We start from the raw sequence: 60,948 nt of genomic DNA, 5'->3' as shown, positions 1-60,948 counted from the left end.
GGAAGGGACCTCTGAGACCATCAAGTCCAACCCTTGATCCAATACCACTGTGGTTACTAGACCATGGCACTAAGTGCCACATCCAGTCTCATCTTAAAAACCTCCAGAGACAGACAATCCACCACTTCCCTGGGCAGCCCATTCCAATGGCTGATTACCCTCTTTGTAAAGAATTTCTTCCTAATATCTAACCTAAATCTCCCCTGACACAGGTTAAGACCGTGCCCTCTTGTCTTACTGATAGCTGCCTGGGAGAAGAGACCAACCCCCACCTGGCTACAACCTCCTTTCAGGGAGTTGTAGAGAGTGAGGAGGTCTCCCCTGAGCCTCCTCTTCCCCAGGCTGAACAGCCCCAGCTCCCTCAGCCTCTCCTCATAGGACTTGTGCTCAAGTCCCTTCACCAGCCTTGTTGCTCTTCTCTGGACCTGCTCCAGCACCTCAATATCCTTCCTGAACTGAGGGGCCCAGAACTGGACACAGCACTCCAGGTGTGGCCTCACCAGCACTGAGTACAGGGGAAGAATCACTTCCCTGGACCTGTTGGACACACTGTTCCTGATATAGGCCAGGATGCCATTGGCCTTCTTGGCCACCTGGGCACACTGCTGGTTCATGTTCAGCTTCCTGTCAATCCAAACTCCCAGGTCCCTTTCTGCCTGGCTGCTCTCCAGCCACTCTGTGCCCAGCCTGTAGCGCTGCAGGGGGTTGTTGTGGCCAAAGTGCAGGACCCAGCACTTGGCCTTGTTGCACCTCATCCCACTGGAATCAGCCCAACTCTCCAGTCTGTCCAGGTCCCTCTGCAGAGCCCTCCTGCCTTCCAGTTGATTGACACTCCCCCCCATCTTAGTGTCATCTGCAAATTTGGTGATGGTGGACTCAATCCCCTCATCTAAATCATCGATAAAGATATTAAACAGAACTGGGCCCAACACTGATCCCTAGGGGACACCACTAGTGACCAGCTGCCAACTGGATGCAGCACCGTTCACCACCACTCTCTGGGCCTGGCGCTCCAGACAGTTCCTAACCCAGCACAGAGTGCCCCTGTCCAAGCCATGGGCTGCAGCTTTTCCAGGAGTATGCTGTGGGAGACAGTGTCAAAGGCTTTGCTGAAGTCCAGGTAGCCTTCCCCTCATCCATCAGGCAGGTCATCCAATCATGAAAAGAGATCAGGTTGGTCAGACAGGACCTGCCCTTCCTAAAGCCGTGTTGGCTGGGTCTGATCCCTTGTCCATCCTGTAGGTGCTGTGTGATTGCACTTAGGATGATCTGCTCCATAACCTTGCCAGGCACTGAGGTCAGGCTGGCAGGCCTGTAGTTTCCCAGGTCCTCCTTCTGGCCCTTTTTGTGGATTGGCATGACATTTGCCAACTTAGTTTCCCAGGTCCTCCTTCTGGCCCAGTTTGTGGATTGGCATGACATTTGCCAACTTCCAATCATCTGGGACTTCCCCAGTGAGCCAGGACTGTTGGTAAATGATGGAGAGCAGCTTGGCGAGCTCTTCCGCCAGCTCCCTCATCACACTTGGGTGGATCCCATCTGGTCCCATAGACTTGTGGGGATCCAAGTGTCTCAGCAGGTCACTAACTGTTTCCTTCTGGATTACAGGGGAGCTATTCAGATTCTTATCTTTGTCTACCAGTTCCAGAAGCCACTTGTCCTGAGGACAACCTGTCTTACTGTTGAAAACCGAGGTAAAGAAGATGTTAAATACATCAGCCTTTTCCTCATCTTTGATAACTATATTCCCCCCCATGCCCCCATGTCCAATAAAGAATGGAGGTTTTCCTTGCCCCTCCTTTTGCTACTGATATATCTGTAGAAAGACTTTTTTTATCCTTCACAGAAGTGGCGAGATCAAGTTGTGCCTTTGTCTCTCTAATTTTCTTTCTACGTGAACTAACTATATTCCTAAACTCTTCCTGAGTAGCCAGCCCTTTTTTCCTTAATTGGTAGGCTCTCTTCTTTATCCTAATTTCCTTCAAAATCTCCCTGTTCAGAAAAACTGGTTGTCTTCCCCGCCAGCTTGCCTTTCAGCAGACTGGGACAACCTGTTCATGTGCTTTCAAGACTTCCTTCTTGAAGCATGTCCATCCCTCCTGCACCACTTTGTTTTCAAGGCTTGTTTCCCAGGGTACCCTCTGAACCAGTCTTCTAAATAGGCCGAAATCTGCCCTCTGGAAGTCCAGGGTAGAAGTTTTATTGATGTCCCTCCTTGCATCCCTGAGTTTTGAAAACTCTATTATTTCATGGTCACTGTGCCCCAGATGGCCTCTGGCCACCACATCTCCCAGCAATCCCTCTCTGTTTGTAAACAGGAGGTCTAGCAGGGCCCCACCCCTGGTAGGCTCATTTACCAGCTGGAGCAGGAAATTATCCTCTATATGCTCTAAGAATCTTCTAGACTGCCTCTTCTCCGCTGTGTTGAGTTCCCAGCAGACATCCAGCAGGTTAAAGTCACCCATGAGAACAAGGGCTGGCAATTTCAATACATCTGCCAGCTGCCTGTAGAATAATTCATCACCCTCATCATCCTGGTTGGGTGGTCTGTAACAGACTCCCACCAGGATATCAGCCTTGTTGGCCTTCCCCCTGACTTTGATCCACAGGCACTCAACCTTGTTGTTACTGACTTCAAGTTCCACAGAGTCAAGAGACTCTGACATGTAGAGCCACCCCTCCACTTCTGCTACCTTGCCTGTCCCTTCTGAAGAGCTTGTAGCCACCCATGGCAGCACTCCAGTCACGCGAGTCATCCCACTACATTTCCATGATGGTGACTACAGCACAGCTTTCCTGCTGCACGATGGCTTCCAGCTCCTATTGTCTGTCACCCACACTGTGTGCATTGGTGTACATGCACTTTCAGCTGGGCTGCTGATTTCACTTCTAACTCTGGCTTTCCACCCTTAGGCTCCTCTCTGGAGAGCCTGGTTTCAATCCCTTCCCCCTTCAAACCTAGTTTAAAGCCCTCCTGATCAGCCCTGACAACTTATGGGCTAGAGTCCTTTTGCCCTTGCTAGATAGATGAAGCCCATCTGATTTGAAGAGACTAGATATGATGGAATTTGGCCCATGGTCAAAAAAACCAAAATTCCACCAGTGGCACCAATCCTTTAGCCACCTATTAATGAGTTTCCTACTCCTCTCCTCATTAATCCCTGCTACTGCAGGAACTGAGGTGAACACCACCTGTGCTCCTGTCCCATTAACTAATGGACCCAGTGCCTTGAAGTCCTTTTTAATCACCCTGGTACTTCTTCCATTCATGTCATTAATGTCATTGCTGCCAGCCTGGACTACCAACAGTGGATAATAATCTGAGGGCCGAATTAGCCGAGGGAGTGTCCCACTAATAGCCCTCACCTGGGCCCTGGGAAGGCAGCAGACCTCCCTGTGGGATGGGTCTGGTCGACATACAGGGCCCTCAGTTCCCCTCAGAAGGGAGTCACCAGCTACAACTACCTTTTTTTTTTTTTTTTTTTTTTTTTTTTTTTAATACCTGTGGTTGTAATCCATCTGGTAGATGGGGTGCAACCAGGAGACTCTCCAAACAGATCTTCCTCTTGACTGTCCTCTACCTGACTCTCTGGGTCCAGGGCCTCATACCTGTTCTTAAAGAGCACTGTGGGAGGTGATGGGGGGGCGGGAGGGGATCCTTTTACCTCTCTGATCAGGGACCTGTTTCCATTCCCCCCCATCTATTTGGTTTGCTCCATCTGCCTGATGGCAGGAGGGGCAGGGCTTCACCATCTCCTGCTGGACTTTTTTGGGGGGCAAAAGGGTGTGACTTTACCAGTCTATTTCCCTTTCACTTTCCCTAATGCTTCTTAGCCTCTCTACCTCTTCCTTGAGCTCTGCCACCAGGCACAGCAAATCATTCACCTGCTCACATTGTGCACAGACGCCAATTACACTGTCTTCTGGTACTAAAGCCAGGCTCAAACACTCTGTGCAGCCAGAGACTTGAACAGCTGCATCCTTCTTGGTGTCCTTCTTGAGGGGTTCTGTTTGTGTGAACACACTCCTTGTGATAACAGCAGCAGCAACGGCTTTCGATTTTCTGGAAACCATTGCTTAAGTTGAGTTACGGGGAAAAAAAAGAAAAAAAAAAAAAGCTCACCTGAGAGAGCTGGGAGGTGGCTGTGCCCCTCCTGCTTGCCCTGCCTGCACAGACTGCCGCGCAAACTGCAGCACCATGTCCCTCTTTGCCCGCTCCGGGTCGCCGGCGCTCCCAGCAGCTGTTTAAATCCCTCGTCGACGGGCTGGGTTCCGTCCCCTAATGAGCTGATTGGCCTCCCAGGAGACCTCCAGCAGACCGCGTGCAGCTCCAGCAGCCGCCAGATTCTGAGTTTGTAGTTCTGTCCATGTTCTGATAGTAATTAACCATATTCTGTGGCACCTTTTATGCCAGGAAATTACTTAGTGACAGATTTGGAATTCAGATCAAATCCTGTTTCCTAGGTTTCACTGTGAATACTAGTAATATTTTCTCTCCCCTTTAATGGGAAATACTTTAAAATTAATCCTTTGTAATTACTTTAAAAATACGCTTCAGAATTAAAATTACTCTTTGTAATCTACTTTGAGACATTAATTATCCCTGTGTTGTCTGGATAAGTAATTGTTACTGATAAAGAAAAATCAAATACATAAACCAGCTTGTTCCTTCAGTCCTTAAGCATAATACCTCCAAAATCTAAGCCAGAGCAGGAAAAAATATCATGTGCGTTCACTGCCTTTGCTACAACATATGTACAGAGATTTGAGATTGCCCTGTGAAATACGGAGCTTGAAAGCCTGACAAGGTTTTACCTAAGGCTTAAGATTTTCTTGATGGCAGCAGTAAAACTGGGGCTGGTCAGGTCACATTGTTTAACAGGTTTTTGAAGTTTGTATTGCTTGTCCTCCAGTTTGTTTTTTTTTTTCTTTTGTTTGTTTATTTTCATGATAAACCATTTTGTTATGGAATACTTAATATTACTTGCATCATTGAAAACTTTTGATTTTGAGAGTTTGTGCAGACCATACTCTGGATTCTGCTTCCTCTTGCTTTTTAAACAAATCTTGGGTTTTGTCTTGATCACTTTAGAATAATTTGTTCTCATAAGCAGCTTGTTTGAGGTAGACTGCATTCTACATCTGAATGCATAGTTCTTTGATATGTTACTACAGCAGCGCATGACAGAGTTTCTCTATGGGGACTGGTGATAGATGTTCTGCTTTTACAGATGAGACTTCTAAATGTTATGGAGAATTTGTGACACTAGGAAATTGAGAGGCAATTAAAAAAAATAAATGGCTGAAAGTGAAAAATTAAGAAAATAAGAGTGGTTAATTAGGTAGCAACACTAAACAAAAGCAAAACTAAGAAGCTTTCATAACAAGGAACAAGGTTATTCCACAAAAACAGTTATATAGTATTAACTGATATTGTTACTCTGAAGAGAATAAAAAGACTGTGAGATTTAAGAGTGGTTTCTTTTTATGGGAGAAATTTGTATTATGTTAATTTTGGAAAGTACTGTCTGAACAACAAAGAAAGTAGATCAGGCACTGTGACTAACATTTTTGCATGTTGTGGATAAATAGATATGACCCAATTTTCTATCTTGAGTTCATCTGGAAACTTGAGAAACATTAAAAAAAATACTGCTTTCCACAAAGGATAGGTTTGTTGGGGTTTTTTGTTTGTTTTTATTAAGCATATCAAGTTCTATACATAATTGATGCCCTTTTCATATTGTCTTTTACTGTTTTGTTTTGTCTTGCCAGCAGCAATGTTTTCATGGGTGTTTAATGTAACTTTAGGGGAACAGGAGCTTTTCAATCATTTGCTTTGCTGGTGCTCAATTTGAGATTTGGCTACTGTGTTTTGTTTTTCTTGGGTATTTCCTCTGGACTGTACTTTTCCTTAGGAACATGTGTCCTGATGAAGGGTAGCTGAGTTTTCCTTTCACTGAAAGAAGCTGGAGGACGTACAGGAGTTGACAGGATGTCAAACACAAACACAGGAGCCAGTTCAGCCCATTTAATTACGTTCTGTTCAAGTGTTGCGTGGATCCAGAAGGAAAAAAAACCTCATTTGTGGTTTGATCCATATTCCACAAACTTTCGTATTTTGAAGTTTATAAAATTTACATTTGTGTTCTCAGCAGGTGAAAAGTTACTTACAACAATAACGTTTATTTTCGAACAGTCGTCTTCTACTTTCACCTTGGCTTTAAAACTGAATTCCAGGACAGCTACTGTTTAGCCAAAAAACAGCTGTTGTGAGACTGAATGGATCTCTTATTCTGTGGGATGCTTGGAAATAGCATTTCTTGGCATCATATGATAAGCAAGCAAAGAAATTTCAATCCATTTAATTACCAGCATGTCTGGTATACTTGGTATTTTCCATGGACTGATATTAATAGATGGTCTATATTAGGAACCATCCTAATGAAGCTCAACTCTAATTCAAGAGCAGCAATTTAAGACCATCACTCTGTGCTTGATCAGTGTAAAAACAGTACGCATTGTAAGGATTTCACTGAGTTTTAGGCATACTGAAATAAAAAAGCCTAAAATACTGTGCATGTCCAGGAATTCAATGAATGATTCAGAAAAGTGCTTTTCTGCAGAGATCAGAGACCCATTGAGAAACACACTGTACTTTCCAGAGGTGGGGCTGCTGTTGACAGAACTATCTGGTGTTTATTCTTCATGATCAAGATTGAGAGACCTAGAGCTGAGGTATCTCCGTAGTGGGTTTGGCCTTAAAAATACTGTAGTTGGGTTTTTTTGTTTGGATGGTTGGTTTTTGTTTGTTTTGTTTTGTTTGTGGTTTTTTGTTTTGTTTGTTTTTGTTTTGTTTGTTTTTAAATTTATCTTATCTGGGCCTTGGGCACCAATTGATAAATATGATGACAGGCATTTCAAGCTGGATCTTGATTCTTAACTATCAGTTTTCAGTCTCTTATCTGTATATTTGAAACAATACCATGAAAATAAAGCATTCAGCAACACTGTGCCCTTCATTTTACAATATAAAAATGTAAAACAATGACACAAATTGTGATGTTAGTAGTTTAGATGGGGAAAAACAAAACTCTGTGACTGCCAGGTGGTGTGGGATTGCAGAGTTTACTCTAGACCAGAAGTTAAAGATTGTGGTTGTCTATATAATTAGGACCTGGAAATAAGTGCAGCTTGAATGTTGAGGATGCAAGAGCAGGGTAGGGCAATGCTGAATCAGTAAGGTTGAGAGGGAGACTGGTGATGGCATTTTATTCTTACTTTTGACAGATTAAGCATAAAATATGAAGGCTGTGCAATTCTAAAAGCCAGTTTGTAAGAGGTAGGAATTGTTGGATTTTTGAGTTAATCTCGAAATTCCCAAATCTGATCACTTCTTGGTGGGCTGATTGTGCATACACACGGGGAAAAATATGTGCACCAAATGATGGTGTAAACGTCCTATCTCATTATAGGAGACCAGATGTGTTATATTTGTACTAAACAACTTTTCCTCCTTGATTTTAAATGTTTACATTTTTATGTTTACATTTTTATGTTTACAGGCAACTCAGGCCATAAATCATTCGTGCCTGTCAGTGTTATGTGGGAGCTGTTCTTCTCAAATGTTTTGCATGCTCAAAACTGACTTTATTTCTGATTTTTAAGAATTCATGGCTTTCAAAAATGTTATGTGAGTTGGGGAGAGCAGTTCAAATACTTTTTAACCTTTGGATTGAACTACTTGGCAGGATTTCTATTTAATTGGTAAGTTTTTAATCAGTTACTTCTTGCCTACTTTCAGCCTTCTACTAGAAGATTTTTCTGGAACAGACAGTGAAACGTGTGCCTTTTGATACTATGGTTGATCTGTGTGTTGAGTTTTATCTTAAAGCTAATGTTTTTTTAAAAAAAAATTGGGTGTGCATTTAAAAGTGCAGAACAGTAATAAATAAATCAAATACTTTGACCTTGTGTGTCTATTGACTTTGCACACTGGCTGAAAGATCCCACTTTTCATGGATAACACAACTGGTAGTAGAGGGCACTATTTTTTTGAAGTAATGTTGAAGCAATGATATTAAAGCTGGCAAAATAATTGTTAAGTAGAGATTGATGTCACTCACCTATACCAATGACCATGGGCAAATTTCTCACTCAGCCTTGAGGAGTGACCTTGAGGGGCATTCCCCACTCAAGGGAGAAATCTCCACACATAACCTGCTGCTAAAAAGAATCATAGACTTGCTAGAATAGCTAAAGCGTACTGATGAAATCCCTGCTGCCTCAGCCTAGCTTAGATGTTGCCTTTAGTCACTACAATCTTGCTCCAAGTTGCCAAGAGATTGATACATCAGCCTCTTCTAAAGAGCAAGACGATTTTCATTTTATTGTTATCAACAGATTTGGAGGGTTCATAGCTTTCTGGGACACTACCTGTGCAAGTCTAGTCAGCTTTCTCATTAAACTTTTATCATTAAAAGGCTAGAGGCTGTTAAAGGGTAGAGTTTGGATAAATGAGTGTAGAAACACATACTAAGATAGGCTGGATTGAAAGCAGGTGTTTGTTTTGGTTTGGTGGCTTTTTGGTTTTGATTTTGGCTTTTTTGTTTTGTTTTGTTTAATTGTGGGTTTTTTAAATAATACGATATTTTTCGCTATGGATTTGAAGCTGGGATAACTTCTTTCTGGGTATTGTGCATAACTGGCTCGTGCACTTTTAGATGGTAAAAGATAATGCTGCCTTTATAGTAAAGGGATAAGGCTTTTTTTGTATATTAAACTTAGTGTGTGGTAAGTTAACATAGGTGTTTTCTAATGATAGTGTCTTGTTTTTAAAAAAAAGGCTACAAAAATCTAAAAAGTGTGCACAGCACATGTAAATAGTCCCTGTTTACCAATAAAATTCTCCAGAACTTGTAGCCTCAGAACTCTGAGTCATTAGTGAGTGTTGCTACTATTTTCTTTCCTCTTTTGAGAGCTGGCAACAAAGGATAATATGCTTTACTGGGTTCAGTCTGTTGACTTTTCTTGCAATAAATGCTTCCTGGAAAGCTCCCATTTTGGACAGAGAATAGCCTTCTTGGAAACTGGCTGAGTTTTTAAGTCCTAAAGTCAGTTATCAGACCTCTAGAGGTCTTTTTGTTTCTGTAGCTGTCAGCTTGGAATTGTATCTGAAGGTAATGCCAAGTAAGTCTGGTTACAGACAGTTTCACGTTGTTTTGTCTAATTTGATGCACTACTAAATGTCAGATAAACCTGAGAACATATGCAGGTTTGTGGAGGTTTGACCTTGGCTGGATGCCGGACGCCTACCAGGGCTGCTCTATCACTTCCCTCCTCAAGTGGACAGGGGAGAGAAAATACAGCAAAAGGTTCATGAGTTGAGAGAAGAACAGGGAGAGATCACTCACCAAATACTGTCACAGGCAAAACAGACTCAACTGGGGATACTGATTGAATTTGTTACTAACAAAATCAGAGCAGGAGAATGAGAAACAAAATAAATCTTAAAAATACCTTCCCTTCACCCTCCCTCCTTCCCAGGCTCTCCCTCCTTCCTCCAGGTGTGCAAGGAGACAGGAATGGGGGTCACAGTCAGATCGTCACAGGTTGTTTCTGCTGCTGCTCAGGGAGAGGAGCTGACTCCTTCCCCTGCTCCCCATGGGGTTCCTCCCAGATGAGACAGTCCTTCAAGCACTTTCATTAATTATGAAACAAATTACAATGCCATAATTTCTATTTTGTTTCTTGAGTGAAATTTAAGTGTATGAGTCCTTTAAAAACTTGCATTTCCTTTATTAATTTATTAATATTTTAGGGAAGAGTGATGCAGCAGGCTGTCAAGCCTGGGGCTTTGACAGCATGGGAAAGAGGAGGTTTATGCTGAAAAAGAATAAGTCTCTAACACTAGGGAAACTCATTGTTACCATGTCCAATAACTGGAACCTTAGACCCTCAACTTGACTTTTAATGCAATTAACTTGTAAAGTGCCACTCCTACAAAAGAACCCCAACAGAGTATATAGGGCTAATTCTGCTCATCCAGACTGATTCTGTCTTCTATTATACTCAGAAACTAAAGAGTACAACTAAACCAAGCATTTTTCATCTTAATTTGGTGGTTAAGCCAATGTGTCCAATTTCCCTTTCTCTGGCTGTTACCAGTGTGACAAAAACACACAATCAGTATTGGCTATTACTGTCTCAGTTTGAAGAGACTGGAATGTTTGCTAAAGAGGATGAGTTACAAGACAGACCAAACTCCTCTCTCTCAGCAATTGTAAATTCAAAATTAAGGGGCTTTAATCGAGGAAATGTGGGAAAAAAGGGAAGAAATAACAACCTTTTATTAAAAGATATATGTATATTGGCACGAACAGTTACAGACCATAAAAACAGCTAAACAATAGTCCTGTACCCAAAAGTCCCCTTCAAACAAAAGAAAGTCTGAATACTTCTCTGTCCTTTAGCGCAGTTCCAACCACGGCCGGCAGGGGGCGCTGTTGGATCGCTGGAGGTGCAGAGCCTGCAGTGCTCGGTGTTGGCCTGCAGGGGGCGCTGTCGGGCTCTGGCGGTCACCGCGCGGGAAGGGGCTCTGGGGGTGTCTCGGGTCGCGGGAGAAGCCGAAAAAGAAACAATGGGGGGCCCTTCCCCCAATGGAAGAAGGGCAGAAGGAAAAGCAGTCCACCCCCACAGGACTCACTGTTGTTCTCAGATGACGGCACCCCAAAGCTCCTCCTTTTCTCCCAGTGAGCACAGAGACTCTCCGATGAAAACGCAGCAGGTCCGGGCTGGAGACAAAAGACAGCTCGCAGGGAAGCTGAGGCCAGCAGTCAGGGCTTGACCAGGACAAGAAGCCAGAAAGACAGACCTCCAGGCCTTCTCTCCAAATGCACACACACAGACCCCCGTCTCCATCCCAGAGCAAGAGAGAAAACTCAGCAGTCCGATCTCTCCCCCCTGAGGAGTGCCAGCAACCCCCCCAAAACTCCTCCCTACCTTTCCCCCAGCCTCCGATGGGCCATTCGTTAGGAATGCAGCTTGACTGGCTAGACCTTTTGTAAAGCTAATCGCCTCCCTTTCCATTCAAACTCCGTCTTTCCTACAGTGGGGGCAAGGGGAAGAAAAATTCTCCTGGATTTCTAACCTACAACAATTACTTAAAAGCAATCGCCCGTTTAACTCGGAATAGAATAAAAGGGCACTATATTATCTTATGTCTTTGTGGAAACCCTGCATACTTTAGGAAAAAAAAAAAGAAACATTTTTTGTGTTATTTGACTGTGTACCTAATGAAGCAACTGCTAGCAAGCAAAACTACCTTTATTGATGGTCTTTAGAGAATTCTGCTGCTCGGGTGGGATGGAGATTTTACACTCCTACTCTTAAACGTATGCAGACTTTTTTTTCAGAGCTGAATTATCCAACTTAAATTGTGATGGTCCTTCAGCACTCAATTAATGGACAAGCACAATGTTCTGCAAGGCCAGCCCACCTGAACCCGATATTTGACAGATTCTTAGAGAGGCAGTTTTAACTTCCTAAGGACATTTTAACTCCTGTGTTTCAACTGTGTCATGAGAGGGAAACTGAGTCAGCAAATACTGTATAACCTTAAATATGAATGAAGAAGTGTTTGCACCGTAACACCCTTTTTTCCTGCTCTGAATCTTTCAGATTTACTATTAGATTGCTTATTTTGTATAAAGAATACAGATATTTCAACAAATAAAAACTAACCCAAAATAAGCTTTATTGCAATTATTGTATTGTCTTACTGATACAGACATTCAGGAAAAACATTTTTTTCTTACAACATTTGATTAAAAACCAGGTGGACATTTGCATGTGAAGCCTCCAAGGGAGGAGAGAAACTGACAGTTGTGTTGTTTGGTTTGACATTCATCAAGATCTGAAAGTAAGAGATGGTGTTGTCTTAAGAAAAGTCAACAGAAAAAGAGGCACATTTAGTCTAATTTGATAAAAAAATTACACTTCAAAACTATTTGCTTTTAAGCCAAGTTGAAACCAAATAAAAAAGTTACTGTGTATAACCTTCTTTACCTTTACATGTCTTTCCATCTTCCTGAAGGATGTAGCCCCGAGGGCATGAGCACTGGTAGCTCCCATCTGAGTTCTTGCAGATAAAATTGCATGGTCTAGGAGACTGGGAGCACTTATCAATGTCTGAAGGGAGAAATTATTAAGTATCTGTTGTACTGAATTCCTCAACAGAAGGATATCTGCTGGACAGCACTACATTTAAGAGAATGTTCACAGAAAAAGCTTCTGATTCATACTTGTTCAGAGTTTCTATTCCTTTCTCTATGTTGCTGTGGAGTTTATATGGGGTTGCCTCTACCATGAAAAACTGTCCTGAGTTTTTTCATGTAAGGAACTAGTATTTATTTTTTGGCATACTATGGTATATTTATATGTGTTAACCAGCAAAAAAGTGGGAAAATGTAGACCAAAAGTCATGAGCTGGTTTGTCAGTTAATGTGGTTATACAACTGATCTGTACAACTTCAGTGATCATTCTACTGCAGGAATATTGCCAGTAGAGCTCATTTCTCTATTTCCCCAAATCAAACGCAAAACCAGAAGTGTATGTTAGGAAAAGAAGGACAGAAACGTGGTAAAACAGAAAAAGAGAAAAAAATGGTTTGCTACAAAGGTTTACAGAGGTTGATACATCACTATGTAAAAACGAAATAAATCTCTGGTAACTAAGACACTGAATCTTACCATCACAAGATGTGCCACTGATGTCAGTGGTGCGACCAGCTTTGCAGAAGCATTGGAAGGAGCCCATTGTGTTAATACACTGTTCATTTCTGCATGGATTTCGCATGACCTTACATTCATCAATATCTGTACAGAAAATAATAAACATGTCACCTCTCAATTTTAAATTCAACGTTTTTCCTCTTCCATTTTTGCAGAGTTCCTTATCACGGTGCTTCTGATAGGAGCTTTACCCCTTCTCCCTCTTTAAAAATGGATCCGAATCCAAAGCCAAACATCCTTCAAACTTTCATTACTCTTCTTTGTATCAAAACCTTCCTGCTATTTCTTTGTGTACTCAAGTCCCAGTTTTACTAACTCAAAATACAAACCCCACAGAAGTGAATTTTCTTATGGCTGCTCATGTGGTCATAAAATTTTCACAACTAAAAAATGTACATTAGCTTCTGCTTCCTCTGAGGAAACAGTACCTGCAAAGCATTGTGAGAGTGTTGTTAGAACAACAGTTGTTGCTTTTGCCATGTATGCAACTTTTCAGCACACAAAAGCTTTGGGATAATTTCTAGCTTTTAGTTACTGTGGTATCTCCTGCTTTAGAGATTCCAATCTTGAACATTCTGCACAGCTGTTCTGGCCGCAGCTACTGTTGAAATGTGGTTTTATTATCTGGTCGCTGAGCAGTATTTGAAATATTAAACTCAACAGGAAATTCTTCAAAGGAACTTCAAAGAGAATCCTGCATTCTCTTAAATATGTGAGCATATTCTTTTCCCCTTTTTTGCCTCTTTGCCCTGCCAATACCTCTTCCATCTGTGGTATAGCCTGGTCCGTGGGGACAGAGTTTCTTGTACTGGTTCTGGGCAGCGGGCATTGAATTGCATACACTGGTTCCTCCAGCCCTGGCCTCCATCACAGCAGCACTCAGATTTAGTGACAAGATTCTGGCTGCTGGAAGCCATCTGACACATTGTTTGTAGAACTTCAGCAAAGCAAAACCTTTGGTGATTATCTGTGAGGAAGAAGGAAAGAGATTAAAACAGAGAAGAATAGAAAATTATGCACCTGATGTATTACTGTGGCTCTCCGTCAACACATGCAAGCACTACAAGATTACTGGCTATCATGAAGACTGTCTTGATTTAACCTTTCAGATTTTTTTTTTTGTATGCTGCAATTCCAAATATATTCAAGACATTCCTAATGTTCAGTACCTGCATGAGCTGGATAAGAGTTTTACTTCTAGGGAAGTTGAGCCCTGGGGCATATCTGATGATAGTAAGACTGGCTCAACAGTAAAACAGGCTGTGGGCAAAACTGAGCTTCCACTTAGGCTGCCCATGCTTTTACTTGGAGTGGGGTTAGAAGTCTGTTCTGTTTGTTTGTTTTACTGGACAAAATAATATCTGATCATCTCTAATTACCCTGATGCAGTTTAAATAATAAAATCCTTGTCACTAAAAAGTGTATACGCAAGTCAGTCCTTTTTCTGTGGTTGTCCTAGTCTTTGTTGTGGGGGAAAAAAAAAATTATGGTCCTACTGTTGATCTGTCCTTGTCTAATTCTATTTTATTTTTTAAGCCTTGTCAATACTTGTCAATAATGAAAGGGAAGCAAAGTTTGAAAGTCATGGAGCTGCTACAGGTTTCCTTCAAACAGGCAGCTGAGGAGAGCAGAGATCCCAGTTTCAAGTGCTAATGGAAACTCCAAAACTTGTGGAAATCATATCTTGTAAATAGGCTATGTCATCTGTCTTATTTGTTAATTAAAATGGAGACATTATCAATTATGGTCTGAAAATGCTTAAATTTTTAAATGAAAGATTTTCTTTTTTTTCTCTTAGAACTAGGAGTTAAAATCCTTCTGAACACCTGGAATATGTAAATGTATCAACATTTGGCTGACCTTCTCTTTGTGAGCAGATTTCTGTTCTCCTACACAGGTATATTGCAGATCTTTAGGGACATTATGACCTGAGGAACACATAAATGCTTTGTCCTCAGTTTGAGATGTGGAATAAATTTTAATGTCCAAAGAACATAAAAGTTTGCACAGTGCATTAAAAACACTGTAATCTATTTCATGTTTGTGCTTTAATTCTGAAGAAATACTGTGTTTCTGCCAGACTCATTTTTCCTTGTAATTTCTAACCCAGGAAATCCTGAAGAAAAAGCAGCAATGAGCAAACCTTCCCAAATCACAGTTTACAGGAAATAATAAGAAAATTACATATTAAATATAAGGAAGCAACAATGATCTCCAAACAGGGTATTTCCCTGGTGTTAATGACTTGCTGGGGTTAATAGACTGCAGCATTCTCTTCCCATCTGTTCTCAATCCTTGGGAAATTCTATGCACTTCCTGTGTTATTGCTTTGCCATGAAATCAGAACACTACTGATGACAATTTACAGGGAGCTGGTTTTATAGTATTTACATAAGATAATATTCAGGCATTTTTAATGTAAAAATATTAATAAATACTCATACCATTTCAGTATTGTATTTACACTTGAATGTTTGTCCTGGAAAAGTAAGGTTTTGCAGTTCTGTTTGCCTTCCAAAACGGGAATGATGAATTTTATAGTGCAAGTCTGAATGTATTGAAAAGGAAATACAGGCTGATTAACATAAAATTCTTCAGTAGCATTTAATCTGCAGACCTGCATAAAAATTTTTAATATGTCTTGCAATTTTTCATGAAATCATAGTATTTTATATGCATAATCACTGTCTGAATTAAAGGTACAGAAAATTCAGGTGCCTAGTTGCAGTATTATGGCACTTAAGGTTGCGTTCTGAATATGCAAACACTGAATTTTACTCTGTATCCCAGTTTTTTATTTATCTCAAGGTAATCAAATTCTCCTTCTTCTTTAAAAACACCTGTATCTTTTGTCAAGATTCATGTCCTATAGAATTAAGACACCTCAATGTGAAGCCCCTGATTGCTATGCTCAGATGATATTCTCAGGATGCTTCTCATTCATATCATTATTTCATATTATATCATTGTTCAATAAGGATGATTATTTCATTTCTGTAGATATGAGAGCTGTTAGGTTCTAATTCACTGTCTGCATCCTTTACACTTTAAGATGAAATGTGTACAAAAGAGGCACTTACCAAGATACTCAATGCCTGATAGACTTGATAGGAACCCTTCATTACATTCACATCTGTAGCTCCCAACAACATTCACACAACGACCATTTTCACAGACACCTGGCTTGGTCCGGCACTCGTTTTCATCTTCATAAAAACATAATAATTATAATAAAACAATTGTTACTGGAAAATACATCAGACTCCTAAAATGTGTCAATTATTCTCTGTAATATTTGAAAAATATCTACAAGAAGTGGAAAACCAACAACTGGTAAAGTCTGGAAAAGGCTTTTTTAGTACAATTATCCTATTCCATTCCTTCTGTACTGCATCCCAGAAAAGAGTTAATAATAATAATAATAATAATAGTAATAATAATAATAATAATAGTAATAATAATAATAATGACAACAAAACCTCCATAACAATAACAATAATAATATGACTATCATAAGAGAGTAGACAACACTATGGCTTTGTAAACACTGATCTTGGTGCTTTTCTTCAAGTGTTTATTACGCCATACTCTTTTATGGAGTTTTCCAAAAGCACTCTATGCCTTTGCTAATCTGTTGTCTATCTCTCCGTCGATCTTGCCATCTGAGGAGATGAGGCTACCGAGGTAATTAAACTGTTGGACTGATTTGAGCTCTGATTGACCAATGGTGATGTGGGGATGATGGGGGACATCCTGAGGTGCAGGTTGATGGAGGACCTCTGTCTTCTTTAAGCTGACCTCCAGACCAAAGAGCTCAGCAGCATCTGCAAAGCAGGATGTTAAACGCTGCAGAGCTGCTTCTGTGTGGGCCACAAGGGCGGCGTCATCAGCATAAAGCAGCTCCCGGACAAGATGGTTTAAGGTCTTAGTGTGGGCCTTCAGTCGCCTTAGATTGAATAGACTTCCATCAGTACAGTATCGAATGTAGATACCGTCCTGATCATCGAGGTCTGCTGTGGCCCTTTGGAGCATCATGCTAAAGAAGACGGTGAATAGGGTAGGAGCGAGAACGCAGCCTTGTTTCACACCATTCTTAATTAAAAAGGGCTCAGAAAGTGCATTGCCATATCTGACTTGGCCATGCTGATCCTCATGGAGTGAGATAATCATTTTGAGGAATTTAGGGGGACAACCTAAACGTTCCAAAATCTGCCACAGACCTTTTCTGCTCACAGTGTCAAAAGCCTTGGTGGGGTCGACAAAGGTTACATAGAGACCTTTGTTCTGTTCCCTACACTTCTCTTGCAGTTGTCTGAGGACAAATACCATGTCTGTGGTGCTCCTGTTGGCTCTGAAACCACACTGACTTTCAGGAAGGATACCTTCTGCTATAGTGGGTATTAGTCTGTTCAAGAGTATTCTTGCCAGGATTTTGCCAGCAATGGAGAGCAGAGTAATACCACGCCATAGTGTTGTCTACTCTCTTATATGGATCTGAATCATGGGTCATCTACCGCCACCACCTGCATCTCTTAGAACGCTTCCATCAACGCTGCCTCCGTACAATTCTAAACATCCACTGGTCAGACTATGTGACCAATACATCTGTTCTAGAGCAAGCAGCTATCACAAGTATCGAGGCCATGCTGATGAGAACACAGCTGCGTTGGGCGGGACATGTCTCAAGGATGAAGGACCACCGCCTCCCTAAGATCTTGCTTTACGGTGAACTTGCCACTGGCTGCCGCATGAGAGGAGCCCCGAAGAAAAGATACAAGGACTCCCGGAAACAACATCTCAGCCTTGGCCATATTGATCACCATAACTGGTCTACTCTGGCCTCAAATCGGGAGGCCTGGAGACACACCATCTATAACGCAGCTGTCGCCTTTGAGAACACACGCAGGATCACCCTCGAGGAAAAAAGGCAACGCAGAAAGAACCGTGTATTGCAGAATACACCATCTAAGGAGTCTTTCTGCTGTGCCTTTTGCAATCGGATTTGTCTGTCACGTATTGGCCTCATAAGCCACCAGCGTGCCTGCAGCAAATGTGGATAGAGCCTTCCCAAATCTTCGTTCGCGAAGCCTAGCCATGATGATGATGATGATGACTATCATAACATAATAATATTTAATCATAAATATTTAATAATAAATCTGAATTTAATAATTTAATCCTTCTATGTGCTCTGCAACTTACAACAAGAAGCAGGAAACACTTTCGGCAAAGCAACGTCTAGTCATAACACTTCCCTGACAAGTAATATTTAAATAAAACTGAAATACCTTCATGATTTGCATAATGAATTTTCACTTTGTAATCACTACTAGTCTCTGAGTACTTTTGATCTTTCCTTCAATGTCATATTTCCCCAATATTCCACATATTTCCCCAAAACAGTTTACAATTTTAGTGTATTTTTTCCATAGCTAATGGCACAGATACTGCAAGCAATTACACACCTTTATAGATATTTAAAATGAAACCTCAGAAAAAACTCAGGTGAGTTAAAGGCAGAATTACATGTCAAAAAAGACAAAATTATTGTTAATACAGATCATATTACCTGAGAAAAAAAAATCAGAAAGCTCTGTAAAGGAGAGGAGTCATCTCCTGCTGAAGGAACACTGTTTTAAAATATTTTCATTTAAAACATTCACTAAGATGGATGCTTACTATTTTTTTGGCAGAGAACTTTGGAATGGTCTTTTTAATATACCAGAAGTACAATTTGCTAAAAATGTAGTTATCTTTCCTCCTCAGCTAATTGAGTAAATGATGGAGGAAAGCTGTTTGCTTACTTACAGGATGGGGAATTATTCTGACTCTGGCAGTTTCCACATCTTTTGCTCTTCATGGCGTTTATAGGTAGTTTCAGAATCTTACAGTGTTAATTCTTTAAAGAAGTGACATATTATTTATATTAATGCTAAAGTAAACATAACTTTTTATTTATGATAATTTTGCTTCCTACCCATCAAATGAGGTCTCATTTGTTTAGCTATTTAATTTCTTAAATGTAATAACTGTTTGAAAAACTTTTGGATTTTGTTATACAACAATAGAGTGTTTCTTCTGGAATCCTGATTAGTCATTTAGAACTACTTCCAGATGAGGCTCAAACCTTGAAACAAAAAAGAAAGTTTAAAATGTTTAGCATCATTAGCTACCTTAAGTCTTTTTTATGAATTGTTATTTTCTAGTTTTCTATACACATATACAGAGAATTTTTTATTTGTTTGCTTGTATATATTTCAGTAGATGTCTTCCTCCCTTTCTAAGCTTTACCTGTGCATCCTTCTCCATCAGGTAGGTCTCCAGGTCATTCCAGGAGGGCAAATGCACAGGAAGGTACCAATCAAATTTTTGCAGATCATGCCTCTTGATTCACAGTCATGGAGACCTTCAGCACACTCATCTAGATCTGGCAAAAAAAACCCAAACGTATTTGTGTTTGAACTTCCTTCCACTAGCTTCAGTTACTGAAGACTAGAATTTTCTAAAGAAAAAAGGAGGTATAGGCTTCCCTAACTAACAAGCACTGAAGAAAAAAATCTAAGAGCTATGCTTATTTGCAGGTGTCTTAATTTTGTGAGTTGTGTCATCTTGGCATGTTAAAGATGAATTTCACCATTGTGACCTCCTTGTGTGTATGGTTCCCCTCAGGGGTTACACTTGACAAAAATACTAAATACTGCTCTTTATGTGAGTTCTGAAATAGTAAATCATCATCTGCTGAGTTGTTTGCTACGTTCCACTCAGAGGATGAATGCAAGATGTACAGAAATATTTGGATTATGCTTTGGCCAGTACAGGGTGATGGAAGGTAGTGAGGAGTTTATACATCAGCCATTACCTTTGCACATCTTTCTGTCTTCTCTTAGTTTGTACCCGACTGAGCAGGTGCACTCGTAGAAACCATAGGTGTTAACACAACGAAAAGCACACAGCAAGGTGTTCTGAGCACACTCATTTATATCTGAACAGAAAGAAACAAAATAATCATTCTCTACTAAGTTTAAAAACAACCGTCATGAAGGGTTTGTTGTACCTATGCTTCCCCTATCAGCTAAAATTATCAGAAATGTAATAATTCAAACCAGAAACTTACAGACGTTTGGTTTTGAGTTTTGGTTTTGAGAAAACTGAACAATGCTCTGTTCGAGAATAATAGCATGTTATCTATAGAACTACTTAAGCTTAGAATGACAAGCTGGAGCAGGCCTATTTCAGATTTTTTTAATATGATAATTTTTAATATATTTCCATGTGATAAGAAATGTCATATTTTTTCCCCAACTCTTAAAAGAAAAAATTACTTTTTTCCCCAACTCTAAAAAAAAAGAAATTACTTCGAAAAGCAAACTGATTATCAGTCATAAAATACAAAATCTGTAAGAAGAATCCTGATCAGCATCTGATGAGAGTCATACACAACTAACACACTATGAAAAATAAGAGGTACTCAAGGAAACTAGTAAGGGATTAGTTTAAAAGAGACAAAAGAAAATACTCCCCCAAGTAATGAGAAGACAGGCATCAGCAGATTCTAACTGTTCTGGATAGATTCTTGGACAACAGACCCGTAAGTGGACACTAAACCCCCTCTGCAGGGAGGCATCCCCCACTTTACATCATATTTTCTCTGTATACCCAGCTCTTGCATTAGAGGAGTGAACTGCAGAAACCTGTTAAGTCATGTTTCCATGCTGAATTAGCATTTCAGCTGTGAGAGATAAATTAATGGAACAGCGGTCTAACTTGAGTTTATTACTGGAAAAATAACTCACTTGTTCCTACAGCTGTGACAAGTGGGTCAGTTCATAACTGTTCTGCTCTGCATGACAAAATGCTCTTCAAATTCAGGCATTTTTGCCATGGTTAGCTATTTTTATATCCATCTATGAGGATACTCTGGGGGTTCGACTGTTACTTCTCTAACTCTTTTTCCAACAAACAACTGAATTATGGAACATTCCACATCACACAGTTTGGGGAAATCTTGTGATAAACTAAAAATACTGCTTAAATCAATTCCCAACTTCTTTTTCAATGACGTATTTCAAGCTCAGAAACTTTTTTTCCTCCCAGTTATTACAGCACCAAAGACCTGGTTAATAAAGTAATTTGAATACTGAGGACTGTACAAAAAATAAAGGAAAAAAAAAAGAGGGCAGGTTACCTTCACAATTCATCATTGGGCCTGGCTCAAATCCTTCATGGCAGCTGCACTCAAAACTGCCAACCACATTAGTGCACGTACCATTTCCACACGGGTTGCCAATTGAACATTCATCAGTATCTGTATATAATGAATAAATGCAAACTGAAGAGAATTGGGACACATTTCAAGTTGTGTTTTCAATTCAAGTGTTTCAGTTCCTATAAATTGTACATGCTGATGCAATGTACTCCAGTAAAATCCAAGCTGTATCCCATGGGGCACTCACAGCAGAACGATCCATCAGTATTGATACAGTGACCATTGGAGCAAATTCCTGGGCTCTCAAGGCATTCATTGACATCTAAAAAGCAGAAAGATATTATCAATCATTTAGCTGATGCATTTCAACTCTTAAAAAAAGCATTTTAAAAAAACTCGAGCACCCTATTCTTTTTGTCTCAAGTCATGTAATTTCAAAAGTGTTCTTTTAGCTATCATTCTAAATGGTCCACATTTTACAGGTCAGCCTCGTCACCAACAGCTCTGAGGAGTAAGTTATCACACACTATAGTATCCAAGTCTAGTTTTAAGTATAAATATTAAATTTTTTTTAATTAACAGGAAAAAGCATATTTTAATTAACCTACCTTTAATATTTTAATTAACCTACCTTCATGGGTATCATTAATTCCAGGAATAGTTCCATGACCATAAGGACACAGGTCCTGAAAAGCAACTGTAGAGATATGTTTTCTTTTAAAAAAGAAGAGTGAGAGATCCATGACAGATGGTTAAAACCATCAAAAAATCTTCTATATCACATTTTTGAAAATTGTCAACTCTTTAAACCATTGTCATGACACTGTCTTGGCCAGATGCAAAAGTAACACTGTCTTTAGGTCAGTAAAGCAGCACTATCGCTTGTTCAGCTTCTGTGTGTATGTGCTTGGTGCCTTCCCTTTTCCATACCTGGAGAAACCCAAGAACTGAAAACTGTTATTTCAGGGATTCTTGGCTTTATCCCATTTTGCTCTCCTCTTTTGCCTAGACTAGATCTAGAGATGGAGGATACTTGTTCAGTTCTCTACAGAGCAAAGCCAAAAACTCAGTGTTTCCCTTCTTGTGTTTTCTTCTATTTAATTTTATTCATTTTGTTGACTTGAAAATTATTCCAGAAAAAGGCCATTAAGAGTGAATGCCAAAAAAATCTCTCTTTCTAATGATCAAAAGGTACAACACCAATGTGCTCTTCATTTTCTACTGCCTAAAAATTTTCAGTCTTGATTTGTACCTTCTTTTTCCTTTGGACAGAGCTCGCAAGGATCACCCTATCCTTCTCCTGGCATTTTACTGCAGCAACACTTTGCCTTTGTGGTGTTGAAAGCCTTTGGCACTAAGCATTTCCCATTCTCAAAGTTAGTGAAACAGAAGCTCTGACGAGTATCTGAAAAAAGAGAATATTGGATGACGACTCTCCAGCCCTGAAAGGAATAATGTAAGGCTCGTATTTTTCATACTATTTTGAAAGCATTTTGCATGCCTCATAAGGCCATAATTTGGAAGGGACCTCTACAGAGTTCCTATTATCTTTTAGAATAAGTTATTATATTCCTTTATCATTAACTTACCAAAACATCTCCGTCCATTATCAGAGAGCACAAAACCTGTAGGACAAATGCACTGGAAACCTCCTTTGGTGTTTGTACAAGACCCAAAGAGGCAGATGTTGGCATCCCCATTACATTTATTAATATCTGTAAAGTAATGGAGAAAAGGTTCACCATAACCTCACTGGCTGTGACTTTCTTGGTCAGAAAAGATTGTTTATTAATTTAGTTATTTAACTTCAGTAGTTTCCAGTAAAGTACCCAAGAGATAAAGCAGCCTGAAGGTTCCACTGAATCTTTCAAATTAGAGCATTCCACTCGCATGTACCCTCCTTTCCAAATACCATTCTCTGTTCTTTGTTATATTTATAACATAAACAATAAAAAAATGCTTTTATTCTGATAAGAACAATATTTTTCTTAAAACATAAAACATCCAAATATGCATTTTCAAAAATCTGTATGTTAGGGGTTCTCTTTAATTAAAGGTGTGTTTTTTTCATGCTGAACGACAGATTATGGAACTGAAACTATAGCTACTCATTAGTAGATGGACACCTTTAATTGTATTTGCATACCCAGATTTATTTTTAGCAGTCTTTCACTGCCACTCTCATTGTGTTATTTAAAATCTGTTCCTGTTCAGTTGCATAATTTACAATATAATGCTGTGACTACTTGAATACAGTGAGATTTAATTTTTTAGTAGAGGTATATTACTAAATATTACATTAAATAATTATCAAAAGCTTAAGCCAAAAAATGGGGACTTAATAAAAACATCATGTGCCTGTAAAATTGTGAAGCTGTACATCCTGCATCTATATATATAACAGACAGATTAAGAAAATATAATAGACACATTAAGAGACCTTTAATTTTTCATATCTATTATTCAAAACTATATTTAAACTCATTCTATTCTGCAAATACTGACAGAATATATGAGCCTCCTTGCTAAGGTAATTTTTAAAGATAATAATAATTATAATTTGATAAATTCTGAAATGTATTTTAACAATCTTCAAAGAACAACCCCTCCTAAATCTTTCAGTAAAGAATACTGAAAGAACCATCAGAGACCTATGGCTGTGTAACCATTCTACAACAATATCCATCTTGATCTTAATCAAACTGAAGGCAGGAATAGGTACTCTGCATGAAAGTAAGCTTCATGGGTGTTGAGTCACAAATCTGAAGTGTCATTTTTGCTCATACTTCTTGGATTCTCTGCTATACTGTATTTTAGAAAACCACCCTGTATTTAGCAGGTAAGGAAATAATGAAAAAACAGTCTTTATTATTAGGAAAATATAAGTGGAGTGATAGAATAAGTCACGTAGGAATAGATTCTGTGATATTACTTCTGAAAAATATTACATTTTGACCTATTTTTGGAAATTGCTATTAGGACAAACCACTGTAGCATATTCTGGCATATGACTGAACTCTGCAGTAGCTTCCCATGGTCAGGCTCCTACTTCTGAAGCATTTAAAGCCAGCTTATTTCAGAGAAAATGGTAATTAATTTCCCAGTTACTTGTGATAGTTGTTAATATACAAAGCTCAGCAATTCAGCTTCATGGGATGGGAAAACTGCTCTCTGTAATGAATGGCTTGGGCTGAAACTCCTTCTGTGGCCATGACGAACAGGTGATGAGCCAGACTGTCGAAGTAAACAAGTCTTCTCCCCTTTATTCACATAAAATGTAAGGGAATAATACATTACATGGGTAAGTGAAAACTAAGAATTTTTCTGTGGCCCCAATTGTTTAGGTTTCTCCTGCATATAATCACTCCAACCTCAAAAAGTAATCTCACCATTGCCAGCCTTCACATTACAGACAGAAATAATGAATTCTTATAAAGCTCTTTGCAAATAACATCAACAGAAAGTTATGGGGAACATATGTTGTAAGAGCTGTCATAATATTAATATAAGTATCAGTACAATCACACATGATTACCTAGGCATTTTTTAGTAATTATAGGTGCAAATTTTCTGGACATATGGCTGAATGAAGAAAAAGGATGCAATTAAGTCCCTTTTATTCTGATTGGGCAAAAATCTGTTTGGTAGCCACCGATGCTCTCGAAAACATAAAAAAATTCGAGAGAGTACTAAAGTAGCCATAAACAGTAATATTCCTGGAAAACCAAAAGCTTTCTTTTTTTTTTTTTTTTTCATATTCATGACTTTACAACTGTAGGTGATTTGAATTCAACTCAAACATAATTGCTAATATGGAATCAGCAGCTGCCAAAAGAAACCATGAAGTTGGCAGGCAAACTGAATATGGTGTCATGAGACAAAAGGCTGAGAGAACTCTGGGGGCTGTAGTGGGTTTGTAACCCTTCCTGGGAGGGAAACAGAACTAGGATAGGTTACCTGACGTATATTTTACCAATAAGCTATTCCATACTATGTTATGTCAGCTCAGATATAAAGAGACCAGAAGAAAACAACTTCCTCCTTCTCTTCTGGGACAGTTGTGCAGGATAGATGGCTGTTTTCAGAGGAGGAAAACACCTTTCATGGGGAGGCAGTCTTTATTGTTTAGTTTTCCCTGTGTGTATAGTGCTTGTAGTTCTCTTTTTCTTCTCTGTGTAAATATAAAACCGCCTTTCTCAGCAGCCTCAGTTTTGCAAGTTTTTTTTTTCTTTTACCCCCTTCCCTCCTCCTTCTCCCTGTGAGGGGGGTTGGGTGGAGTCTCGGTGGACACTGGGCGTTGAGCCAAAGTAAACGATAACAGGGGCTTAGAAAATAAATCCTACTGCTGAAGAAAAAAAAAAGTCAAAAATGGTTCTTGTTCCTGCAGCCACACAGATTAGGTGGCTATAAGCCAAATACTTATGTCCTTTCCAATGTTTTCTTTCAGCCCATACAAGGACAAGCTGCACATTTTTTACTGGGAGTTACTTGGATGAACGTGTGTCTGGGGTTTCACACCGGCTAACTTCAGACATTTAAGCTAAAAATCAGGTTTTTTAATATAGTCACAGTGGAGAGAAAGATGCTTACTCTATTCTCTGATCATGCACAAACCTAGAGCTTCCAGCCTTAGCTACCCAAACCTAGTTGTGTGCACCTTCCTTGCCAGGTACTCCACATAGTTAATTTAAATGCCCAATAAAGTAGTCCTGTGCTCTGCTCTGTTGGAAAAGGGAGTTGGAACTTGGATTTATTTCTTGTTCTCTGTCACACCAAATCTTAATTCATTGTGTGACATTCAGCTCTTAAATGACATTTGAAGCTTTATGTGAGACCTGTATGCACAAATAAGAATATATAAACTGATGAAAGGTCTGTTGTATCCTCCTTCTCCTCTTGTGAATCTCACACTTGACAAGCATTATACAAAATACAAAATCAGAAAAAGTTGTTAGAAGAAAATTAAGTGATTGTTCCCATAAGCTCCATAATTTTATCAAGATTTTTAAACTTCAAACCTTCTGAAACTATATGCGCAGTTCATGCATTCATTGCCAATAATTACCTTCTGTATACATTATAAATCCAGTGCACAGGTTTGTTTATGAATTATATTTTAAAAAAAGCAAATTAAATATAAAATTGTTCTTTTTTTGTTTGCATCAATTAAGAAATCAATGTTCAAAACAGAGTACAATACATACAAAATATTTTATGTTTTACGGACGGTTCTGGATTTTATCTGAATTTCTATGCACTCAAGTTTCCACCTAAAACCTCACCTACCATTATGGACTTGTAATTATGGACTAGGTAATTTGCTTTCCACAGAATGATTTCCTCCCTCATAACAGTTTGGAAAACGAGGTTTGAAAATGCTTATTATTTTATAGGGTTACTTCAATAATGCAGACCTAAAGGAGTGCTGCATAAGGAAAAATACAGGCGAGAAAGGGTCAGAATAAATGAAAAGGAGATCAGAGAAACATCATGGTGTAAGAAGAACTTGCACTTTTTTGCTTTGCAATATTTGAATTTGACTGATGAAACTGAACATCAGTTTTACTGAAGAGGTTTTAGTCTTGGTCAGAAGAATTAAGTACCAGCTTCTGAGGAAGATGTACTTTTTGCTTCAGCCATATCTGTGTTACTACATTATTCTATAATGCATTTGTTTTGTGTTACAGTTCTACAAGCAGAAATACCTCAAAAATATTATAACAGGATGGGCTAAACTGCCTTTGGGACAGTTTGGAAGAAAGGCCTGAGGCCCTCCAAGCCGTCAAGAGGAGTGCTAACAAAAAGCCAAGTCTGAGTCTCAAGCAGAGGTGCTGGATGCTCCTGGCAGTAGACTGGCAGCTATACTGCCAGAGAAAAGAACCTCTTGGCAAAGAATGCTCTTCCTTGGCAGCAGACTCTTCTTACTTGAAAAACTTTTTAGTTCACAAAATCACAGAATATGCAGAGTTGGAAGGAACCCACAAGGATCACTGAGTCCAGCTCCTAGGCTTGCACAGAACCATCTCCAAGACTCACACCTCATGCCCCCAAGTATCATCCAAACGCTCCTTGAGCTCTGTCAGCCTTGGTGCTGTGACCACTGCCCTGGGGAGCCTGTTCAGTGCCTGACCACCCTCTGGGGGAAGAACTGTTTTCTAATATCCAACCTAAACCTCCCCTGACACAACTTCAGGCCATTCCCTCAGGTCCTGTCCCTAGTCCCCAGAGACCAGAGATCAGTGCCTGCCCCTCCTCTTCCCCTCATGAGGAAGCTGTAATGGCAATGAGGTCTCCCCTCAGTTTCCTCTTCACAGACCAAGTGCCCTCAGCCGCCTCTCACACAGCTTCCCCTCGAGGCCCTTCACCATCTTCATTGCCCTCCTTTGGACGCTGTCTAATGGCTTAGTATCTTTCTTATATTCTATCACCCCAAATTACCCCAATATTCCAGGTGAGGCTGCCCCAGGTCAGAGCAGACTGGGACAATCCCCTCCCTGGCCTGACCAATGATGCTTTGCCTGATGCCCCCAGGACACAATTGGCCTTCCTGGCTGCCAGGGCACTGCTGACTCATGTCCAACTGGCCATGGACCAGGACCCCCAGGTCCCTCCCAACACTGCTTTCCAGCACGTCATTCCCCAGTCTGTCCATATATCTGGAGTTGCCCCATCCCAGGTGCAGAATCCAGCACTTCCTCTTATTGAACTTCATATGGTTGGTGACTGCCCAGCCCTCTGATTTGTCAAGGTCTCTCTGCAGGGCCTCCCTGCCTTCAAGGGAGGCAACAAGTTTTGTGTCACCTGCAAACTTGCTCACTGTCCCTTCCAGTCCTGTGTCCAAGTCATTAATGAAGATGTTGAAGAGCACAGGGCCCAAGATGGAGTCCCAAGGAATCCAACTAGTGACAGGTCACCAGTCTGATGTCACCCCAATCATCATTACCCTCTGTACTTGACCCATGAATTTTCTCTTTCCTGGACAAGGAGAGCATTTAAAATACTTTTTTAAGATGTTATAGTTCTCTCCTGAACCAGAAACGAATAGATAGGCTTTGTTCTGTCTTCCTTCTGTAACACCTCTCTTTCTCTTGCTGCCTATGCTTTGCACAAGGGAGAGGATGTCCAGAGGCTTATGAGCCTGTTCTTCAGCCCAGGAAGACTTTAGTTGCTTTATCACAAGTATCCAGGAATCAAAGTAGTCCAAACTCATCAGGTATTCTGGTGTCCTATTGTGCAAGTTTCGAGCTGGCTTCCCACCAAGTCTCCAAAACTTGACAACAGGGCCTGGTTCCCAGAGAAGGAAGAAAAAAAATGACATTGATACAGAAAACACCTTTCACCAGCAATGCAGACTATTGCTCTCTGAGCAGAGTTGGAAGATTAAGTGAAATACTGATACATTTCTAGTTCAAAGTCACCCAAAATGTAATGGGAACAAGAGAGCAGCTGTTCCTTTAAATCAAAATTAAATATGGACCCTCATGGTTGTTTCCTCTTTGAGCTTGACCAAAAAAATCTTTCCCATTTCCCAAGAATTATTTCCAAAGTCAACAAAAGGACATCAAAAAAAAAGTGCCAAACAATCATGGACCTGAAAAAAGTGGTTCACAGATGGTAACATCAGTATTAAAAACAGAGGAATGAATAATAATGTAATTCCCGCCTTTCTTTTTCCATTTATCCTACATTTTAAAGCAATTTACAATATTCTTGTGACCTCCATTCAAACTAGAATGGACAGCAAGAAGGAGAAAATAAACCAACCAAAATAAACCAACCAAAAAAGCCACCAGATCCTCTAACAGGACCCTGAAGCTGACCCAGTGGCCCAGCACTGTCCAGACTCACAGCAGCACTGCCTTCTGGTGAACCTTCCAGGCAGCTCCTGTGCACAGCGGCCACTCACAATGCTGGAGAAACATGTACTTGTCCTCTCATCTGGTAGTTAATTTAAAAGAAAACTAAAAATAGTAACATGGAACTCTCAAAATTACTTTCCCTTATTCACTAGATTTGAGTACTACATTGTTTTACAAGTTGTATTAAAAAAAAACAAAGCAAAACCAAAAAGCACCCAAAACACACCCAATAATTATCTGAGGTGATCAGCACCCATGCATTCCTCACTGGATTTACTGCAGGATCACAGAGTTGCAGAGACACTAGTCTTGCATTAATCCAGTAAGCAATCTTGAAGTCTGCTCAATCTAACAGGAAATATGGATGATATGAAAGATACAAGAAATATAAATAAAAACTACATAGATATATATAAAAACCCTATTACGGATAACAGAAGCTGGCTACATTGTTTAAAAAATTATTCATTTGAAGTCACTTCTAGGTCTTGTGCCGCTACTGGCTTACATCATTTATCTGCAATTCAAAAATCGCTTCAGAATTCCCTTCCCCAACATGAGCACAAAGTGCTTTGAGATATCTGAAATAAGAAGAACCACATGAGATCTCGAAAAGACATTATTATTAGCCATTGTTAATTTTTTACACATGATAGGCAGTATTTTTTAGTTAATTCATCATAAGGCTTTATATCACATACTTGATGCATCCAGCTCTATAAAAGAAATTGCCACATGTGGCAATAAGTATTGTATTTTTAATAATATAGGGATAGCTTTTAAATAAATTGTCCTCTAAAAGCTGCAATCTATTGAAGTTCAACATTTGGTTTCTTATGTGTTTCCACCAAATTAGTGGCACATCAGCACATGCTACTTAAAGCCTTTTGAGGTTATATATGTGCCTTATATTGGTCTCTAAAGGTTAATTTTAAGTGAGACTGGACTTGAAGTACCAAGGATAAATGTTTGCTCCTTTAGAACCTAAGTGAGCCTAACTTTTGGTTTAATCAGATGTAGGTTTGAGAAATAAATATAATTAACATTTCCTACGTTTGCCTAGACAGCAAAGAGATATCAACTGCTTTTTCTCCTAAGAAGATGACCCAGATCTCAGGCTACAATAAGCCAACACAAAGGGATCTGCTGTTGAAGTGAAGGTAGTTGTATTGGAAATTACCATCAGAGGAGGATACTATGAGATTTAAGCAGCTGGATCAGTGATACAAGTAAGTTAGCACTGAATGAGGGTGGGGGGAAAATGCCAGACAACTGGAGTACCTACCAAGAGCACAGGATCCATCCATGGATGCGACATAACCCCGAGGGTAGATGCAGAAGTAACTCCCCACAGTGTTAGAGCACACACCATCCTCACAAATCCCTGGGATGATGCTGCATTCATCAGTAATTAGCAGGATAATTAGCAGAGCGCTTGTACATATTGTATTAAAAAGAGGGAAAGAGAGCTTTTCTGAAATGAAGTTGTTATTCCTGGTGCTTGCATACTGCAAACAGCTTTGTTTGCCATCTAAGGGAGATTTTCCTTACACACACAAGGGGTGCACCACTTCAGATCACAAATACATGACAGCAGGCTGGGATTTCCTCTAAATGACACATACTGAGTGCCACCTCTAAGGACCACAGAACAGCTACAATGCAATACCAAAAGACATATCAGTAGGGATAGAAGGAAGAAGTATGATGCAGCAGCCAAGCTCTAGGCTTCTGCAATCACAGAAATACTGCTGATCAGATCTGACTGTTTCCTGGCCTCCTAATGCTTCAACTGTAAGTAAGAATTTTGGCCAAGCCCTTCAAATGCAAACAAATATTGATCCATTCAAATATTTCTGTTAACTAAGCAGTGTTCTCTTCTGTACACTGAAACAATTTTGTACGTAAATACATACGAAGTGAGATGTCATCAAGCTGATAAATGAGTTGTTGTATGTAATAAGGAGCTGCTAAGGCACTTGACACCACGTCTGAGAGCACTGTGTGCTCTCCCAGAGCAAACTGGAAGCAAAATGAGGAGAAGAGACAATGAGAATGACTATATTTTTATTGTTAGAGATGTGAAGCACAGCAAACTGGAAGGGAGCAAACTGGAAGGGAAGAAAAGCATGAGAGTAAAGACTGCGTTGTGATCATTTATACAAGAAGCCATTCTAAGTAACCACTTCATTCTACAGCTGGGACAATCTCTAGACATATGAACATTTTTAGGGTCGTTTTAGTAACCTAATTTTGCTTTTAAGTGACTGCTGTACATTAGTAGCTGTGAATGTGAACTGTGGCCCAAGAGGTATTTGAGAAAACATGCAAAAACTGGTGCCAACTTTCTAACTAGAGTTGAGTTATGTCTTCTGAGTTATGTCTTCTTTTTGGAGTGAGATGATACCATAGGTGTGCATGATTTGATACCAAAGCTAGTCACAGGTACAAGACTTTGGCTTAACTTCTTTGTTAACTGCAGTATTAACTAAAATTAGCTTTCTTACTGTGAAAGAAAACTCAAAACAAAAGAGTCAGACTGTTGAATCTAGACTGTCTCACGTCAAATAATGCAGGAGAAGCATCAGAAAGAGCATATGACAGAAATGATCTCATTATGACACTGAAGGTATTCGCCTTCCTTGTGAGAAAGCCTTGGGAACCCACAGGTCAGTTCTTGCACTATTACACCAATCCTTCATTTCCTTGGACCTGTCACTCCAGAAATTCTCAAGAGATGAATGAACTACTTGAGAAATACCCTTTAGCAGGCGTTATTTTAGGGTAAGATCACTACATTTTCCACATTGAAAACTTGAAGGAAAAGTGCCAAAATTATCTGTCACGGACAGGGTATTAATGAGGTAACTCCCCACTGTGGGAACTCCCTTGAGACAGGAATCTACAGAGGACATTCAAGTACTGAAAGGAAGATGAAGTTTTGCCATAAGGCCTCTAAGAACATGAAAACTGTTCTTTTTCAAAGTGAAAGTATGAATAAAACACTCCCTCTCCCACTGTCATGTCATTTGGAGTGTCATTGTTAAAAAAAGACAATTTATCTTACAGGTAAGATAAATTCGAATCTTCAAACTTTCTAACTTGTCCATACCTAATGAGCATCCTGTGGCCTTTATTTTACACTACGGAGCAGAATCAGAGCAAGTGAAAGTTGTGCATCAAGAAAGTTTCCCTCAGATTACTATCCCCTGAAGCATACCTTCAGTCTCGAGGAAAAACTACACTACCCCTTCTCATCACTACTGTAGTGGTTCCAAAAATAAATCCCAAGACTAATTCTAAACATCAGAGGCACCCAAACTTTGGTCAAGGTACAACCAGTGTAATGGTCACAATTTACCAGCATGGAAATGCTGTTTGGTGATGCAAAAGCTGCACACACAACAGGGAGAGCACAAAACTGTCACCAGCACAGCAACAGTCACCAGCGCTACGTGAGCAAGTTAAATTTAAGAATCTCCATTCTCAAACGTAGCATTTCCAAAATATGTGTTTCCTTCAGTCACTCTCTTAGGCACTGGGTCTTAAATATTGTAGGTTTCATAGCATTTAATTCTTTTTTTCTTCTGAGGTACATATAACAGCAGCTACTACGCATAAGAAAGGGGAAAAAATATAATAAAAAGTAACCTATAAAAATCTGACTACAAAAATCCACTAGTTCTTGAAAACTGAAAGCTTGATCTTCATTTTCACTCTGTTTGGCACAGGTTCCTGCTACTTTAAAGGCAGTAATTTTAATTACAAGAACACACCTGACCTTCTACCAAGAGAAACCAAATTCCAAACTAGTGTTCAAACAGTAAAAAGCCCATTGAGGCAATGAGAAAGTGGATTTTATAGCTGGCAAGTGAAAGACATAGGAAGGAAGTAGTTAACCACCTCTGCAAATCTGGAGGACGTAGATGATCCTTCTCAACTGGCTACGTGCACAGGAACTTAACACTGTCTAGGGCTCTTGCCCAAGAATGACAGGATGCTGGGAAGGGAAAAAGTACCTTCCTGAAATCTGGGCAGTGACTAGAGTGGAAGGAAGACTTCATAGTCTTCTGCATGTGGAGAGTAAAACAGATTTTTTTACCAATTAATGTGAAGAACCCTTGTGGAAGAAAAATTTTTTTACTTACTGGAGCAGTACCAAGTAATTAGATTTTTGTTTCACTAGTTTTTGAGCCAAATCTCTGTCTGCTTTCCCTGGTCCTTGCAATTATTTCAAAATATCTCTGTTACCTCTGACTGGAAATTCTGACACTTTACCTCTGGAAGGGCTATTTTTAGGATGGCTGATTGAAACAGTTATTCAATTTCCTGCCTTTCCTCCTCCAAAATACATAAATTAATGGTCTCAGAGAAAATGCTCCAAAGATAAGTAAGAGGAAATGCTGTGTTAAGGGTGAAGAAGACTGCTGGCATGAACAGCTACATTTCCAATGTTGCACACAAGATAAGAAAGCCCATCTCAGCATGAGAACCAATTTAAATGTATGATATAAACTCTGCAGATGTATTAATAGGTGAGTTTCTGCCAAAAAAACCTAGCCTGGCTACCCATGATTCCAAATTCATGACTTGTATTGCTATGGTAAGCAGGATTTTATAAATAACTGATTTAAAAGTACCAGAAACAGGGCTCCCAGCTGCTGAGTTCTGCAAAAGGCTACCTTGAGAATAGCTTTAGTCTATAGTAATGCATGGTATGATCAAATCTGAATAGCACACAGCCTAATGAAATTATACACTAAAGCAGGGAAATTAGAAATAGAGCTATTTATTGTAAAAGATTCCTCACATTTTGGTGCCTCATTTAAAAAAAAAAAAAGGGACTTAGCCTGTGTCATATACTCCTAACCTCCTAACCTCTTGACATCAAGAGTACAGCCACATACTTCTTAGTATTCTAGGGCATCCTACCTCCTAGAATTCTTTAATACTTTAACTGTAGAGAGTGTCATAACTAGCTACACTTCTTCAATGTGAACGATGTATTTTCTATTTGAGAACAGTAAGTAAAACACATTTACTGGATCCCTGAAATACCGGTAAAGTAGTATTCCACCTCTTTTGTAAAGCAGCAAGCCCAACTGAAAGTTTATTTCTCCTCTCAGTTTGTACAATCCACCTCTGAACAACCCAAAGGCATAAGTCCCATTAGCTCTGGAAGATAATAACATTCTAAAAATGAACAGAATTTCATTCCTACAAAGACAGTGAAAACTCAATAAATTGTAGATCGAAACTTTTAGGCCAAAAAAAGTGAAGGGTTTGGGGTTTTCTTTTGTTTAGTTAAAACATCCCACTAGTACACTGGATTTGGTACAATGTAATGGCCTTTTCCAAAGTTTTTCAGCTCTGTGTCCAATAGAGCTCATGAGAGCCCATGTGCCTTGAATCCTCTCATGACTTTCCCAGTAGTGGAAGGAGTCATCCTGACTACAGTGGAAAGTCTATAAACTGGGAAAAATTTATAATGTGGCTTCTTACTAATTTATAATAAGGCTTCTTACTAATGAGGAGCCTGGAGCTGGATTAATTTTAAAGTTCATATTTTCCCAAATGGCTTAAGTTATCCAGTTACATCTCTACACGAGGGCAGACACACAGAGTTACACATGCAAGTTGTGCCCATGTGCTTTGGAAATCCTTTAAACCCTCTTTACTGACATACAATTGCCATTAATTTCTGAATGGTTAGTTCATGTAAACTGTTATCTAAGGCTCAAAACAAATCTGGGAAACCTTTTTACTGATGACTTAAAAAAAAAAATGAAAAAAAAGAAACACAGGAATATAAAACAAGCAAATAGCCCAGCAAAGCAAGTTTATTGTTTAGCATAGCTCTATGAAAATCCATTATGGTACAAAAAACACAACATGAACTTTCACGCTTATTCTAACAATAGCTATTTTTTTTCCAGGAAGAACAGAAGAAAAACCTCTAACTCACAAAATACATCTGGATGCTTAAGGGTAGAGGATACAACAAGGGATCTCAAATCTCTCCTTCTTAAATAAGAGAACTGCTGTTATAATAAAGAAGGTCTGAACAGTTAGTGTAAGAATTCAGCATTTGCCTCTGAACACTGGAGCCTTAACTAGTTACTGACTGCAACTTGGATTTTGTCCTTTGTAGCCACTAAGTAACATTTGATCTCCTTCCATACCTAAAGAAGGGAAAGGAGCGAGCAGAGTACTCCATACCACACCATTTCTACACAATGTTTTAAATAAAAAACTTCATAAAAATAATGCGGTGTCTTATTAAATAATTTCTCTGTACACAGTTTCTAACTCATAGGACACCAATTCCTTACATCCTTCCCAATTCATATATGTATTATATAAATGATGTAACTTCACTCAAATGGCCAGTCCCACTAGAAGTATAATTGTTTGAAGGACTAGCTATAGTTCTATCCTATAAATCTAATACTGAGTGATTATGAACACTTAATTAAACAAACAAACAAGCATGAATAAAGCTATGGCTTGGCTTTCATTCTCTGCTCCATTGTTGGATAACGGTATTATCCTGGTGTAATTTTGGCAGTACTATCGGGCTGTGAAGTGTAGGGAAATGGACAAGCAACAGTTTCATGATGTCTTTTTTACCCAGAAAATTTAGTACAAACTGGGTAGGGCAAATTGTATTTGCATAATTCCCTGTGTGGAATTATCTGACCAGGGAAGCTAATGGGGAAGCTGTGATCAGGGACTAATTTCTGCCACAGACCGAAGTGGTAGGGGCTTAGAAGAAACAAAGCCAGAGCATATGACCCGTTCTGCAGTAGGCTGCCAACAAAACAGGAAATGAAACCCACTGATTACTGAACCATGAAATAATAGAAAATATTTCAGACTGCAGATAATGTTTCACTTCTACTATGCATGGTCCCACAAGCATCACAGATTTTTAAGCAGATCTGTCTTAAAAATATATTCACCTTTTCCTATAGATACCATCAGGGAGAAATGCTGAACAGCATTTTCAAAAATTAAAGCAGAGCTTTACATAGGTTAAAGAAGTAGAATGCAAAGAATTAACTTTTAATTACTGTTTTCAGAAGAAAGGAAACATATCACTAAGTTCTCCTTTTGGCATCAAAGGTGGATAGCACATGCCAGGCAAAAAACCAACATATACAAAATGACCTGCATTTTTTGGATCTTTACGAGAACAACTATTTAATGTATTTGAACTGCATCCTTGCCTGAGAGTAGCTCCTTCACATGGAGCTCTCCTAGGGTTAACAGCAGAAAAACCATGAGCACTGCCAGGGGCAGATTACAGATATCATCAGAACAGGAACTCTATTTATTGAACTCCTACTGTCCATCATAACAGATATCCAGATGCTGTCTGCTTTGATGAGATATTGTATTAAAAATGCATTTTTTGAGAGGGGGATGGACTTCCACCTCAACTGGTTTGGGTAAAAGCACTTTTACCTGACTCCTGCTGTACCAAGTCTCATGGACTAATAATAAATACACCATGGATAAGAGAATCAAAAATGCAAGTGCACTTCTTGGTAAGTAACTATGGATAGATAGAACAGATTATAGGAATGGATACACAGTGAAGAGCTGCCTCTGAGAAAGAGCCACAAACAGGCTGAGAGCCTGTGGGTAAAAATCGAAGACTAGACCAACAAGGGACGCCTGGTATTTGGGGTCTACTCAAGCCATCTCCAGGAAGGTCTAGAAAAATGGATTGCACAAAGCAACTAATTTTATCACCAGGGTGGGGAAAACTTATCTATAAAAATATTCCCCCACAAAGGCCAGGCAGTACCCCCAGGATTCTGGACACCCCATCACCAATGCAAGAGCCAGGACTGGTGATTCCTCCCTCCCTCCCTCCCTCTGTCCCTCTCTTTCTTTCTCCCTTTCTCCCTCCCTGTGAAGAGGAAACAAAAAGCACAGCTCAATGATGTTATGTCTGTCCAAATCAAACAACTGCAACTATTCAAAGTATTCAGTAATGTTCATTACTAAAGTGCTCTAATGCTTTACATGACCACTTTTTAGGTATGTTCCCTTACAACATCACTTACCATCACATTTTTGAGTTTCCTTGTTCTGTTTGTGACCAACAGGACACTTGCACTCATAAGAACCTACTGAATTAATGCAGTGTCCTCCTTGGCAGACTCCAGGGATAGCCTGGCATTCATCAACATCTACAAAGACAAAAACCCAAATGATTACTTGGCATAAGATATATAAGTCACTTTCAGTAACTTCCTGCTGTATTTTATTAAGTGCTACATCCAGTTCAAATTACGTTGGGGTTTTTTTGTTCCCTACCCTCATTTGCTTATACTGTGTGGTGCTCCCAGTTGACATCTGGCAAGAATACAGCACTCTTTTTCAGGAGGATGTTCATTATCTCAAAGCCCTTACAAGGCACTAAAATTCCACCTGAGTTTGTGGATTATAGTCCTTCTTCAGTTTTTATTCCTCCTGGTGTTTGTGCTATAGATAAAACCTATGATATATGCCTTGTCCATTCACGCACTTTTTCGTTTAAGCAAGTATAATTTCCCACAGTCAAGGAAGAAGGTAAGGGTTTTTTGCAATTTTTTTTAATCACTGGACCTGGGTTTAAGTACATTTGCTGGAGTAGTTTGCACTTAGTTCCTGGATCTGTGCTGACTTACCACGCTATCGTGTCCAAATGCAACAGTTAGACTGTAAATTAATTAAGGACTTCACCAAAGGCATAAACTTTCTATATTTTTTTCTTCTAAATAACTAATGCTTGGTGCTACTTGTTTACTTGGAAAACAAACATTTCATCTCTAAAGTATTTTAAGGAATGGGGACTGGACTAGATGATCTCCAGAAGTTCCTTCCAATCCTAATTTTTCTGTGATTCTGTGGATCTTGACATGACTTAACAGCATCTAGGCAGAAGATGGGTCCATCATTTATAGATACACAGCCCACCCAGCAGCTCCCTTCTGAGTAAAAACATATGGTGTTTGTCTTTTGACCCTTGGGCCTCAAAATGCATTTATCACATAGAGGATACCTGTGCCTCGTGTCACTTATTAATGCTTATTTAATTAAGTTTACTGTGCCAGCAGATCACTGTCAAAAGAAAACCCACTGTGTGTCTGACACAGTTTTATAAGTCGAAGATGTCAAGAAATAGTAAATTAACAGCAGCAGCAGCAGGCAATGAATACTTTCCAGAAACAGAAAAAGTATCACTGGAGCCTTGAGGTGACCAAAATTTTAAGATCTATTGATTCCATTTATTTCTTTCAATTCTTTTAAAAAAAGACAAATGGATGCTGATCTTTCTAAAATCGAAAAGCCAATCCAAATTATGTATTGCTATGCAGTGCCTCTCCAGTGAAGAAAATAGAAATGGCATCAATATGAAAGGTGAAATTTTTGAATCACAAGCACTCCCTTGCTTTTTTCTGCTAATAGCAATCTTAATGTAATCTTGTATGTTAATTATTCTACATCATATTTAAATGTAAAGATAATAAGCATATTCAGCTTTAGTGTTAGCTTAAAAACATATATACACACTGCAAGTCTGATGCCTTTTTTGGTTTTTTTTTATTTGGCAGTATCACCTTTTGCTGAAAACACAAGTTTGTTACAATATATCACTGGTGTTTTGGAATGGAAAAAAGTCCAAAAGAACAAACGTATTTTATTAAAAGGGTATGTTTTATCAATTGCTTCCTAAATGCCATTTTAAGACATAAGAATTTTTTTTTCTGAAAATACAACCAATTTGAAATGAAGCATAGTCTTATTTAATTTTTTTGTAGCTTTGACAGTCAGGTTAAGTCACACAGGAGTTTTAGAATTATTAATTATCCATTTCCTCACACTTTGAAACCCCAACCACATTAACAGAATAAACTTCTTGTCATAAATAGAAAATTATAGTAATTTTCTCTTTAGATACAGTCCTGCATACGAAGGTTCAATATGCTACAGATTAGGTAGAATGTTTCCATGTGTTCACAATCTAATACCTGGTAAGTGAAAAAAAAAAATGGTTTTGTGCTTTTGCAGAGTTTTCTCTGCAAAATGCTTGTGGGATTTGCACAGCAGAGCTGAAAGTCAAATCCTCATCAGAGCATTTTCTCAGAGCCCCACAAGCTGTACCCTCATTTTTGAGTGTGAAATGGTGCAAAACAATTTGTCAAAATAAGTGACATGCTGCTCTCTTCTGATTAAATTTGATCTAGGAGTAGCTGCACTTGCAGTGAAAGAAGAGATGTGAGAAAAACACTAAATGGACTAAAAATGGGGCTTGGCAAGTGGATGGATGAACCCTCTACTGCGTGGCAAATACAGCATCCCACATCAAAGCAAGAGATATGGAGAGCCTGAATAAAAGCAACTTGAATTGCATCTGTGTATTTTAGGGTAATAGTGAAAAGAAGAGTGGCATATAATGCAAGTAGCAGATTTAAAGCATGCAGGGCACGCTTCTCCTGTAATTAAGCCATGAAACCTCTTGTTGCCCAGTTTTGTGTCACACTGATCTTTTCAAATGTTCGAAAACAATCCAAGCCCCAGAAAGACAAGTACCGTGGAGAGCTATCAAACACAACCAAATGTTCAGGAAGTGTCTGAGCTGCAAACTGCTGGATGTGCTGCAAAAGTATCACATGCATGCCTTTGTCTGATGCCCTCTCCTAGGTATCTCTCACAGGCAACTACCACTGACTAATTTCTGGCATCTTCAGTGCTCACCTTAGTGAAGGATTTCTCCTCTAAGTGCAAAATATGAATGGCAACTAGATACTAGGTGTTTCTCAGACCTACAAGCAGAAAAAGGTTCAAAAATAAGATATGATCATACAGAAATATGTACACGTTGAGCCATTTGTCTGATTAGTGTGACTATTTTGATCATAACTTCCTTACTGATTATTTCAACACCCAACTGACATGAAACGTGTTTCCAGCTGTAAATCAGCTGTAAATCAGCTGAAAATCTGACTGCTTTTCCAAACTATCACAAAAAAACCCAACCAACAAACCACTAACTGAAAACCAACTGACTGGCATCCTTTAAAACGCAATTTCTTCAAATGCATTGTAAAATACCCCTGGTATAAAACATTTTTAAATGCAGTCAGTTTATGAAGACCACATTTGTTTCTGTACTGAAATATTTTATTCGTATTCCTTTAAACACTCATGAATGATACTAAAATTTAAAATTATACAAATTGTGTCACATTTTAATACCTGTCAAATTCAGTGCATTTTTGTGCATAATGTATGAAACAGGATGATCTACTATTAATGTTTGTAGGCAAACCTCTTCATACCAAAAACAAAAAAAGGGAAGATTTTTGGCAAGTAATGTTGTGAGCCCAGAGATGGATTTTGATATGTAATAGAGAAGAAGAGCAGTTTAGTGGGAAAAGGTTTTGAATATTCATGTTAAATACATCATGAAGACTTGATAATTTTTATACAGCTGACAGCATTCATTTTAAGGTTGAATTTTTAATACTGTTCTACTGGTCCTACATGACCATTTCTGACCAGCTCCTGTGATACAACATTTTCCATCATACAGACTCCTGTGATTGATTAGGTAACTTAACAATACACACTTGACAACTAAAGAGGAAGTGAAGGACAGCTCTAAATGAAAGAAGAAGGAAAAAAGCATGTTTAATGCAGGAATCTGGGCTTAGTAGCTTTTAGCAAAATTCCAGTTTCCACCAGTACTGCTATCATGTCCATTTTAAGCACATTCTCGTTCTCCTCCGGCTGGAACAGCAGAAGCAGCTCTTTTCCAAAAGCAAGACTCCAAGGTTTGCACACACACATTTTAATATAATTGATATTACATCAGTTATAAGCAGATAAAATATTTTTATAGCATTGGTATAGCATTATCTGGAGACCATAAAGCTCTTTTTTCTGATATAAAAAGAAGATAATTTCTCTATGAGAGAATTTTACAACCCTTCTCTTTGAGAGAAATTATCCTTTATGTTACATGTTTATATATGCTTGGATGCTTATATACGTTCGTATGTTTGTATAGTTGTATGTTTATATTTTGTATGTTTATATATGTTTGCATGTTTATATATGACTATATATACATGTATGTAATGTGTATTTATGTTTCGCTTTACTGTACGCGGCACTCAGTGCCCTGGTCTGGCTGACAGAGTGGTGTCGGGTGACAGGCTGGGCTGGATGCCCTTAGAACTCTTTCCCACCCCAAACGACACCGATTCCCTGGAATACCACATTTTCTCAGGCTGTCACGTGAGGAGGGAGCAGCGGCCATTCCTGGGGCAGGTCCTGGCAGCTGCGTGCGAGCCGCACAAACAACTCTCTCTCCGCAGCAGGGAGGGATGGAAGGCAGAAGATGCTGATTTGGGAGCGGCGTCTGGCTCCGTTTTGGCTCGTCGTCCATCCCGGCTCAGTAAGGAGGGAAGAGCACAAAGATCTTGAGCTGATCTGAGGCAGGAGCGCTCACGCAGCTGCCAGGACCCACCTGGGGAGTCGCTCTGCGCACGCGTCCCGCTCCCTTCCCCTCCTCCTCCCCCTCTTCTTCCCTGTTTTCCCTCTTTCTCTGTTTTGCCTCCTGTTTTTCCTCCCCTTGCCCCCCCCCCCCCACCGCGGCCATGGGGAAGCTGAACGTGGTGATGCTGCGGTATCTGTCCCGGGAGCACTTCAGGGTGCTGACGGCGGTGAGCGGGGCCGGGCCGGGCCGGGAGGGACCCGCGTGTGGTGTCCGTGCCCTCCCCCACTCCCCGAGGCTCCTCGCTGGGGGTTCCTGACGGGCAGGGACGTGGTCGGGCCGAAATCTGCTTCGGCCGCCCGGATGGGAGGGAGCGGTGAGGGCAGGGGGGCGCTGGGGGGTGCTGAGGTGGTCCCTGGGAGTGCCCAGGGGGTCCCGGGTGGTCCCTGGGGATGCTCAGGGGGTCACTGGGGCTGCCCAGGGGGTCCCGGGTGGTCGTTGGGGGTGCCCAGCGGTCGCTGGGGATGCCCAGGGAATGCTTAGATGGTCACTCGGGATGCCCAAGGGGTCCCTAGTGGTCCCTGGGGATGCCCAGGGGTTCCTGGGTGGTCCCTGGGGATGCTCAGGGTGTCCCTGAGGATGCTCAAGGTGTCCCAGGGGATGCCGAGGGGATCACTGGGGATGCCTAAGGGGTCCCGGCTCATCCCTGGGGACACTCTGGGGTTGCTCGGGTGGTCAGTCAGGATGACACCCAGGATGTCCCTAGTGGTCACTGTGGATGCCCAAAGGGTAGCTGCGGATGCCCAGGGGATCCCAAATGGTTGCTGGGGATGCTCAGGGGATCCTTGAGAATGCTCAGCAGATTCCTGGGGATGCTCAAGGGGTCACTAGGGATGCCCAGGGGGTCTTGGTTGTTGCTCGGGATGCTTAGGGGATGCTCAAGGAGTCGCTGGGGATGTTCAAGGTGTCCCTGTGGATGCCCAGGGAATGCTCAGGTAGTCACTGGGGACGCCCAGATGATCATGGAGGATGCCCAAGGGGTCCTGGGTGTTTGCTGGGGATGCTCAGCAGGTCACTGGGGATGCTCAGGTAGTCCCAGGATTTCCTTGGGGATGCCCAGGGGGTCACACACCCCCAGCAAGGTTACATCATCAGCATCACCAGGTCTCCACTCATGGTGGCTGGGACTAAAATCTAATGAGCCACTCTCATCTTCTGGCTGTAACTGAAGAATTCCCCAGGCTGGATTGGCTGACACATTATTTTTGTTTATCTGTTTTTAGGTGGAAATGGGCATGAAGAACCATGAAATAGTTCCTGCCAGCTTGGTCGCTTCCATTGCCAACCTCAAACACGGCGGCTGCAATAAAATTCTGAGGGAGCTGGTGAAGCACAAACTTCTGGCTTATGAACAAACCAAAAGTGAGTTTGGGTTTTGTGTTGGGACTCCCTTTCTCAGTCTGTTCCAAGTGCCTCAGCTGTACATGCACAACAGGTTGGGCTGTGTGAGTAGTTGTGACGCCTTCTCTTGGACTTGCCTGGGGATTGTGGGTTTGTTCAGCACCAAGTGTTGTGTCTGCTGAGCTGTGTATACCTACAGAGATGACAGGCAGAAAAGAGATGGACAGCTCACTTTTTTGCTCAGAATAAAATAAAAAGAACCATTTAAGGCAATGTTCAAGTGCATGTAGGAATCAACCCAAGTGAGTTTCATCCTTACAGTTCTGGAACAGACTGCAGAATCCTTGGACATTTTGCCCTCCAGGAACAGCTACTGAAGCAGTTTTTATTCCTTGCCACATGGAAAGTTGTGCAGGCCTTTCCCCATTCCCCTCAGCCTTTTAGTTGCACCTGGCCCTGCAAATATACTGGGGGAGTCTACAGGAAATATCTGTTCCTTTTGTCTCAGTTCTTCAGAGGACTAAGGGTTTCTGTAGTTCATTGCAACAATCCCAGGTCCCTGCTGTGTCACCTATATGTGTATCTTCCCAAATGCTGGCTTTTCCCAGGCTGTTTAAGGTACTGCCATTGCCTCTTTTAGAGACAGGTAGCACTTCTGTCTCTTGCACAGCTGTCAATTTTCATAAGTTGTGGGAATTGAAACATCTTTACCTTTCCGTCAAATTGGACTGATAAGGAGCTAAGGGGCGAAATATTACTTGGGTGTAAGCTGAAGCAAGACTAAAATGAGGCTTATTTTAAATGTGATGTATACATAATAAGGAATGAAATGTCTTTTATTTCTACCCAGCTGTCCAGGGTTACCGGTTAACTAATGCAGGATATGATTACCTTGCTCTGAAAACTCTCTCTTCCAGACAAGTCATCACTTCTGTAGGAAACCAGATGGGTGTTGGCAAAGAATCAGGTAAATAAAATAACATTTTTAATAATTTTCTTAAAGCAGATACAGCTTTAATGTTGCAAATATTTTGCTAGAAATTAGGTGAGTTTTCCTCTGGATAGTTGCATCAGTTAATCTGTGAAACACCAAGGTCAGTCGTTCAAATAGTACGTGAGGCTTTTGGCTACATGCGAATATTTCTTAACAAGAATGCTTTTGTCCTTTGCCCATTTTGTTTGGTTCTTAGTTCATCACTTAAAAAGGCGCTTTGCAGGCAGATGCTGCTTGTCTCGTGCTTTGTGAAGAGTTTCAAACCATTTTAGCAAAAACAAAATTTCAGCTTTTTCATCCCACTTAAAAATAAGGCAGTAAAGTAAAATAGGCTCAAAACCATTGGAATACTATCTTGGTTCTTCCTATGTTCATGTAATTTGACACAGGATGTAACTTCTGTAATTGGAGAAGGGGATTATTGGGGGACAACTGCTCGAAATGAAACACAGGCTATTTTAACAGTGTTTAAATTAAGAGTCTGCCCCCTTGGGTTGGTTGTCCACTCAACAGAAAGGAGTGGCTCCTCCAGAGTGTGATTAAGAACAGCATCTGCCCTGGATTTCCTTCAAGAAGAGCCCTTTGCTGTGCAGATAGTCCAGGAATGTTAAACCTGAATGTAGGAATCTTAAGCTGAAAGGTTTTTCTCTGAAAAGGTGAACTCTGAAACATGTTCCACGTCACATCAGTATTTCTTCTAGTGGAGTAACATGAACTCTTCAACAGTAACTTCTTCATGTTCAGATCTCTGATACACACGCTGTAAATTCAGCTGCCTTTACTGTAGTAGAACATGCCATGCCAGAAATGGTGAGAAGTAACAAAGTTACTGTGGCTTGTTAGATATCATTTGTTCCTTAGATCCGTGCCCTTGTGTGTCTTCTAGACATTTATATTGTTGCAAACGAAGAGGAGCAACAGTTTGCACTGAAATTACACCGCCTTGGAAGAACCTCATTCCGCAGTTTGAAGAATAAACGTGACTACCACAAGCACAGACACAAAATGTCATGGCTGTATTTATCTAGGATAGCGGCAATGAAGGAGTTTGCCTACATGAAGGTAGGTGGCCACTCATAGTGTCAGCAGTTGTGTAACAGACTGGAAGGTGCCTTTTGATCAGCCTGTTTTCAGGACTGGTAGGATTTAGGCTTTATTTTTTTCTTTCCCCTGATGGACTTAAAGTAAACATTTCAAAGACTTTCAGTACTATATGTTCTGTACAATTTCCATAGGCTTTGCCATGGAAGTCACATGGAACAGAAGCACAGTGTCAGTGAATTTGAGTTTGACATTGTTATTTATGGATAGATAATCTGTGTTTCACCAGCTCTGCAGTTTTTCCTTTAAAAGTCATTGCATAAACTTGCAAAGAGCTGAAATTTCTTAAAATTCTTTTATCTTTTAATCTACTGTTTTTTTCAGCTGTTGCTGTGCTATTGAGGGAAGTCTTTTAGTCCAGACTAGTGTTTTGATCTGAAAAGGCACACTTTGTCCTTCACTGTGGGGAAAAATTTAATTTCCAAGAATATATTGCCACTCTCAGAGCTATGGATTTTTTGACCTGCTGAAAAAACCACAGATAGTGTACAGCAATTGAAATATAATAGTGGAAAACTAGTTTTCCTTTCTTTTTTTGTGCTGTTCAAGAGTGGTATACATATTAAATATGATTTTCTGTTTTCTCCAAAAAAATCCTGTGATAGGCTCTACCAGTGGCCTCCACAGAGGGAGAAAGAACTAATATCCTCATTAGGACCTCTTTTTTGGTTTAGGTGGTCCAACTGGTAAAGCATTGTGTGGTCAGAACTTGTGGGAATATAATTGTGGGGGTCACGTTTCTCTGAACAGAGGGTTGGGGGATGGATTAATTGTGTGCTGAAAAGCAGTAATAGTGTAACGCTTAAATAACAAAAGGTGTATTTATATTACTTTAACATGGGACTCTGTCTTAGAAAAAAATTCACTGGTAACAACAGAATGAGTAAAAAGAGAATGAACCCATAAAAAAGTTGAGTGGGTCAAGTGAATGGATAAATGTCCATTAGAAAAGACAAACAGGAGAACTTCAAAATATTATGACTGACCTTTGGTTAATCTTCAATGTGGTGTAATGCTCATTATTAATACTTAAAAATGAACTTAGATGTCAATGTGTGATGTTTCGTTAGCTATTTAATTTTAATTTTTTATCGTGTTGCCTCTCTCCAGGCTTTGCATGACAGAAATTTTCCTGTTCCAAGGCCCATAGACTACAACAGGCATGCAGTTGTTATGGAACTTGTTGACGGCTATCCTTTGTAAGTAGTGGGGGTTTAATTTGCTGTGTTACAGAGACCCTAACAATGCTGAGTTAAGAAAGGTAACAGGTTTAGGGTTTTTCCTTGTCTTGTGAATGAATTCTGACTTCACCATGCTGAATAATGCCCTCCAGCCCATGCTCACTAGTATTCTATTTGATAGGGTTTTGCTTCTCTTATATTTTTATTCAGAGAGATGGTTTTTTCCTTAGTCCAAGTAAGGAATTTATTCCTTAATTACTTAACTTCTGATGAGAGCATAAGATTACCTAAAACAGGAGAGACATAAAAGTTTACTGATGCAATATTTAAATAGTGCATTATGACAGTGGTGCTTGATGGCAGTCAGTGAGTGTGAGTTTAAATGAGATTTAGCCTGGGTATAAGGAGACATTTTTCCCTGTTGAGGACAGAGAGGCAGTGGCACAAGTTGCTTGGGGAGGTTGCACAGCCTTTTTACATCCCTGGAATTTTTCTATCCCAACCAGACACAGACCTGAGCAATTTGGTCTGGTCTCAGAGTTGACTCAGCTTTGAGGAGGGTATTGGACCTGAGACCTGAGGGCCTTTTTAACTTGAATTACCCTGGCATTCTGTCAGATGTATTTCATATAACTTCTCTGTATTTTTAAGTTAAGTCTTCCAAAGTTCAGAATATTTTATTTAACTTTTCAGGTGCCAGGTGCACCACGTGGAAGATCCTGCTGCTGTCTACAGTGAATTAATGGATCTGATTGTAAAACTTGCCAATCACGGTCTGATTCATGGGGACTTCAATGAATTTAATCTCATCTTGGATAATGATGATCATGCCACTTTGATTGATTTCCCTCAGATGATGTCAACATCGCATGCAAATGCTGAGTGGTGGGTTCAAGTTTAAAGGTATTTTCTGAGTAAATGCTGTTGACAGCAAACAGTCAACCATGGCTTGTTTCCAAAAGTCTGTTTCTTTTTCTGTCACCGTTGTCATGCAGCACAAGCAACATTCCAAACAAAGAATAGGTAGAAATGTCTCTGTAGAATAAATACATAATTAATTGTTTTTCAGAGATAATAATATTGTTCAGTTAGGAAACAAATTTAAACTGCATCCAGTTTCTCTTCCTAGATTGTTATCTTGGGGTCACTGATAGAAATAATTAAAAAAAGAAAAGCAATAAAAGACAAGAAATGTAGGGTAAAAGTTTCTTATTGCAGTAGACTTTACTGATTTTTTTTTTGTTTGTAAAATTATGTGCTTTTTACAGGTATTTTGACAGAGATGTTAACTGTATTAAGGAGTTCTTTAAGAAACGTTTCACCTACGAGAGTGAGCTCTTCCCAACATTCAAAGACATCAGGTAGAAACAACCAGATGAACTTGAGTTCTCTTATTTATGGCATTAGTGTTGGTTTTGTGGAAACAAATGGGTGCCTGCGAGAGATGCATGTACAAGAATTAAAAAAAAAAAGGCCCAACTATGCAATTTTAAAGTATATTTTTGTCATTCCTGTTGTGTTTTCTTCAGCCAAAGTTACCGTAAGTGGTCTTCAAAAGCTAAAGTGTGCTTTGAAATGCTGTGCTGCCTCCTTTGTCTGTCTTCTTGCAACTAAGGAAGAGAGATCAATCTGAAAGCTTGATCCAAAAGATAAATGTCCAGTAAATGTTAACAGTGATGCAGAATCAGCCTATTTGACAGTTCTGATATATCGAGGATTAATCTGGGTTTCAATTTTAAGTCTGCTTTTAAAATGCTCATAAATATGGTGACTGCCTCTTCAAGCATTACATTCCAACTTTTCTTCCTAATGTCTTTTTTCCCTTTGGAAAAGTAAAGCAGTATTTCACTCATTTTAAGGCCGAAGCTGTTGCAATGAAAATGGCTTCCTTTCATTCTCAGCACTTTCCCAAAGGGATCTCAGACTTGAGTCAGTCTCTGTGTGTCAGCGACCCTCTGTTTGCTTCAACATACTTTGAACTTAAAACCAAATGGTTTTCCTGCTAAAGTAAAACAATTTCCTGTAAATAAACATAAATGCAGGTTGTGGAGATGGAATCATCTTCTGTAGAAGTTTTCTTCTCTCAGGTCACATTCTGTTTATATTTTACCTAAAGCACAGCATTATCGTGTGTGTTTCAGGAGAGTATGTCCTCTTTGTTAACAGGATAGGTAATTACAGTCTAACTTGATTAGCATTTTTAATCCAAAATGTAGCACATTGGTAGCTTGATAATTTAGCCTATTAAACGCAAACATCCCTCTTTCACAGGAGAGAGTGTTCTCTTGATAAAGAGATTGCTGCCAGCGGCTATGCAAGAGAAATGCAGGAAGATGATGACCTGCTTTATCCACCAGGTTCTGACAAGGATGACAACACAACAGAGGTACTAGAGCTTGTAGAAGATGCTGAGAACGAACTCAACTTCTTCAGCAAAGATGGAGAAAATAATGAAGACATGTATGAAGTCGGTGATCTGTCTGAAAGCAGGACCTCTGACAACGCTGTGTGTAGCAGTGAGGAAGAGGCTGATACAGATGAAAGTAGAGAAAATACACAAAGGCTGAGTATGGCAGAGTTGAGTTCAGCTTTGGAGAAAGCTGGAGGGCAGGCTATGCTTTGGAAATGCAATGGAGATGCAGAGAGTTCAGCGATTACTTCTTTTAAAGGCAAAAGCAAAAACAAAAGTGCTGCTGAAGTGGAAAATCAGAGGGGTCAAAGAGGGTCCTGTAAGGACAAGGAGAATGAAGATGAGTGCCCAGAGCTGGTTGACTCGTCAACTTTAAATGAGGATTTCAGGCATTACAGGTAAAGATTCATAATTACTATCTGTGGTTCCTCCCTTCCTCCCAGTAAAAGCAAATCTTTCAAGCAGCTCAAGAAGGACTGCTCTTCAGCTACCCTTGTTTAAACTGAAGACTAAAATACAGTTTATTTTGAAAACATTGCTGTGAATATCTTTCTCGTTGGTCTTATGATTGTCTAGCTGTGTAATAGTGTCTAATGAGAAAACAAGTGTTGCACTTCATAGACCAACCTATTTTCTGTGGTGGTTTTTCCCCCCTTTTTTACTTCCATTAATAGTGGTAGTGGAGTAGTTCTTTATGTTAAAATACTACTTCTTAATAACTTTTATGAGTAAGTTTATAATTAAAATACTCTGTGTCAAAGTGTTCTGCTGCTTACTCAGCTGAAGTTAGCTAAAACAAGTGCCTTGGACTGTAATATTAAAATATGTTGCACTGTTTGTTGTTCTAGCTTTTAATTCCTCTCCCAACATACTTAGAAATTCCTGCTTACCTTCCAACTAGCCCCTTGTATGTGAAATTTAACTCCTGAGTTTGCTAGCCCGCCATGTACCTGGATGCACAGATCAAGCTCACAGTCTTCATCTGGTTTTTTGCTTTTCAGTTAAAAGACTCAATAACTCAATTCAGTTAAATGACTCAAAACATTGTGTAGGATCTAAAATGTTTCTTTTTAGTGCCCTGAGGCTTCTCTTTGTGTGCATGATACATGTGACTGTTGTGCTACAAATTTCTTCCTTTCATGAAATGCCTGTTTTGAAAAACTAGTGTTAATATTTAAAATAGAAATATTTTGTAGCACTTGGCATGTTCTCTTGTGAGTTTTCAGGTTATATCCCAGAAGGTTAAGACTCAAACACGGTGCTCATAAAGGCAAAGGATGTTTGTCTTGCTAGTGGAATAATACATTGATGTATGTGTTTTATTAGTGAGGAGTGTGTCATTCCTGTTGCTGGGCACAGAACAAGGACTAAAAGTATCTCATCAGTGAGAAGTGTTGGGAGCTGCTCCACCATTCCTCCGGTAAATACTGTTGTTGTTATGCTCCTATTACTCTCAGACCATGTTAAATTGCACATAGCTGCCAGCACCTATTTGTAAAACTGTCCTCTGGCATTTATCATTTTTACAAAGACTGTTACCATGTCATCCATAGCAGAATGAAGCACAGGTGCAAGTACCATGAAATTTCATAAAACTACTGCAGTTCTATGTAAATGGCAGTCACTGTTTTTCAATGCTTATACTGTGGAGGCAGGAGACAGTCCTGACCTTGTGAATATTAACAGGAGAGAGCCTCACAACAGGAAAACTGGAGCAGGAATTGTAAATCACTCCTGACTGCCCATCTGCCTTAGCCACACTTGTGGCAAGGAGTTGTTGTTTTGCGTTAGAAGCACTCAGATCTTTGTAATATAAACTTTAGGAAAACCAGAGTGCTGACAAAAAATAGACACAAACCAAATAATTACTGCTGGACATGAAGTGTTCTAGAAGATTATCAGCTTTTACATTTTTGTGGAAGGAATGTGTTCTGCATCAAGAGGTACTGGTCCTTTATCATCTCTTTAAGAAAAGACACTTAAAACTCCGTAAGGCAGGATTTAAAATGCTATTTATTAGACCTAAGACTATGAGAAGACAATAGGATAGATAACCCCTTTAGATGCTGGGAATCCTTGGGGTATGGCATTTAACACACATGTAGCGCTCCATGCAGACTTTGTCCATAGCAAAGAATCTCCCTTTTCAGTCAGCTGATTTGTTTTATAATTTTTTTACAAGGAAGCAACTCTGCTCATCCTTTCTGCAGTCTTGTTCGTGTTGGTGCTGAAAAAGTGCTGTTGTTGTGTTGTGTCGTGGTGCTAAATGGTCTAAAGACACTTCTGATGCCGAATTGTTTGTTTGTAGGAACTGGTGAAACAGAAGATAAAACGTCAGCTGACCAAGCAGCAAAAGGCTGCTCTGAAGCAACGACTGCAAAAGGGAGAAGCAAATGTTTATACCAAACAACGCAGGGAAAATATGCACAACATCAAGTCAAGCTTGGATGCAGCCAATTTCTGGGGATAATTTATTAAAGCTGTTGTGGAACGTGAGAAATGTATACAGGTGAAAGAATGAAGCTAATTTACCAATACTTATCTTTTATAATGGAGCAGTTTCTTCTATGCAAACCCTGTGTTTTTCTGGAAGTTAATAAACCTCATTCTGGTTCCTGCAATTTTGACTTGGGGGAATTGTGTTTTGTGTTTCTGGTCAAAACCATTGACTGTAATTTACATTGTATAAGTGGTACTGGTTAAGATCACGGCAGTGATTTCCAACAGTATCTAGTTGTAAATCAATTGTACTTTGTAGTGCAGAGGATTTCTCTTAAGAGGGAAAGAAGGAAAATTTTTAAAACCAATTTCTGCAATTACACAAGATTTAAATACATGCATATGATGAATATGCATTCTCTGAAGCCAGCAATTCTCATATTTTCCTTCACTCTGGTATGTCACATAAGGATATCAACAGAGCCTGGCCATGGTGTCTCCACTCCACCCTCCATTTCATCCCCCTTAGCATGTGCTTAAGGCTGCAGATTGTGCACATGGGGAGTCATCGTGGAATAGGTTCCAGGCATGCTCTGCATTCCATCTGACTCCTAGCACATTACAATCCATGGAAAAGGATTCAATTTCTGTTTTCTCTTGGAATTCAGATCTGATTAATTCAGATGCATCTGTTAAGTGAAGGCCACTACACTTTCCGAACACAAAATATGTAGATAATGATTTGAATGAAGTGGCTAGTGAAAATAAACATGCCAGATCTTCGCATCAGAAAACATTTTTCTGTGAGTGTGATTGAAGCATTTGGATGAGATTCTTTTCTCACTTATGGTACCATAAGTCAATGGCAACTTCACTGAACTCAGCAAACAAGCCCAAAATTTAGTTTACTCGTTCCTCCCCTACTTGCAATCAGAAATTATGTAAGGTTTCAGGAAAGACAAGCTCTTTGTTAGTACCAGTCTTGACCTTTGACTCTACAGTTCTTTGTTTATAGTAAGGCTAAAAATGAATTAAAAAATTATCCTTGGTACCTATGCAAAGCTTCAGGAAGAGATTAAAGTGGAAAAACATAACTCCCTTGTAATCAGGATATTTTACTGTGTTTACATGCTGTATAGAATAGGAGTATTATATATTTATAGTATTTTAAAACCTTTTAGTCTCTAAAATGCCATCAGATACACTGTGATTCCCAATGGAAAGTCTTAAACATTTAGTTTAGCTTATAAAGTGAAGTTACTGACATTAAATAATATGAACTTTGTAGTGTGTCTTGTTAAACAAGCCCTATTATTGCTCCCTAATTGTAGCATGCTCAACCTTTACATTCCGTGAAAAGTGTTACATGTGAACAAATCCTAAATCTGTGGTGCAGACACATATGTTGAAATGGAATATATTTAGCATAAGTTAGTAAATGATGAAGTTGTTCTGTGTTGCTGTCTGCAATGTGGGGAGACCAGCTGGCCCAGCCTCCAGCAGCATTTTAAACCCTTATGCAGGCTGGTGTGTCCCAGAATTCGATGGCCAACATCTCAGCTCAGGTAAGATGTAATGAAAATAACTTTGGTTGCTTGTAAGCAATTTTTTTCAGTAGTGAATACTTCAGAAAATAGGCTTTTCTATTCCAATCTTAAAACCTTTATTGCATTTGCAACTGGCTATTTTGAATGCAGCAGGAATTGTAAAGCTGGATGTTTTTAATTATTATTTTATTAAAGAATCATTGAAGTATAGCCTTTCTCCCTTTTCATCCACAAAATAGAAGTCTCTTGAGTTATATCTCTGGCAGTCTAGGAGTGGTGAACCTCTGAAAAGATGAGAGTTTACACTATTAGCTAGCAGTATCAAAAAAAGAAGAAAAAAGGTAATAACAGGAAAAAAGTCCTTTTAGCAAGTACTAATTTAATGACATAATTAAATCCTAAAGGCTGACTAATGTCAGGAAGTTCAAAAGGCATCATATTTAAGGTAACAGATGCTAATTCTTGAATCCCCTGACTGATGGCTGATTCCATTTAAGCCTGTTCATGGGGCTTTTGTAGTCCAGAGCCTCTAAAGTATCATCTCATGAATCTTAACCTGCATATAATACCTAGTTCCCACTGACAGTAGTGAAGAATGCAACGTAGGCACAATTATCTTAGTTCTGTTCAGGAATGTGAATTTTGCAATAAGTTTTCCCTAAGTTTTATAAAAGATTTGACAAACACTTCTTATTTGAAGTCATATGTTCCAAAAGTCTTTTAACAGCCTGGGGAATGCTCACGCTTTCAAGAGCAGAAAGGTTTTTACATTTTAAGGGCAGAAAAATGTAGGCGTCTGAGGACCTTCAGAATTATTACAAAGCAATATTAGTCTTTCAGAAGATATTACTGATACATATCTGATGCAATGCATCTTTTAGCCAGTTTTATTTCATACAACCCTTTGCCTTTTATTGGCCACAATACTGAATACATCCAGTATATGTATTGGATATATCTGGATCATGGTCAATCCAAAGTTGCAGCTTTGAGAAGATTTTAAGCTTTTGACTATGATTAACTTGAAATTGTAATTGTTATTCTATTCTGGGAGCTGTTAAGTTGGTAAATAGTTAACTGGTTACTGAGCTAGTTAGATATGAAAAAAACTGAATGGCATGCAAGAACTATTTTGTTGAAGACACTGGAAGCTGTAGACTAGAGGAGTGTAATCAAAACCTCAATAGTAGAAACCAAGTGGTATTATACTTCGCTTTCCTTTTGTTTGTTTTTCTGTCCACTCCCTGTGAGCAAAAAACTTATGATGAAGATGTGTGTGTGAAGGCAAAAGGGAATGCAGGGATGGACGTCCCATTGTGACACCACTGGTTGGTGGATACATCACGGGGTGGTGGATTGTGACATCACCAGGGAATGGATTGAGACCTTGCATTCCTTGCTATTCATGTTCAGGTGCAAGACGTCCCATTGTGACATCAGTGAGTGGCAGATGTGACATGATTGTGATGTCATGTCCCTCTCTGATTATACCTGGGTGCTGCCAGAGCCTGGGTCAGATTGACTCCAGCCCTACAGTGCCTGTGAGTGGGAGCAGCTCCTGGTCCTCAGCTCCCCCCCACGTGCTGGGACCAGACATGGCCACGGAGACACAGTGGAGCTGCCCCATCTGCCACAACACTCGGAATGATGTGGCTTCCATTCTGCCCTGCCGCCACCAGTTCTGCCTGGGCTGCATCCTGCGGTGGGCAAAGACAACCCCAGCGTGCCCACTCTGCAGCAGGCCAGTGGAGACTGTCAGGTTCTCTGAGCGGGGTGAGCAGGATTACATCCAGTTTGAAATCACAGCCCCCAAGGAGCAAACGGAGACCAACCACCAGGCAAGGAGAGCTCGCTTCTGCCTGGCTGAGAACAGCCCCCAGCGCCCTGTGGTGCCCAGTCTACCTTCTCCACAGGGAACACTGTCCCCAGCTGGACAGGAGGATGCAGGGACAGAGCCCGTGGGTGGCATCCTGCCTGAGGTGTGGGCAGCACTTTTCCGTTGCCGACAGCACCTCCTGGACCCTGCACGGTCCTGGCTGCGCCAGAGGCTGGCTGCACTCTACGGGGAGCAGTGGTGGAGGGTAGAGGCTGCAGAGGGATCCATCCTGCACGGCCTCTGCACCTGCGGGCTGCATGCTGAGGTCCTGGTGGAGGTGCTGGAGCCCCTTCTCAGCAGGCACACAGCACCACTGATCCATGACATCATCAGTGTCATCGTGAGCCAGTGCAGCCAGGAGGCACAGAGGCTGCAGGGCTTCCATCACACCAGAAACGAGGACAACAGGCCTGCGGCCAGTGCCGGCTCCAGCAGCTCCCAGGACAGAACTCCCACCAGCAGCCCTGCAGGCTCCAAGGTGGAGGAGGGAGCTGGTACATCACGCACTGGCCTCCAAGGGAGTCCCAGCTGCCCCAGAGCTGTGCCTGATCCTGCAGAGCAGGACCAGCGCCAGGAGGGGCTGGAGCAGCCAGAGGGGGCAGGTCCCTGTGCCCAGGGCAGCAGCCACAGCCCTTCTGCTCCTTGACAGGGCAGGGACTACTCACCCAGGGGATCCCAGCAACCCTCAAAGAGGAGGGTCCCTAGCCCTCAGGATTCTCCTTAGCCGAGCAAGAGGTGGCCTCGCAGGTGGCAGCAGCAGGGCTCCAGAAACTCTTTAGCCAAGCAGAAGCAAATAAATTACTATTTCCCTGACAAAGTCTTGGGGTGCTGCTTTCTCCCCCTTATGGTGCCTTTCCCTGCCCCTCAGGCCCAACAGTCATCCGAGGGCCCACAGAGCTCCCAGGGCCATTCCAGCAGCACCTCCTCACACGGAAGTCCCACTGCAGCTGCTGTGGGGGAAGGGCTTCTAAAACACTGGTCATCCTGTGAGATGTGTGGGGCTGCCTGCAGACAGGACTCACCCCACAGGAGCCTGGGTGGCAAGAACATGCTCCCAGGAGGAGGCTACCTCACCTGGTGGCCTTCTCTGAGGGACTGGCCTTGTCCCAGTAGACAAGGGAAGGGTTGCAAGTGCCACTGATCTGGAATTCTGTGAGGCCTTTGACACAGTTCCTACAACATCCTTCCCTTCAATGGCAGAGAGATAGATTAGGACAAAGGATTAAAACCGAGTGTGGGTCAGCAGGTGTGTAAGCATAAATCCTGCTTAAAATAAGGAATCAAAATGTATCCTGAAAAGCAGGACCAGCGCCAGGATGAGCCATCTCTCTCCAGCCTGCTAATCACAGAGACATGGACATAGAAAAGGACTTGGAATGGTTGCCAGAGGCCAGCAGCCAGGCAGGGACAGCTGCCAGCACCCTGAAAACAGCTTTAGATATATCAGTGTCTTCAGGTTCTCTGGGGTTTCTTTGTTTGGTCGGTTGGTTATTTGGTTTTGTGTTGATTGGTTCATTCCAGATGATCTTCATTTTCATTAGGGCTCATTAGCTGCTGACACACTGCTTCAGATAAGTCTAGAATAAACATTTTCATGTATATTTTCCTCAGAACAATCATTTTTATCTTCCTTCTGACAAGAATGTTTAAACATTCTTTTAAAAAGATTTAATCTCTCAACTGCTGTGGGAGAGAGCAGGGTTTTTTCTGCATTAGAAAACAGTTGCTTAAACAGTACTAGGTGACTAATTTCCAAGTTATATATACACTCACAGCAGAGAAGCCTGTTATCATAGGGTAACCAGTTCTTTGACTTTGTCATGTTTAAATCCTAAGGTTTTTATTCCAGCATCTTTAAAATTGGCAGTGAATGTGACCGGAGAGCATCTTTTGGCATTACATGCCATGTTAAAAAGATTAGTAACCTTACTCTTCTGGTTTTTTTTTCCTTTTGCTGTTGTTTTCTTTGCCTTTGCTTGCAGGACTCTCTATTCCACATAGTCTTTCTACTGGAATCTCATTGCAGCTATACACTCATAATTTCAGAGGGGTCAGTAGTACTGTATCATATTTTTTCTAGTTCATGAACTTCATTAATTGTGACCTCTCTCATTAGTTTTCACACATTTTTATTTTGATTCATAATGATCGTCTTTGTTGTGGTATTTATCTACTCCCCTAATCCAATTCAATTAATACCACATTCACTTTGCAAAGTGATCAAGCATTTGAAATCTGTATTCATATTCCGCACACAGAATCACATTGCATAGTTTATGCTTTACGTTCAATTCAGAGATAGAAAGGTTGCATGGGAAAAAAAAAAGGCAAGCAAAAACTCTAGGTACCTGGAGAATATTCTTATCATTATTACAAATAATTACAGAAATTGAAAGGAAGAACGCAAATTTAATTCTCAGTGCAGTATCTATGACCAACTGGTAACTATAATCCCCAAGATTTAGTGAAGTGCGTAAATGTGAGCTAAATGTTGATGGACCGGAAGATACTGTTACTGTAAAATGCTAAAAATTTGCTGTCACTTCATTAAAAAAAACACAGAAACAAACAAACAAACGAATGCCCACACTTTTTTTTTTTTTAAATCTTACCTATAGTAATGTATTTTGATTTTTTTCTCAATGCCTTCTACCCAGCCAGTGTCCACCACATCCCCACCATGCTACATCCAATCAACTGTAGCAATCAAAGATAAAAGAGTGGACAAGTCTGTCACAAAACTGAGCCTTCTGAAAGAATGATTTCTGTTAGAGACTCCATCAGCTCTTTCTGATTAAATCTCTTTCCTCCATTAATTCCCAGTTCTCATAAATACTACACAAATTCATCCTTAATTAAGGGCCTTTTGTCATGGTGAATGTGTTTCTTTATACTCTGCTTGATTGAGTTGATTCTGAATTCGGCCTATTCTTTTGTTCTACTTTTTTTCTTAATTTTCAGATTTCTCACTCAGAACTACAATGCCACAATCAAAAGCTTAGCTTCTTAGGGGCTGAGGGCTCAGGCTGAAGAGTCATAAGCCATAATAAAAATAAAGGAGCAGTCACTAGGATTTCAGCAGAGCTTTTGGTTCCTAAAGCAGCTGACAAAGGACTGAGCTTTCACTGAGTTCATTAGGATCCATTGTGGAAAACAGTGTTTTTCACTAAATACATGCTTGGGTTTATATCTGAAAAACAGCGTCAAAAGGGAAGATTACTACAAAATCTCTTGTCGAAAACATGGATATTTGTATAAGTAAATAGACAGATGACATGAAAGCTGTTGTTCCTTTTATTTCAAAAAATGCTAATACAAATTTATTCCAATTTTATATTAACCCTTGTCGAGCAGAAAATTAAATAAAAGAAATACATGTATTAGTTGTATACATAAACAAGACAGAGATCCAATGGCTAGATCTAAAAGGATGAAGTATAAAAATTGTACAGTAACATCTCAATTGCACATTATCATGAAGCAAAGTAATCAGTATTTCAGGAAAGCAGTAAAGAAAGCAGTGATTAGACTTCGGGCAAACAAACATTTGTGCTAATACATGGATATACTACAGGGAAAATTTACAGATGGTAGAAGTCTGCATTATTTAAACACTTAAATCCACTTGTTTTCCCAGCTCATAGGTTCACATCCATAGCCTCCCAAAAATTCCTGAAAACACTGAAAGCAACGGAGTTCAGCTGAACTCTGCGTGGGGAGAACCTGTCATTAAGGACTGACCCAACACACAACTCAAAATTATTTCTTATTTAATTTTGTTTATTCAGTCAGCTACTTCTCTAATAGATTTTTTTTAACTGATCCGGATTCCATTTGCAAATAATTTTTGCGCTCCTCAAACTGTATTAGTTGATCAGTAACGCTGTTATTCTACTGAAAAGGTAAATTTGAAAAAAAAAAAAAGTAAAATACTTTAACTAACTTACCATTTAAATTAAAACTTTATATGTGCAAGTTTAAAATCTGACAAGTAAAAAGGACCAGACCCACCCCAGGGACCACCGCCGCCCGAGTCCCTCCCTCCGGGACGAGGAGCCGCCGCCCGGGTCCGGCCGCGCCGAGCAGCGGCCTCAGCGCGGGTCCCGGCGGGGTGAAGGGACTTGTGAGCCGCTGAAGGGACGGTGAGGCTGAGAAGGCCCGGGGCGGCTACGAAGCCGGTGGGGCTGTGAGGGCTGAGAGGGAGCGGCGAGGCTGAGAGAGTTGAGGGGGACTAAGGGGGACTGAGCGATGGCGGGAGGTGGTGGAGGCTGAGAGGGCTGGGGGACTGAGAAGGCTGCGGGCAATGGCGGCACCGGGGGCGCTGAGGGCAGTGGGGGCACTGGAGAGCTAAGGGCTGTAGTGGTTGTTCTGGGGGTCTGAGGGCAATAGCTTTGGGGAGTCTGTGGGCAATGGCTCTGGGGGTCCAAGGGTGATGGTTCTGGGAGTCTGAGGGCAGTGGGGGCCTGGGGGCCTGAGGGTGGTTCTGGGAGTCTGAGGGCGATTGGGGCTCTGTGGGCCTGAGGGCAGTGAGGGGCACGGGGGTATGAGGGCAGTGGTGGTGATAGGGACTGACAGCAATGGCTCTGGGGGTCTGGGACGATGGGGGTTCTGGGGGTCTGAGGGCAATGGCAGCACGGGCACACTGGTGGCGACCATGGTGCTGGTGGAGCCCTCGCTGCCGTGAGCCTGAGATTAGCAGCTCTTGAAGTTGTGTTTCAGGTGTTTGAGGAGATGCTTTCATCATCCTGCCCTGAAATGGCTGCCTTTTTGGAGGTAACTCTATTCCATAGCAATGCTGGGGTCCGGACTGAGAGTTTTTTAGTGTTGTTGCATGCCTGAGAAGTAAAGGCTTCCTTAGTTAAGCTTTTAATGGACGGTGAAGCATTTGCTTGGTAAAGCAAGATTTTGAAAAGAAGAGGGAATCAAAGATATTCCACATTAATGAGCATGAGACATGTTAGGCTGTGTTGGCCAAGTTTAGGTGCTCATTTTCATGGGGAAAATACATAGTGCAAGCGTATTTGTGGGGATGAAGTGGAAGCCTTTTAGGTTATAACTTAACCAAATCCGGGCTCTGCTTCTTTTGGGTTTGAACACAAAGGAAAAGCAAAAGCTGGACTGCACTTGCTGCTGCTGTGTAAGACCTGCCTTACGTATAGGCACTAACAAAAAGCCATGTTTGTGTATGTGTTGGAGCTGCAGTTTTATTATCCTCTCAGTATCTCGATGTCTTCAGTAAAGTTTCTAGCTGGGAAATCCTCAGGTGGTGTTCCAAACCACCTCAGGTGGTGTTCCAAACCAGTGTTCCAAAGTGTTCCAAAGATTAGTTCATGTTCCTCTTGGGTGTCTCCCTAGAAAGAGATGTGTACTCTGATCAAGTCCCTGCAAAGCTCCAACCTGGATAAGATTGTTTTGCTCATGGCAGTGTGGGGAGGAGCAGGTCACTGTGCCAGCACACAGGGAGTTGGCAGGACTTCTTCCTTAGTGTCCTCTCAGTGTATTGTGTCCTGCTCATTAAACATTGTCAGCTGTGACAGCTTTTGAACTGCATTTGGGAAGTTTATCTTTTCCATTGTTGAAGGCCCAGACTTTAGGGCCCAGACTTCCTCGTCAGGAATGAGGGATTAAGTGTGTGAGTCATGGAGTTGGGGTGCAGGGTGTTTGAGGCCTCTTGACCTGTGTGATTGGTGAGAAGGCAGATGTTGATCACGGATGTGAAGTGGTTAAAGACCTCGGGTTTATTTTGTGCTGAAGAGCAATTCAGGGACTATTAGGCCTTTTGTTTGACAGATTCCCTCTTTTGATTAGAAGTCCCCTTTCTCTTAACTCTTGCCTCTTCCCAGACTTCCTCAGAGTGTTCAGTTCCTGTATTGGCACAGGAGTTTTTTGCATATTTTTATACAACTTTGCCAAAGTTTCTGTATTTCTGTTTATATGCAGTCCCATTGCCTGCTGTGTATTTATCACTGAGTAAGGGGAAACTCAAGGTGGGGAGTGGGATTTTTTGGAACTACCCATATCTTATTACCAAGTGTGATGCCCTTTTATCTCCTATAAAAGCACACATACTACTTTTCAAAAGCTTCTCTTTCATGAAGGAAATGTTACAGGCTCTGAACAGTCATTCTTCTTTATCATACTGATGGCTATTCACAGAAGAGATGAATATTCTAGAACAAGTGATAGTGAGAATATCTTTCTGTCTAAAGGTAATTTCCAGGTGCTTAATTTGGGCCTTCACTTCCTCAGTGGAATAGAAACATAACATGGTTGTCCAGCTTTTGGGATTTTTTTACCCAAAAGATTTTTGCCATGTGATCCTGGAAATACACCAGTTAGGTAGGTAGATGTTTGCCTGCAAAATACATATGGAGGGGCAGCAGAGGACTCCAAAGAGCAAGCAACACATTAGGATTTAATATCTTAACAAGTGGATGGGGTGGGGTGAGATTCCCAGCCAGAAATCTGTGGTTTGTGTGCAGTTTTGCCCTGTGCAGTGGTTTGAGTGAGGTCTATCTTTCTTGACACACGTTTTGGTAACAAGGAGGGCACCTGCATTTCTGCTGGCTGGTTTCTTACAGCTCATGTGATAAGCAAGGGCAAAGTTCAGACTGTGAGGACACACAGCCTCACTTGGTATATTCTG

At 40.5% G+C, this 60,948-nt stretch overlaps 3 protein-coding genes and 1 long non-coding RNA gene across 4 annotated transcripts; 2 read left to right on the top strand and 2 right to left on the bottom strand.

Moving 5' to 3' along the window:
• Nucleotides 1–11,825: 11,825 nt before the first annotated feature.
• On the bottom strand, nucleotides 11,826–41,305 carry LOC113983423 (fibrillin-2-like). Its single transcript, XM_027712528.1, is given in 16 exon segments — nucleotides 11,826–11,914; nucleotides 12,067–12,189; nucleotides 12,751–12,876; nucleotides 13,552–13,601; nucleotides 13,603–13,759; nucleotides 15,873–15,998; nucleotides 19,084–19,108; nucleotides 19,110–19,219; nucleotides 19,652–19,774; nucleotides 20,978–21,097; nucleotides 21,195–21,320; nucleotides 21,630–21,695; nucleotides 22,251–22,403; nucleotides 22,588–22,713; nucleotides 36,933–37,058; nucleotides 41,134–41,305. Coding segments are annotated over 16 exon segments (1,818 nt in total).
• A 126-nt stretch (nucleotides 41,306–41,431) lies between these two features.
• Nucleotides 41,432–51,061, top strand: RIOK2 (RIO kinase 2). The gene is made up of 10 exons (XM_027712562.2): nucleotides 41,432–41,582; nucleotides 42,637–42,775; nucleotides 43,605–43,721; nucleotides 44,635–44,810; nucleotides 45,960–46,048; nucleotides 46,724–46,915; nucleotides 47,299–47,391; nucleotides 48,302–48,838; nucleotides 49,767–49,860; nucleotides 50,749–51,061. Exons 1-10 carry the CDS (start codon nucleotides 41,517–41,519, stop codon nucleotides 50,908–50,910), a joined length of 1,665 nt encoding a protein of 554 aa, XP_027568363.1. The 5' UTR covers nucleotides 41,432–41,516; the 3' UTR covers nucleotides 50,911–51,061.
• A 1,534-nt stretch (nucleotides 51,062–52,595) lies between these two features.
• LOC113983445 lies at nucleotides 52,596–53,665 on the bottom strand. The gene is made up of 2 exons (XR_005562868.1): nucleotides 53,606–53,665; nucleotides 52,596–52,710 (listed from the first exon to the last, which is right to left on the bottom strand). It is a non-coding gene; the product is annotated as an uncharacterized LOC113983445 (long non-coding RNA).
• A 294-nt stretch (nucleotides 53,666–53,959) lies between these two features.
• Nucleotides 53,960–55,119, top strand: LOC113983443. Its single transcript, XM_027712563.2, has one exon. It carries the CDS (start codon nucleotides 54,022–54,024, stop codon nucleotides 54,946–54,948), a length of 927 nt encoding a protein of 308 aa, XP_027568364.2. The 5' UTR covers nucleotides 53,960–54,021; the 3' UTR covers nucleotides 54,949–55,119.
• Nucleotides 55,120–60,948: the final 5,829 nt, after the last annotated feature.

This window comes from Pipra filicauda, unplaced genomic scaffold (genome assembly GCF_003945595.2).
Source record: "Pipra filicauda isolate LSUMZ 115617 unplaced genomic scaffold, ASM394559v2 scaffold168_size1973030_pilon, whole genome shotgun sequence".
Classification (NCBI taxonomy): domain Eukaryota; kingdom Metazoa; phylum Chordata; class Aves; order Passeriformes; family Pipridae; genus Pipra; species Pipra filicauda.
Note: the sequence above shows the minus strand (reverse complement) of the source record. Positions and strands in the feature narration are given on the sequence as shown.

Excerpts from the sequence above, each read along its gene's own strand:
- RIOK2 (XM_027712562.2), top strand. The coding sequence starts at position 41,517 with ATGGGGAAGCTGAACGTGGTGATGCTGCGGTATCTGTCCCGGGAGCAC. Across the intron at positions 43,722-44,634 it reads GGGTGTTGGCAAAGAATCAG|ACATTTATATTGTTGCAAAC; the intron begins GTAAATAAAATA and ends TGTGTCTTCTAG. Across the intron at positions 44,811-45,959 it reads AGGAGTTTGCCTACATGAAG|GCTTTGCATGACAGAAATTT; the intron begins GTAGGTGGCCAC and ends GCCTCTCTCCAG.
- LOC113983443 (XM_027712563.2), top strand. The coding sequence starts at position 54,022 with ATGGCCACGGAGACACAGTGGAGCTGCCCCATCTGCCACAACACTCGG.